Here is a 72,089-nt window from a genome sequence, read left to right on the forward strand (position 1 = left end):
AAAAATCCAAACCAACATTCCATTCTGCAGTACACTTTATACCCAAAACTATGTATACAGGTGTACTTCCCTAACTTGCTAATGCTGCTGTAACAAAATACTAGAGACTAATTTAGTTTTTAAATGTTTCCTTCGTAATTCTGGAGACTAGAAAATCCAAAATCAAGGAACCAGCCAGTAAATGCCTGTGTTTCACAGATGTCTTCATCTAGATATCTGGTACTCCCCCCCACACACACACCTCTTCTCCGCCCCCCCCCCCCTCAACTATCTTCCCACAACCCTTTCATGAAGGTGGGACCTTGCTGCATTGTCACTTAACTCTAACAGAGCACTGGTCTAGAATGCAAGTTCAATTCCTGAGCATTACAAAAAAAAAAGCCAGACAAAAACTAGAATTAACCCTGTCCCCCACAAGTGGGATGAGAACAGTCTTCTGACTTAATTCCTTCCAAAGGCCTCACATGGGAAGATCACCACAGTGGGAATCAAGTGTCAATCTTGAATTTTGAAAGGAGCACTCTTACATCCCAACACACACCTTTTAACTAAATCTGCTAACACATAACAAAGCTAGGGCAATGCTTTGATTATTCTTTAAAATAATAAAATGTAGACGAATGGTGGGACAGAAGTATGATAGATGTGCTCATTGGCCAACAGGTACAGCTATAATTTGAGAGCAATCACAATTAGAAATAATGAGTTTTTCTTGAGTTACTCCACCTTTAAACTACAGTTCATTGAGTTATCCTTTGAAATTAGTCTAATGATTACTCTTCCTATGGGAATTCAGGAAATCTCATAATTTTTAGTTTTTACACATACGATATATTGTGTATATATATTTTTAAAAGTCATTACCATTTAAGAAACCACTCTGAAAAAAAAGGCGTGGTAAAAGTAGAAGTATGCATTTTATTCATTCCATCAGCTGAGAATTGTCCTATTGTATGAACACAGTATTATACAAAAAAAATCACAAAATGTTACAAAATTAAAAAGTACAAACTGCATTACTTAATAAATATGACTAAAAGTAGTTAAAGTGGCAATGAGATAGTCTTTCGGTTGGAAACATTGTTTGACCCAGCAAACCACACAAGCCCACACAAGCTCTGTTTATAGAGCTTTTTACGTAATATAGGATAATCCTATTTTGCCTTTTGGGAGAACTTAAAAAGAACAGATTAAGACAGTGTTCTCCTGCTATACAGTAACCGCCAAAGTTGGTATTAGTTTTCCAATCTCTTAGTTGAATCCACAAAGTTACATCAAGCAGGAGACTTGTCACAAGATCCTATATCACATCTTTCCTAACAAAATGACAAGCATAGTAAATAAAAACAATTTAGAGCACCAGACAATCTATTCTAAATACCACCCAGACAGAATCCTGGGTCTCCCATCAGCAAGTATCACACTCTCCTTCAAGTAAGACCTGGCATTATTATCCTTTACAGAAAAAAAAATTCTTTCCCCAGCCACCCCCCACCATCAGTATTTCTTTCTAAACACTGTCATTCTCTTTAAACATTTCTAGAAAAACAATTCTGCCTGTTTCATCAAAATGGAATGGGTCATTCATCTGGAAACACGAATGCAATACTCTCCACTTGGAATAATTATCTAAAAATTGTGAAATTCAAATTTTAACAAATAACTACTAAATCACAAATTGCTCAAAATAATATTTCATATAAAGCATTTCTCTGAATGTACGCTTAAAAGCTGTCAAACTGGAACACATCAGATGAAAGTTACACCGATTTTTTAAATGTTGTGCAAAAATACATTTTTATAGAAAATAGACTACAAGGAATGAACAGTTTCATACTGTGAGAAATCAGCTTGCAAATTAAGTAGTGTTCACTGTATACAGCAAATTATAAATAGCAGTAGAATCACCCAAAGCTATCATGAAACATCATTTAGGTGCCCAGCAACCTTCAGCTCTGAGAAAACACTTTAAAAAAGAAGGAAGATTAAGGCTTCACCCCTACTGTAAATCTACTAGGAAGTTTAAAGGTGCTATTACCCTGATTAGAGTTCAGGTGATTTCTCCAAACACAACTTAAGTACGCAATTTCCTGAGGACGTAAGGTTTTCAGACATTTCAAGAGCATGCATTTTGTTCGATGTACATTTTGGACAGGGATATGGCCATGGACTTGGCAAGTTCCTCGTCGCGTTTCCTTTGCACTTGAGTCTGTTTGCACCAAGTATCATACTCTGGGTTAGGATAGCAGTGATCAAAAACCGCATCGTAGTGTCCATTACTGAGCCAACTGAGCCAAATACTGGGCCTCAGGGAATCCTCGGGGCCCAGATAGTGAATCATGGTAGACACCGTGGGGCTCTCCAACCTCCCTCCCGTTGTTAAGTGAATATTGACGTTCAGCATCTGCCCCATGGCCAACAACTCGGGGTAGCCGGCCCATGCGCCGTCCTGGGCGGCGGCGATGATGAACTCCCCCACGTCGCCCTCGATCAGGGGGCTGAAGTGGTCGAGGTGGTCGGCAATGTGGTGCACCGTCTGCTCCCTCAGCTCTCGGTGCAGGCTCTGGTCCCCGTATACAGCCTTGCTGACAGCTCGGTACAGGCAGTTGCCGTCGGGGATGATGTGGAACCGGTATTTATTCCTCTCTCTTAGATACTTGTCCTGCTTCTCCACCTCGGCCAGGTACAGGGCGAGCTTCTCATCTCTAGGATCCGATCTGGCCACGACCACGGTCTCGGTGGCGCTGCTCGGGGCGGTCTCGCTGCCCCGCACCGGGGTCACCTCGGTCTCCGGGTCCTGTCGCTGGGCAGGGCCCGCGCTGGAAGGCCGATCGCTGCGATCACCGCCCCGTTCCCAACCCTGGCGGATCCTCTCTGCCCGGTGCTCTTCGACCCACAGTCCGGGGCGGGGTTCCGGGCTCCCCGAGGCCGCCGCAGGGCCTCGGTGCCGGGAGGCGGCCAGGGCCTGGCGGTGCTCGCTCAGTCGGAAGTTTCGATCGGGTCCCTCCCGGGCGGTGTCCGGGACGGCGGGCTCGGGACCCTCGGGCCTCAGCAGCTCCTCCAGGAGCCAGGCGGAGGAGCCCCGCCGCGGCGGCACTGGGGCCCGGGGTCCGGGGGCCAGCAGGAGGCAGCGGCCGCGCGGGGCGGCGCCGGTCGCGGCTCCGGGGGAGGGATCGGGGCCGGGCAGCAGGAGCCGGTCGGTGCCGAGGGCCCGCACGGTGATCTGCGCCGTGGACGTGTAGTGCGGCGGCAGCGGCGGCTTGCAGGACGCGCCCGCCGGGCCGGGGGTGGCGGCCGGACCGGGGGCTGCGGCCCCGGACACCACCTCGAAGCAGGAGGAGAAGGCGGGCATCTTGGCGGCGGGGGCGGCTTCGCGGGGCTCGGCGGCCGCGGCGGGCGGGCACTCACCAGTCTCGGGTTCCGGGGCTCCGCCGGAGGGTCCCGGAGGCTGCAGGGAGACTTTGAAGGGCGCGGCGGCGGGGGGCGCAGGGGCGGCGGCCGTGGGACCCGGTGCCCCCGCTGGGTAGTGGGTGCAGACGCTGCTGAAGAGCTGCATGTCCCCGCCCGCCGCGCGGCCCCTTATAGGCGCGGCGAGCCCCGGGGCCCCGACACACCCTCCGGGCCGAGAGGAGGGGGCCGGCCGAGCACGGTGATCCCGAGTCCCCGGAATAGAAATGACCCAAGGGCCGCCGGCCGCCGCGCGTCAGGAGCCGCAAATAGCGCCCGGGTCCCGGCCAAATTCCTGCTGCGCCACAGCGCGCGGCGGGGGCGGGGAGGGAACACGCGCTCGACCCCGGCCGGCGCGATCGGCCCGCAGGCCCGGGGCACCGCGCCCGCTGCGGCGGGTCTGGCCGCGGCGACCGCTGGGGACCGCTGGAGAGAGGCGCTCGCGCTGCTGGAGCGCGTCCCGCCGGCGAGCAGGAGTGGCAGGGCGCGCGGCGGGGCCGGGAGGCGGGGCCGCCGTTGTTTACCTCAGCCCGCGCGGCCGCGTCACGTGGGCCCGTTGGAATGTGCGGCTCGTCTCCGTGCTCCATTCACCAGCGCGAGGCCGCCCCGCCCCCTCCGGCCGAGCCCCGCCCCCTCCGGCCAGAGCCCCGCCCCCAGCCCTCGCTCCGCCCTGTGTGGGGGACGTCATGGGCGTGTTTTTCCCCCTCCCCCACCCCGGGAGATCGAGCAGGCGGGGCTGGGCGGAGGCCTGGCGCGGAGCAGCGGCGGGGCTAAGAAGCATGCGCGGTGCTGGATTGGTGGGCTCGCTGAACCACGTGATTCGTAAAGTCCGCTTCCTGTACCTGAATGACAAGTTTTGGGGCTGGGCTGCTGTGGATCGCTTCCCACAGCTAGGGTGGGAACCGCCCAGCTTGGATAAGCGGGAATGCTTGCAAAACTTGCGTGTATAAGAAAGCTCCTGAGCTTCGATGGGAGATGGCACTCTGCCTTCGCGTGGTCGTGGCCACCGTACCTGCTTGCATTCACCACTCCTCTTTCTTTTTAAATAATTTCTATTGTCATTATAAAGGTGATGTACAGGGGGGCTACAGTTACATAAGTTACATAAAGAATGTGTTCCTTTTGAACAACTTCACCCTTTCCCTGCTGTTTCCCAATTTTTCCTTCCTGTCCCCACCCACAAATTGCATAGTTCATTTTCAACATAGTGTCTGGTTAATACCACTGCTGCATTTGTTTACAACTCCCTCCATTTCTATGCCCACTCCCCCTTACCCTCCCAAGGACAGATAAATGAACAAACAAAAGAAAAAAGAAAAGAAAGCAAAAACTGTTAGGCTCCATCACGATTATGCCAGGGGACCACGCGGAGGAATGCAGGCACAGGAGAAAGATTATTAGGTTTATTAGAGGGGCCGTATATCCCCCTGAAGAGGGAGCAATGTGGCGTCTGCCCCCATCCAGATGGGTAGTTCTGGAGCAAGTGGGGTGGGCAGGTAGGTCTAGGGGGAAGAGAGGGCAGAAACTCTAGGAAGGAGCTCAGGTCTGGGTGGAGCTGAAGAACAGAGGTAGAAATAATGCTAACATTAACAGTAATAAAGTAACAAACCTCTTTTTCCATTTCCTGTTTCACTAAATTTATTTTATATGATGAGACACTCGTTTCCTTTGGGTCCACATTTTTAGGTCATGTCTGCTCCAGAGTCTTGCTGAAGCAGAAGACAACATTCCTGAACCCCTAACTCATGTCACCTGGGTAATGAATGCACCAACGAAAGGAAGGAAACCTTTTGGATAGCTTTTTTTCAATACCAAACATAGTTCAGGCTTCTGAAAATGAGTGCTGCTACTTTGCATCCAAGAGATGCAGGAAAGAAGGAAGAAGAGGGAAGTGGCCTGCATCCTGGGGCTGGGCAGAAAGTGGAAAACTATTGGTCAACATTTGCAGTATTATCACCCTTTGTAAAGGAGACCTAAAATATTCATCCAATTGACCATGCATGGACTTAGACTGACAAGTGATTTTTTTGCTGCCTTTTGAGCTGTGATCAAATGCTAATTTCAAGTTAGGCTGGAGTATAAATTCCATGACTGCCAAGACTGTCTTGTTCTTTATTGTAGTTTTATCTGCTAGCACAGTTCCTGGTAACACAGATAAGTATTCAATGAGTGAATACATGGAAAACAATTTCCTAAGGTTTTTTCCTGGCTTTCTGCTAGCCTGGGACTCTTAATTACAGCGGGAGCTGTATGCCCTGATCACTGAACCCTTGCTACGTAAATTAATTCTGCAGGTAAAGGACTATCTGTCTAACCATCTCTCCAGGGTAACTTGTTACTCCCTGGGCTAACTAAAAACAGGAATGATTTAGGTGCTGACCAGGGTGGGGTGGATTTCCTATTCTCCGCACATAATACACCTCACACTAAAGTGAGAATTTGTGTAACTGGGGTTCTGAATCAACAAAATACTATTCGCAGTTAGATAATCCTAAAATAATATTTACTGAGTATCTATTTACCAGGTAGTATGTGCCTGGCAGGACTAAGTAGAATAACAAGGACTGGGGAGAGAGATAAGGAAAATACAAACATTTCAATCTTAAAGCAAGAATGTGATTTCACAAGTAGAGGAAAGCACAGGAAAACAAAATCACCAGATTTGCAGTGAACAGGCTGTGAAACTGTAGAGCCAAATAAGAAATAAAGATGTGAAGATTTAAAACTTGAACATACATAGGACATTTTTTATTTAGTTTATGCGAAACTTCAGGACTGGTAATGTAGCTCAAGTGGTAAATCACCTGCCTACCAAGCACTAGGCCTGAATTCACTCTAGTGAATTACTTATGAAGGAATTACTTGTGAATTACTAGTGAAGGAAGGGGAGAGGAAAAACAAAAACAGCAACAGAAATGTATATACACCCAAGTGGAATGGATGTCCACTTGACATCTCAATCACAATCATGAAGGTCTTCCTGGAGAAGGTGGTTCTGTTAGTGTACACAGGTAGGTACACTGTGAACCCAGCTGGTCCACACCCTGGGCCAATGATAATGAATGACCTTCTAAGCTCCTCCTGGGTGACCAGTTCCATATTCAGGTCAGGCATTCCACTTAAGGGCTCAGTGACTAACCAATGACCTTCTACTAGCAAGGGAAAGAGGAGGAATGAGTCTTAACACATCCAGGAGGCTACTGTGCAGTCATCATACCATTCCATTTGGAGAGGGGTTACAGGGGAGGGCTTAATCACCTAGTAACACCACCCTATGGAATAAAACCCCAAGCCCCAACTGAAGCTGTAGGGTCATTATCCGATTTCCTACCTTATTCTTGGAGGTCTATTCCACTGTTCTATACATTGTTCTACCTTTTATTGTTTTTGGCTTGTACCAGGGTTTGAACTGGGGTCTCACATTTGCTATATTTACTTGCCACAGCTGGTATTCTCACTTGAACTTTGCCTTTAAATCTGCATTTTGCCAGCTATTTTGGAGATCAAGTCTCACAGACTTTTCTGCCTAGGTTGACTTTGAACTGCAGTCCTGCAAACAGCCTCCTGAGTAGCTAGGATCATAGGCATGAGACAGGAGACAGTGACAACCCATTCCTAAATCACTATTCTTCCACTCTTCCTGGTTCTGTCCTTGTACTGAGGGAGTGTTCTATGAACCAAAAACCAATGAGATCACTGATGACCAGTAATCAATTTTCAGATTAATTAAAGCTGGGCTCATTGAATTTGCAGGTGGCCTTGGATTAAGTCCCAGACACACACACACACACACACACACACACACACACACACACACACACACACACACATAGAGTATTCCTTTATAACTCATTTATATCTGAATATTGCAAGCTGATTCACTGAAGTTTTACTAGGGCATTGGGAATCTGCAGGATGAAACATTTCTAAATGAGTGGCTTTATCTATGCATGGATACTTAAGCAATGATTGAAAAAAAATAATGTCAAGCATAACTTAAAAGATAGAGAATCCAGCCAAGCTTCCTCAAACAGCTTCTGTAATAGAAGAAAAATAAAATCAAGAGCTAGAGATGGGGTGGGGAGAGTAAATTCACATAATCACCTCTGACTGTCCAATTAAAGTTAATATACATGATAAATTGCTACAACTGCTACTGCAGAGAGTGGAAGTTGAATTTGAGTGGTTTGCATATCTATTATCCTCTACTCAACTGCAGGCTACCTAGAGAAGCAGTGCAAAATTTAGCACAAAATAACTTAAAGGTTTTGTGATAAACCACCAGTTAAAAATAGGCCTTGGACTTTGGAAAGCAGTATGGAGGTTCCTCAAAAGACTCCCCTCATGACCCAGCAATCACACTTTTGGTTTCCCTTATTTGCATAACTAGTATATGTCTAGGACAAGCAGAAAAGATCAATAGCTATGTACACATGACCATATAAGATGATGCTAAGTGAAATGAACCCCAAGATAGGAACACAAGTGGTTTTATCTTCCTTGCTTTTGTTTTTAATGTATTTATACTGTACTATGTGATTTTTTTTGTTTCTTTTGTATGTTCTTCCCCCTGTATAACCCCTGTTTTCACTGTATTGGATTCTGGTGCTCTGCATCTTGTATATACATTTTTCTAATTTGGGGAGGGCAAGGGAAATAACAAAATGCTGAAATAAGGATACAGGTTGATCCATTGTAACAATGAGCTGTACAAGACACTATGTTGAAAACGAACTTTACAACTTTGGGTGGGGTGAGGGGAGGGAGGATTCGGCAAGGTTGGGAGGGAAGGGATGGTAGAGGGAAAAGTGAAGAAGAGGTAGCAATGCTCATTAGGAAATATACTCATTACCTTACTCGTGTAACTGCAGTCCCTCTGTACAGTTTCTTTACAATAGAAAATATATAACAAAAAATAGGGGTTGGATGGTAGTTCAGTGGTAGACTTTTCTTCTTGGGCTGGCCTAGTATCTCAGACCTCCCAATCTCAGCCTCCGCTAGAAAGCTGAACTCTAGAGGATCACAGTTTGAGACCAACTGGGTTCAGAAAAGTTCATGAGACTTTCTCAAACCATAGCTTGAATATCTGTCGTCCTAAACTATGTGAGAGGGAGAGATTAGGAGGAATTGAGATTCTAGGCCAGCCCAGTCAGAAGAGTCTTCAAGATAGAATCTCAGTGAAAAGATGCTGGGTGTGTTGGCATGCGTTTTAGTCAAAACTGGGCTACTTAGTAGGTCTAGGCCACCCTGGACTACGTAGGGAGATCCTGTCTCAAGAAAACGCAAAAAGAAAAGGAGGGGTGAAGGGAAGAAAGAAGGAAGATAGGTACGTTAGAGTAAGGCTGGGGTGTCTCTGATAAAGTACTTGCCTAGCAGGCAGTAGACCTGGGATCAGTCTTCAGAGCCATTAAAAAATGATAAAAAGAATGGAAAATTAGAGTCTATAAAATATATCCCTCAAGGGAACGTAAAATGTTGCACCAAAGGTTATCAGATTAGTCTATTTCCTATTACTGTAACAAATATCCTAAGGCTGGATACTTTATAAAGAGATTTATTCGACTCACAGTAGTAGGGAAGAGAGCAGGACATTAGCACCAGAAGCTGCTCACTCAGTTCTGGGGATTTTATGACAGATGAAATCACAATGGCAGTATTGAGGGGGGCATAGGAGAGGAGTAAGTCATCACTAGGCAGAACTGGTAATCAGAATGAGATAAGAATAGCAGTAAAGACCTCTCAGTAGGCTCCTCCTCTTAAAGGTCCCACACCTCTCAACCCCACACTACAATCCAAGCTCCTAGTACATGAAACCTTGGAACACACAAAGACCCAACCAAACCCATAGCAGTCACTATAGTTACTAACTATATCATCCAGCAATCCACTCCTAGGTATATAACCAAGGGCAATAAAACATGTCCACCTTAAAACTTACATATCAGTGTTCGCCTCAGCCCTAAGTAGAAACATTCCAAGTAGTCCTCATCAGCAGATGAACAGATGAACCAAATGTAGTACATACACAAAAGAGAATATTATTCAGTCATAAGAAAAATGAAGTACTCATATATTCTACAGTAGGAATGAATCCTGGAAACCTACTAAGTGAGAGAAAACAGGCTACATATTACATAATACCATTTAAGTGAAATATCCAGAACAGAAAAAAAAAACAAAACCAATGGAGGTAAAGTGCTTATCCACCATGGGAAAGGCCCTAAGCTCCTTTCCCGCATGGTGGGTAGGGGGCATGAAGGGGGGAATAATAAAGGAAATGCTGTTTGTACAGATACAGGAAGGAGGAAGAAATTGCTGTGGCTACCAGTATATAACCGATTTAAAATTTTGAAATTAGATTGTGATGATGAGTGTACAACTCCATGAAAAATGTTGAGGGGGGGACAGGGAGGGGAAGGGGTGCATGTATGTGCCAGTCCTGGGGCTTAAACTCAGGGTCTGAGCACTGTCTCTGAGCTGCTTTTCCTCAAGGCTAGCACTCTACCACATGAGCCACAGTTCCACTTCTGGCTTTTGGGGTAGATAATTGGAGATGAGAGTTTCTCTGACTTTCTTGCCTGGGCTGACCTCAAACCATGATCCTCAGATCTCAGCCTTCTGAGTTGCTAGATTACAGGCATGAACTGCTGGCTCTCGGCAATGCCACTTTTCACCTAGTGAATTCAACTGACTCTTGAGAGAAGTCAGAGCTGTTAGTCACAGGAGGCTTCAATGACAGCAGTGGAATAGAATATTCATTTTCCATGCCCAGCTTTCAATCACTGCAACATTCAGAGTGGGTAAAAAAAGAATTACTAAGCAAAAAGAAAGTCACAAGGCATGGTTTCCCTTATTTGCAATAATTAGTATATGTCTAGGATAATCTTATCAGATAAGCAGAAAAGTTCAAAGGCTTTGTGCATATGACCATATAAGATGATGCTAAGTGAAATGCAGGTCTGCATTTTGGACATTTCTTTGGAGAAGGATTAGGCTAGAAACGGCATTATGGGCTTCATTGCCTACAACTGCTTCAGTTCACTGGTATACCAACAAGTCTACGAACAACAGTGAGGCCTGCCAGTGAAGGGAGAAATACAGAGCTAGATACCTCCAGGAATTTCCCTTCTAGGTATACACAAAATTAATTATTCCTCATGAAAAAAATGTTGCAAGCAGTCAAAATTCAAATTAAAGCCTGAAAAAGAGAAAGGGGCTTTCAGTCTTCTGAAAATATTTTTGTGCCAAATGTCCTTTTTAAAAATGTACTGATTTTGGCTGAAATAAGGATACAGGTTGACCCAATGTAACAATGAGAAGTACAAGACACTATGTTGAAAACGAACTTTTCAGTTTGGGGAGGGAGGGGGCAGGAAGGAGTTGGGAAGGTGGGAGGGAGGGGATGGTAGGTGAAAAACAAAGGAGGAGGTAACAGTGCTCCATAGGAAATGTACTCATTACCTTACTTTATGTAACTGTAACCCCTCTGTACAGTATTTTTATAATAAGTATATGTATATCTATGGAAAAAAGTACTGATTTTGGTGCTTAATTGCAGGACCTAGATATTGCCCTTAGCTTTTTTTCACTTAAAGTTGGTGCTCTACCACTTCTGACAAACCCTACTTTTAGCTTTTTGGTGGCTAACTGGAGAGAAGAATCTCACAGATCTTTCCTGGGCTAGCTTTAAATGATGATCTTAAGATCTCAGCCTCCTGAGTATCTGGAAAAACTAAACTGGTGCCCAGTTTAGATGTTTTAAAATCTTTTCTAAGGAGAAAGTTCAACAAACTATATACCCCAAATCAAAGAGACTTGTTGCCTTCAAACTCTGGGCCTCTTTCCTGCCTCACATTGTCTGACGGAACCTAAAACATAAGAGCAGATAAAATTTACCAACACTATTTATTCTTAAGGGGAAAAAGGAAGTAGAAATGAACTGTTAGACTGCCTTTAAAAAAATAAAGAAACAAACTACCAGAAGAAAAGGATTATCTATCTTGATCAGGTTTGGGAAAGGAAAGGAAGCCAGGCCTATAAGCATAGTTTCAAGCTAGCTTGAAGAGGCAGAACTCTGACGGGAATTCAGAGTGGGTAAAAAAAGAAATACTTAGGGAAAAGAAAATTACAGTGCATGCTTTCTCTTATTTGCAATGGTTAGTATATGTCTAGAATAACCTTATCAGATGAGCAGAAAAGGTCAACTGCTTTGTGCATATGACCATATAAGATAATGCTAAGCAAAATGAACCACAAGATATGGACGTAAGAAGTTTTTCTTTGTCATTGTTGTTTTTAATGTTCTATGTGATTTTTTTTGTTTCTTTTGTATGTTCTTCCCCCCATTGTCACTGTATTTGATTTTGGTACCTGTGTCTTGTATAAACATTTATCTAATTTGGAGAGTGGAAAGAGAATAAAATGCTGAAACAAGGACACAGGATGACCCATTACAAAAATGATATTCACAAGACACTATGTTGGAAATGAACTTTATACCTGGGGGCGGTGATTGGGGAGGTGGGGAGAGGGAAGGTATAGAAGGAGAAAAACAAAGGAGAGGGTAACAATGCTTGATAGGAAATGTACTCATTACCTTATTCATGTAACTGTAACCCTTCTGTACAGCATCTTAACCATAAAAAATTTTTAAATGGTAAAAAAAGAAAGAAAATCACAGCCCAGAAGAAAATATATGTTCACTAAGGAGAATGTGTTTTCAGAATGTGTAAAGAACTTTTATAATTCAACAAGAAGAGAACTCTAAAACATAAGCCAAGAATATTAATAAACATTTCTCCAAAAGAAATACAGGTCTACCTGGTGAGTGCATACAATGATCTTCTATTTGCCTTCAGTGTTATGAAAATAGTGGAGAAAGGAAGAAACAGGATGGACTCAATCTTCTACAGGCAAGGACTGTTCATTGAGCTATAACAGTCAGGGGCACAGTCTTCCCACAGGCTTGAAGACTGTGCAAAGAGGTGTTGGATAGCCGTTGGGTTCTTATGGGGTCTGAACAAGGAGGCAGAGGCTAATGACAAAGTCATTAGGTCTAAAGAAGTGGGGGGGCTTTTCAGTTGGGCCTACAATGGAATGTTTTCAGCCAGGCTTAGGTGGATTGTCCTGCCTGTGTCAAGCAGTCTGTGCATATCTGGTGGCTTGCTTAGGTCTGTATGTACTTGGAATAATGGGGGTGGAGGGTGTCAATCCTTCATATTCCATCTTTGGATACATAAAACAAATTGAACCAAGAGGGAGAGGCAAGTCCTTCATTCAGGAAAAGTGAAAATGCAAATCACAATTAGGGAATGTTATATAGGAATTCAATCAATACAGAGAAGCCACATTTTGAGAGGTTGAATTGGGAGTCTTTATTAGGAAGCCAGTGACTGCAGCAAGACACATGTCCCCGGAAAATTTGAAGCCTCATATACACTGAACACTGTTAGAAAACTGAGGCATGAGGGTGGTAAAGCGAAGAAAGAGCAGAAAAACACTCTCAACAAACCTAATCAACTCCAATGGAGAGCAGAAGTGGGATGCTATGGTGAGCTGAGGAGAACCAGGAGATACGAGGCATGGTGCCAAATGGCCCGTGAGCTCCTTGGGGCCTAAATAAGGTCCTGGCCAGGGGGGCAGGGTCTCAGGGAGCTCAAGAGTCTTGTGAGTTCATGGCAGGTCTAGTAACCTATTGTCCAAGTCCTACCCCTGCCTCTAAGAAACCAGACACACACACTACCTGAGGGAACCACCAAGAAGACAAGACAAGATGGCACCAGTTAAACTCAATTCCCTATCATTCACCACATTGCCAACATGGTGCCAGTTAGACACAGTATCCTTATTTCAGTACAATTTCCTGGCCTCTGAACTATCCATACTCAACTTCACACATGTGGGAAACAGCAAGTAGGTTGGGGGCTACCTACTGCTAGAGGGGAGAAAATTGGAGTAATAGAGAGCAATTGCTAATATAACAGATACTCAAGCTACTTTTGCTGAAAAGCAGGACCTTCTTTGACCCACTAATTAATTCAATATAAGGGGAAAGTGTGGCATCTGCCCCCATTTTTATATTTGCCCTTGTTCTAAACTATTCCCCTTGCAGTCACCTTGGAGTCTAGAAGGAGAGAACTATACAATAACATCTTTCAAAGAGAGGTGAAGAAAATTGCTCCCAAGGAAAGGAACAGCATAACCTCAGGTCAGATCGCCTGGTAGGCAACAATGTTGAGCAGACTGCTCCCCTCCAGTGAAGACAGAGATTACAACTTGTGTGGAACCCCTCACCAAACCTGGATTGAAACACTGACCAACCAGGCCACAACTGTAACCTGATTGTTCATGTTTACCTCTTATTCCCTGCCCTGATTCTTGGTCTATTTGAAACAAAAGCTCATAATGGTATCCTGAAGATGGCTGAGGATGAGCTGAAGTGCTTAAAGCTCCTTTCTGTGCCCTTCACCATTGTTCAGATCTTTATTTAGCTTATGCAGTGAATGGCTAGACATGTGGAAGATCTGAAACTAAAACTGAGCCCTAAAACTCTAGTCTCTGTAATAAGTATGAGATCATTTTTTTGCTGGGGGGAGGGAAGGAGGAAGGGGCTGGGAGGTTAATGAAAATATTCTAAAACTGGTTGTGATAATCTGAATGTACTAATCACTGAAATATCCACTTTAAGTGAGTTATGGTTGAATTATGCCTCACTAAAATTAATATCAAGCCAGGAGCTGGTGGCTCACACCTGTAATCCTACTTACCCAGGAGACTGAGATCTAAGGGTAGTAGTTCAAAGCCAGCAGGAGTAAGAAAGTCCATGAGATGTGTATCTCCAATTAAACGCCAGAAAATTGGAAGTAGTGCTGTGGCTCAAGGTGGTAGAACACTACCCTTGAGCAAAACAGCTCAGAGACAGTGCCCAGGTCCTGAGTTCAAGCCCCATCACAAACAAAAAATAAAATTAAAATTAAAAAAGTAGCAAGCCAAGCACTGTTGGCTCACCCCTGTAATCCTAGCTACTTGGAAGGTTGAGATGTGAGGATCAAAGTTCCAAGCCAGCCTGGGCAAAAGTATCTATGAGACTCTTATCTCCAATTAACCAAAAAGCCGGAAGTGAAAACATGACTCAAGTTGGGAGAGTGGTAACTTTGAGTAAAAAAAAAAACCAATAAAGGCATGAGGCACTAAGTTCAAGTCCCAGTCCCAGCAATACACACACACACACACACACACACACACACACACACACACACACACACACACACACACACACACACACCAGTAACAACTGCTGGCCAATATGTGGGAAAGTAAGAAACCTTATTTATTACAGGTGAGGATGAGAAATAGTACAGTTGCTATGGAAAAGGATTTGGCAGGCCCTGCAAGGGAATAAATACAGCATCACTAGATAAACCAGAAATTCCATGCCCATTAGATATATAAAAGAATTGAAAACATATATGCACACAAAAGCTGTGATGCCTATTCATAGCAGAATCATTCATAATTTTGTGTGTGTCTGTGCTAGTCCCTGAGCTTTCATGTTCAAGGCTAGTGCTTTTCTATCTGAGCTCTACTTTCAAAGATGAGTTTCATGCTCTTGCTAGCTCAGGATGGCTTTGAACTATGATCCTGACATCTCAGTCTCCCAAGTGGATTGGATTACAGATATGGCCACCAATGTCTGGCCATATATATTTTTAAGTGGAAATAACTCAAGCATCCTTTAAGTGATGAATGGATAAAGTCTGAGATCTGGAAACAATGGAATTGCCCATGTTAAATAGGTTGTGTTTCACAGCATGATGAACCTAAAAATATTAGCCTGATGAAAAATGTCAGTCATAAATAACTATATTTGTAGGATCCTGTTTGTGTAAACAGTCAGAATAGGCAAATGTCTAGAGAAAGAAAGTGGATTTGTAGTTGCCCAAGTCTTGAGGGACAACAGACAGGTGGAAAATCATTACTGATGGATACAAGGTTTCTTTGGGGGATGATGGAAATGGTCTAAAAGTTGTGATAGTAGCAAAACTGTCATATATGAGTTATACTTCAGGAAAGCTATTTAATAAGCATGAATTAAGTATATTATCCATGGTAATTGGGCTGATTATGAGGACAGATCTCTGCTCTTTCATCTTCTACCTCTGTTTAATTTTCTGTGTTAGCTTTTGATTCCATGACATAAAATATTTTATTTTTACTTTTCTCCAAAAGTCTTGTGTGTGTGTGTATGTGTGTGTGTACGCGCATGCGTGAGCAGGCGTGCACCAGCCCTGGGGCTTGAACTGAGGCCCTGGGCACAGGCTGTCCCCAAGCAATTTTACACAAAAGTAAATGCTGTACCACTTGAGCCACAACTCCACTTCCAGTTTTTTATTTTATATTTATTTATTTTTTTTTTATTGTGAAAATACTGTACAGAGGGGTTACAATTACATGGGCAAGATAATGAGTACATTTCTTATCAAGCATTGTTGCCTCCTCCTTTGTTTCCCCTTCCTATCCCTTCCCATCTCCCTCCCCCCCCCCACTTCCAGTTTTTTGATGGTTAATTGGAGATAAGATTCTCGTGGACGAAAGTTCCCACTGACTGGCTTTGAACCTGGATCCTTAGATCTCAGCCTCCTGAGTAGCTAGGAGCCACCAGTGCTTGGCAGTTTTTCATTCTTTTACCTCCTAATCAAAATGTCTGACTCCTTTAACTGCCAGATTTCTTTAATATTTATTGCTTATAGGTGAATGAATTAAGGTAAATCTTTCTACTTTTCCCATAAAAAATATCTAATTAGTGTTCACTTTGGTAGCACATATACTAAAATTGGATTGATACTAGAAGATTAGCATGGTTCTGAAACAAGAATGGCATGCATATTTGTGAAGCATTCTATATTTTTACCTTTTGTCTTGTACGTAAGTTTATGTCTTTGAGGAGGGTGAGGGAGATCACAGAAATGGCGAGACAAAGGGTGAACAAATGCAGCAGAGACACTAACTAAACACTATATGACAATGAACTATACAACTTGTAGAGGAGGAAGGTTGGGATGGAAAAAACTGGGGGTAAATAAGGGAGGAGGTGACATTTTTCAAAAGAATTATACTCATTACTTGACTTATGTAACCATAATCCCTCTGTACATCACCTTTACAAAACAAATAAATAATTAAAAAGTGCAACTAATTAAATGTGCATGTCTCTTCTTCCTCTTTTGAGTGTGAGGAAGTAGTGCTCCAAAATTTAGTCTAAATGAAATTATCTCCAAGAGATCCAGAAAAATCTGGAGTAATCTTCCAATGATAAGAAGTTACTCTTTTTGTTTTCTTCTTTTTTTGTGTGCCAGTACTGGGGATTGAATTCACAACCTGGGCGCTGTTCCTTAGCTTTTTTGAACAAGGCTAGTGCTCTGCCACTTGAGCCATATCTTCACTTGCAGCCTTTTGGTGGTTAATTGTGGCTAAGAGTCTCAAAGAAGTCAAGCACTGGTGGCTCACTCCTAGCCATTCAGGAGGCTGAGATCTGAGGATCATGATTTGAAACCAGCCAGGGCAGAAAAGTCCCCATGAGATTCCTGTCTATAATTAACTGCTCAAAAAACATAAGTGGAGTTGTGGCTCAAAGTGGTATAGCTTTTGCCTTGAGCAAAAGAGCTCAGGGACAGCGCCCAGGCCATGAGTTCAAGCCCATGACTGAAAAAAAAAATCTCATGGATTTTCTGCCCCAGTTGGCTTCAAGTAGCAATCCTCAAATCTCAGCCTCCTGAATAGCTAGGACTATGGTATGAGCCACCAGCATATGGCATTAGTCAATCATTCTTTTTGTTGTTGGTGGTGGTGGTCATCATTGTGGGGTTTGAATTCTGGGCCTGAGCACTGTCCCTCAGCTCTTCAGCTTAAGGCTAGCATGCTACCATGTGAGCTATAGTGCCACTTCCGGTTTTCTGGTGGTATATTGGAGATAAGAGTTTCACAGCTTTTCCTGCCCAGGCTGGTTTTGAACTGTGATCCTCAGATCTCAGCCTCCTGAGTAGCTAAGATTACAGGGATGAGCCACCAGCACCCACTTTAGCCAGTTATTCTTATATTATCATTCTCTAAGATTTCCTAACCTAAACTATAGAGAATTTGCTTGTACTGTGCAACTTCTACCATCATTCTGTAGATCTCAACTAAGATAAGAATTTATTGCTCATTAAAAAAGTTCTGGTTAAACATTTTTGGTACTGACTATTTTTTTAAAAATCTGAATGCCATCTCTCCTTTCTCATTTCAGGCACTCACACTCCTCCACAGCTAAGCTTAGAAAACAAAAGAACATGAGGAGATGGGAAGTAAGTATCTCAAAATAGGGATTGGAAAATAGCTTCTCTTTTTCTGTAGGGCTTTGTTGTTGTTGTTTTTCTGTGCTTTTTCCCTTTTTCCTTTTTACACAGAGAGAGTTTCCTCTATCTCTGGCTCTTCAAGTGAGGTCAGAGACTCTAAAATACCACACTGTGTCATTTACTTTGGACGTTTTCACGGAAGGGGATTAACTTTGGAAAGAGTTTGGGCGGCTGCGAATGACTCAGGCATCAGCGATGTGTCAATAAGTCTCCCTAAAACTGTGGTCCCTTCCTAGCAATCTTTGGAATAAAGGACTTCTTTGCAGCTTTGTAAGTGTGTATGTATGTTGATTCATTTAATGGATTCCCATTGAGTTTGATAATCAAGACAAAGGCAGCAGCATGTTCTTTGTATGTCAGTAAGTCCTATTGAGCATTATTTGATATTTGAAAAAAAGTTACTTAGGAAGCAAAGTTTTAATGAGATTAAAATCATTACTAAAACTGAGCACTAGTAGCTCATGCCTGTAATCCTAGTAGCTCCTGCCTGTAATCCTACTTACTCAGGAGGCTGAAATATAAAGATCAAGGTTCAAAGCTATCTGGGGCCAGAAAGTGCAGGAGACTCTTATATCCAATAAACTAATAAATGATGATTGGTGACCTTTATTTTTATTTATTTTGGTCAGCTGTGAGGTTTGAATTCTGGGCTTGGACACTGTCCCTCAGCTCTTCAGCTCAAGACTAGTGCTCTACCACTTGGGCCACGGCGCCACTTCCGGTTTTCTAGTGGTTAATTGGAGATAAGAATCGGACTTTCCTGTCTGGGCTGGCTTTGAACGTCAATCCTCAGATCTCAGCCTCCTGAGTAGCTAGGATTACAGGTATGAGTCACCAGTGCCTGGCATGTCCTTTTTGTTTGTTTGTTTGTTTTTAATCTACAGAGGAGGCCCAACTTTTCTCAAGCCACTACTTAGGAAATTATCTCTCAAGTATCACTTCAGGAAACATCACTTTAACAGAAAGATTGTATAACCCATATAATAATGATAAACATTTCATATATTAAGTCCTTTATATGTTCCAGACATGATTCTAAGACCTTTGTACATATTCACTCAGTTTGGGTGCACAGTCATTTTTAGGACGTAGGTACTAATATTACCGCAATTTTACAGAAGAAGAAACAGGCCCAGAATGCAAGTGTTTACGCAGAGCAGGAATTTGTACCTATGGTAGTCCGGTCCCAGGGAAATTCTCCTTATTGCTAAGATCTTTCTAGAAAGAAAGCAAATCATGCTGAATCTCATGAATTGAGTTTTGGGGCAAAGATGGATCTAATTAGTGTTGATTCTGAAGATGCTTTTTCTGAATGAAATTTCTAGGATAAACAGAAACCTTGCATTATGAAAGGCACTATTAATTGTTTGGATAACTAAGTGGCTGAAGACATGACATTTGTGAGGAATATAAAGAGGGCCCTTAATACATAAAGTTCCTAGCATTTTGATTAATGGATCCATGCTGATGTCAGTGATAGCTGGTTTCTTATCCAAGATCACCTTAAGAAAAATCCTAAAGTTTTAGCATCTAGAAATTTAGCTTGCAACTTAGAAGGATCACTTCACTTCAGGTGGAGAAGCAATACCACTTCATTCAGAGGTGTTGTGCATCTTTAAAACGTACTCTTATGGCCAGGTGCAGTGGCTCATGCCTGTAAGCCTAACTGCTCAGAAAAGAAGTGACCCGGAGGATTGAGGTTCAAGTCCAGCCTCATCAAAAAAAATTAGTGATTTCCCATCTCAATCAATAAGCTACATGTGGTGATACACACCTATAACCCTAGCTACATAGGATGTGGAGGTATGAGAACACAGACTGAGGTCAGTCCTGGATACAACATGAGACCCTGCCTGAAAAATAATGAAGAAAAAACAAAAAGGGGTGGTGGGAGGGAAGAGGAGGTAGTGGTGGTGTGGTAGCTCAAATGGCAAAGGGCCTGAATAGTAAACACATCCTGCATTCAAAATCCCAGGATCCCCCAAAAAGGTTGTGTAGGGTGTTTTTTTCCTCAGACATGAGGAAAAACTAAGAGCTTTCCATATTTAATACAATCAAGCAAGGCCTAGTAAAACCAGAGGCTAAAGATTCTGACTTACTGGGGCAGATGTGACATGCACAGTCTAATGCTGAAATCTGAGACATAATCCCTGGTTCCCACAAGGATTCCAGGATAGTAGTGAGGATTAAGAGTTCTTGTTAAGCATATTTTAAAAAGATTATAGAAAGTCAGAATCCCATCAACTAGTTAAGGACCATTTTCTTTGCTTTTATTGGACAGTATCAATAGTATGATAATCATACTTCCAATTCATTATGAGCTCCCTAAAAAGGCTCAAGTTCATTCATCTTTCTTGGGATAGTGTGCAGGACATGCCTGGCCCAGACAGGAAGTAAACAGTTATTTAGATATACATCAACAGAAGCTCTGATTGGCTGTTGAGGACATCATGAAGATTCCTGAGACTTATTAGATAGACCCGATGGTTAATAGAGTGCTATGAAATTCTAGAACTTTAATAAGCCAAACTTTATCATTTATGCAGAATGGCTCGAATCTTAGTAAGCAATAAAAGCAGTAAGTGGTGGCCAAGTGCTAGGCATTCTTTTTTTTTTTTTTTGGTCATGGGGCCTGAACTGTGGGCCTGGGCGCTGTCCCTCAGCCCTTCAGCTCAAGGCTAGCACTCTACCACTTGAGCCACAGTGCTACTTCCAGCTTTTTCTACTTAGGTGCTGAGGAATTGAACCCAGGGACTCATGCATACAAGGCAAGCACTCTAACACTGAGCTATCTTCCCAGCCCTGGGCATCTTACTTGTGGGTATTCACTACCAAATTTGCTCCTTAGCATCAAAAGTACAGCACTGATATGTGAAATTTTATTCTGTTAAACTTTTAATGGTTTAAAAATATGAACCTTTTTTTTTTAAAGTGATACTGGAGTTTAAACTCAAGGTCTTATGCTTCCTAGGTAAGTGCTGTATCACTTGAACCATGCCCCCATCCCTTTTTACTTGTCTTATTCTTCAAATAAGAACTAGAAATTTCATTCAGAACTTCTTCAATATCTGTATAAATGTTCCCACATTTACATTGATTTATTCAGCAAATATTGAATAGTTAGCATACTGCAAATAAAGACTACATACTTTGAATATAATAGAGAACAGATGGGCAAGATCTCTGGCTTCTAGAAGCTTCCTTTCTAGTAGAAGATAAGAGGAAAAAATAGAAATCAGAAACATTTAGAACATGCTCGGAGAGGTCAATTTTCATCATCCAAAGGTCAGCTGGAGCACAACTATATTTTAACAAGTTGGTTTTGCTCATTACACTCCACTCAGGAGGAAACACACAGCATGTGCATTGTGCAGTGTTAGGAAGAGGAGGTTGAAGAGGAAGAAGCTGTTAGATGATTCGGGGGTGGGCAGGGGGTTCTGCTCTAAGCTGGCTGCTGGCTAAAAGGGAAGGAGAGTCTACCTATGGATGAAAAAGACTATCACTCTGTAAGAGAGAGCAGAGTTTGGTCACACAGTGGCCTTGTTTTTATCTGCATGTGCAACGATGTTGCAGCTGGCTTTATCTAATTTTTTCACGGTGTCAGAGGAAACATGTCCAGGTTTGATATTTCTAAAAGCAGAATAACATGTCCAGCTTCGGGAAGTCAGTTGTTCCTCTTCCCCAAGCCCTGCCCCCCTCCTTGGAGGATACAAATTAAAAAAAAAAAAACAAACAGCAGGAGAGAAATTTAACGTCTTACAACTGATCAGAGATGGCTATAATCTCTCTCAGAATCTGCAGCAAGGCAGCTTAAAAAAGCATGATAGTCAGGGATGCCATTGAGTGCCCCATCATTCCATATAGATTTTGTGTGTGTGTGTATGTGTGCACGCACTCACACTGTGCGGGTTCTGGGACTTGCACTCAGAGCTTGGGCACTATCTTGAGGCTTTTGGCCCAAAGTTAGCATCCAACCACTTGAGCCACACTTCACCTCTGTTTTTTTGCTGGTTAATTGGAGATAAGACTCCCAGACTTTCCTGCCCTGGCTAGCTTTGAAACTCAATCCTCAGATCTCAGTCTTTTGAGTAGTTTAGATTACAGGGATGAGCCATTGGCATCCAGCTAGACTAGATGATTTTTTTTTTTTTGCCAGTCCTGGGGCTTGACCTCAGGGCCTTGGTACTGCCCTTAAGCTTCTTTTGCTCAGAGCTAGTACTCTACCACTTGAGCCCCAGAGCCACTTCTGGCTTTTTCTGTTTATGTGGTACTAAAGAATCGAACCCAGAGCTTCATGCATGTTAGGCAAGCACTCTACCAACTAAGTGACATTGCCAGCCCTAGACTAGATGATTTTTAAGCCCATTTACTCATACAATGAGATAATACTTGTGTGTTGAGTATATATAGCTGATCAAAAGTCATTCTAACCATCATCTATTAATAGCTACTAGGAATATAGACACCAGGGGCACTATATGAACAGACAAATGCCACCCCTGTGTGTCTGGAAGTCTAAGTGATAATGGCTATGATATTGCCAGGTACTGAAATCATAATTTTGGAAAACAGAAACATAATGACTCGTTTGTACAACTACTTGAAGATAATAACATTTTTTAAAATCATGAAATATGTCTTCATTTTGCCATCCCTCACCCTACCTAAATTCACAGCTCTCTCAGTTTCTATTTTTATGAGAAAATCTATATTAGGAAGATGTTTGTGTGCCACGGATGCTGTCTGGGTGTCATGGTAACCACTTGCTCTTCAGCAAGCATTTTGTGTCAAGATTATACATTTAGAAAATGTCTTACATGATGCTTGAATTGATGGGTAGATTTCAGAAATAATTTGAGGTGTGTGTGTGTGTGTGCGCGCGCGCGCGTGCGTGCTAGTACTAGGGCTTAAACTCAAAGTCTGGGCATTGTCCTTTGGCTTTTTCACTCAAAAATAGTGCTCTAACACTAGAGCCATAGTTTTATTTTGGCTTTTTGGTGGTTAACTGGGGCTAAGACTTTCACAAACTTTTCTGGGGCTGGCTTTGTACCTTAATCCTCATGTCTCAACTAGGACTACAGATAGGACTACTACCTACAGGGCTGAGGAATCTTGATCAGAGATTTGCAATAAGAGGAAGAGAGGTAAGGAATAGATTGTTCTAATAAAGGAACACTTCATTTCTTTCAGCAACATGCAGGCTTACTGCAATGCAGGTAACCTTACCTTCAGGCAGACCTGCAGACCAGGCTAGTGTTGACAGGCCCAGGGTCCAAGTCTACCACTTGAGTATAGAGCTGAAGGGAAGAGGACTGTAGTTGAGTCAGAAGTCTTGCTCAAGGGCCCAAGAGCTGTGGTACTCAAATTTCCTATCTGGACAATAGATTTGGTCTAGTGTTTCAGAGGCCCATCCAACATTGTGTTTCCCTTCAAGAGGCCATGTTCTAGAGAGTCCTTCCCTCCTATTTCCTTTTACAAAGAACAGGATAGTGAAGACTTCACATGTAGAATTTAAAAAAAGTCTGGAGCAGTGGCTCATGACTGTAGTCCCAGCTACTCAGGAAGCTGAGATCTGAGAATCACAGTTCAAAGCTTGTCTAAGAAGGGAAGTCGGTAAGACTGCTATCTCCAATTAACTGCAAAAAGCTGGAAGTGTAGGTGTGGCTCAAGTGTAGAATGTCAGCCTTGAGAGAAAAAGCTCAGGGACATTACTCAAGCTCTGAATTTAAAAAAAAAAAAAAAAAAAGGATCCAAACCAACTTTAGTTCTGCCTTGTCACTTACGACATGTCCCTGGAAAGGTTTCTCATTTGTGAAATGGATCTTATTAATAGTAGCCACCTCAGAGGCTGTTGAAAGGAAGGCATGAGTTTAATATTAGCATCTATCTCATATGTCATGTTGATTATATGAGATAATACACATAAAACTTTACTACAGTGCTTAACCCATCCAAAGCAATCAATACCAACACATGCCCATAACGACATTAAAAGGCAATTTTGCTTATATGATACCTTTAAGGCAACATACAACCAGGTGGCTATATCAAATTGAAAACAAATTAACACATAAAACCTCTTGGTGGTAAAATAAGAGAATCTTGAGATACAAAGTATTTGTAAAGTAACAGTACTTGGTGCATAGTTCTGGAATGATCTTGACATAATTTAACCCTTGTTGCCTAAAACTCACTGATTCATACCACTAAACCTGCACTGGTGGGATTATTCAGACCCTTGGTCCAGATTCACGGGTGCCAGTTAGTTTTATGAGATTCTGAAAAAAATACCTGAGGTAACCAACTTTCCGGGAAGAAAAGTTTATCTTGGCTCATGGCTTCAAATGGCACCACAGCCATTTGTACCTGTAAGCAGTGGGAGACATCATGTCCGAGGCATGGGACAGAAGAGCTGCAGCTTCTGGCAGACAGGAAGAAGAGACAAGAAAACAGGAAGGGGCTGGGTCCCAATATCCCCCTCAAAGACATGCCCTCAATGACCTAGCTTTCTTTCACTACCTCCTAATTTTGCCATAGGTTGGCAACTAAGTCTTCAATATATGAGCCTTTTGGGGACATTAATATCTCCTGGAAAAAAAACACCATAGTTCAATCTTTGATATAGCTCAAAATATGTTCATGTGTTCATGGTATAAATTACTTTTTTGTTTAGAATGAATAACAGTTGATTTTATTTTTCCCTTGCATCACTTATTATAACACAATTTAGAAACAACTCAGATTTTCCTTTTTCCATAAATTTGTACTTTATGTTTACTTTTTATTATCTTTAAGTACTTTGTAACAAAGCAGTTTATGAATACAATGAATTTTGCTCAGCATCATCCTTTTCAACATTCTCATCAATCCTCTTTTTTCCCTTAAAAATAAAAGCAAGATTAGGGAATAGAGCAGTGGTAGAGCAGATTCAGAGCATGCAGATAGCCCTGGGTTCAAGTTCCAATAATAATAATAGTAGTAATAAACAAAACTAAGATTAAATACCACATGTTTAAAATTGAGGTAAGGGTAATACACTATAGAAATTGTTATGTGTCACTAAGTCTTTGGCTCAAGGAACTTTCAAAGACGCAATCAATCTATGTATGCAATTAGTCTCAGACTAAGAAACTGAATATTATCAGTGCTGTAGATAAATTCAAATTTGTTCATTTATCCAGACATTTGTCTCAATTAAATTAACAAATTGATTGTTGATAGCAATAATGATAAACTGTTTTTAGATTTGATGTTAGAAATTCTGAGCCTTGCATTTATTTACTGTGCAAGCAATCAATTATTGATCTGTAGCTTTAGCCACATTGTAAATCTTGTGTGAATATACTAAATCTGTATTTGAATATACCATTGTGTGCATTATTTCATAGGGATTCATTCTGAATATACAGTTTCTCAGTTTTTACCATCATAGCAGGTATTTCATTTTATTTTTATGTGGACTAGGGCTTGAACTCAGGACCTAGGAGCTATCCCTTAGCTCTTTCACACAAGACTAGCACTCTACAATTTGAGCCACACCTCCACTTCTTGCTTTTTTGGATGCTATTTGGAGATAAGAGTCCAGGGACTTTCCTGCCCATGCTGCCATCAAACTGTAATCCTCAGATCTCAGCCTCCTGAGTCTCTAGGATTACAAGCATGAGCTCGCTTTATAGCAGGTACTTTAAAGAGAGCTCAATAGGGATAAATAGAAGGACCCTCACGTCACAGATAGCTAAAATTAAACTCACCGATTACTCTGCACATTCTCTGAGGTTTTCTCATAGTGGTAACAGCCAGCCATGCAGGTCATGGAAACAGCTGAGGACTCTGTAACAGCCAGTGACGAAAATGATTCAAGCCCATGGACTATTATTAGAGTAAACATGTGCTAAGTGTGTAAACAGCCTATTAAATAATCCCTGGAATGAGAAAGAGAAAAGGAACAGTGTATATGAGTCAGTGACACTTAAGCCTCTCCAAACTGTACTCATCATAGTCTAAATCTAACGTCCACCCAGGTTCTCATTGAGCTGGGTCTTGGACTCCAGGTGTCAGCTGCCTGGGTAGTATCAAGCTGTGGGTGGCTGTGTATCTCTGAAGTGACTCAATTCAAAGTTCTTATAATGCTTCTTGAGGAAGAACTAGCAACATCTCTGATTGCAAGGAAAATTCCAGAGACTCTGAGAATCTCATGTACCTCTTGTTCTCAGAGACTTTTTCAGATTTTATTTTCACTTCAAATGTGATCATGCTGTTATTATGTTTTTTGTTGTTGTTGTTCTTGTTAAGTGCCAAGCAGTTTGTGGTTTTGTTTAGGTGATAATTAACATCTTGCCAGTGAAGACTGAAGTCTGAATGATAAGCATCTGTCAGCAGTATAAATGGAAGCAGCAACCAGCACAATTCTCCACTGAGAGCGAAATCAAGCATGTAACAAAACAAATCAGCTGTGGTACAAATTGGCTGTGGTACAGTTTGAAACAGGATCAGACTTTGTCCCAGTTCCCTGAACAGAGCTCTTAAATCCCTTGTCTTGTCACTTCCTGAGTGACAAGGGAGACAGGAGAAGCATTAGTTTATTTGTTTTGGTGCCAGAACTGAGGGGCTTGAACTCAGAGTTCTTACACTCTTGCTTCACTTTTTCACTGAAGGCTGGTGCTTTACCATTTGAGCCACACCTCTACTTAGGGCTTTTTGCTGGTTAACTGGAGATGAATTTCTCCGATTTCTCTGCCTGGGCTACTTTGAACTGTGATCACAGCCTCCTGAGAAGCTAGGATTACAGCATGAGCCACCAGCACTCACCATCTTTTGTTACATCGGTAGGGAAATTCTTGAGTGATGTCAGTATCTCCTATAAAACCTTATCTGGTTTATGCCTAAAAAGGTGACTTAGGAGTTGGGTGCTGGTGGCTCATGCCTATAATCCTAGCTACTCAGGAGATTGAGATCTGAGATCACGGTTCAAAGCCATCCCAGGCAGGAAAGTCCATGAGACTCTTATCTCCAATAAACCAGCAGAAAACCGGAAGTGGTGCTGTGGCTTAAATGGTAGAGTGCTTGCCTTGAGCTGAAGAGCTGAGGGACAGCGCCTAGGCCCAGAGTTCAAGACCTCGACAGACACCCCCCTGCCAAAAAAAAAATGGTGACTTAGGGTAGGTCCTCTAGAAAGCCTCAAGATGAGGTCAATCACCAGAAAGACCAAATTCCTAAAGCATTCAAGGGTCAAAAAAAATTCAGTGTCCTTTATCAGCCTCCAGGAAAGAAAGGGACTGACACTAGGGATTAAGCTATAAAAACACCTTGGACTTTGAGTTGAACCCAAGGAGGTGTTCAGGAGGTGATGCTCTCAGAGATCATGGACTCTCCATCCTGGAGTCACCTGCAGAGCTGGCCCTGCCCATTTCTTCATCTGGCTATTCATCACTTTCTTTTGGGATATCCTTTATAATAAGTCAATAAACACACATACTTTGCTGAGCTCTGTGAGCCAGCCTAGCAAATTCTTCAGACTCAAGGAGGTGTGTATGTGTGAGACCCCCACCTTGTATGTGGTCAGAAGTAGAAATGGACCATTCTGGCAATGGTGCGGGATGGGCTTCTGGTGTGGGATGCAGCATTTAACCTGTGAGATTTATCTCCAAGGTAAATAGCATCAGAACTGAATCTCTGGACTACTCAGTTGGTATCTGCTAGAGAACTGCTCAGTACAGAAGAAACTCCCACACTTTATCACAAAACTGTTGCATTGTGTGTGTGAATAGAAAGGGAAAAAAGCTTGTTTTTCTGTTCAGACACACACACACACACACACACACACATACATTTTTGAAAAGCAATAGTCCTAAATGCACCAAATAATTATGAATTTGACTTTCTTTCATTTGGCAGACTTGAACATTCACAATCCCAATAAATAAGAGAAATCATTTCAGAGGGAATGAAATAAAATAGGACTTTGGAGTATAACACTTCAGATAATCAACTTTTTTTTTTCAACTTCTTATGTGACAAATATTTTTGCATGATCTTTTTATTCTTAGGATCTGACAAAATGAATTGCCATTATGATTTAATGAATAGGGATGCCAAGTTAAGGGACAGGCTTTCATTTCCACATTAGGTGGGAGATAAGTTTATTGGACAGCAAAACTTGTCATCTTAAGTGATATGTTCCATGTGACTTTTTGGCATAAAGTGTAAATAGGAAAATTGTTCAGAGTCAAAATTTCCTAACTACTCAGGAGGCTGAGATCTGAGCATCACAGTTCAATGCATGTAGGAAAATCTATGAAAATCTATGAGAAGTGGAGGGGTGGCTCAAATGGTAGAGTGCTAGCCTTGGGCACAAAAGCTCAGGAACAGTGCTCAGGCACTGAGTTCAGGCCTCCAGATCAGCACACACACACACACACACACACACATACACACACACACACAAAGACATACAGGTTGGGGATTTTCACAAGGCACCAGTGGCTTATGCCTATAATCTTGGCTATTCAGTAGACTGAGATTTGAAGAACCCCATTCAAAGCCAGCCTAAAGCCAGCCCAGTCAGAAAAACCCCTAAGACTTAATCAGAGAAAAGTTGCAAGTGGAGGTACTGTATAGCTCAAGTGGCAGAGCACCAACCTTTTTTTGTTGGTCGTGGGGCTTGAACTCTGGGCTTGGGTGCTGTCCCTGCACTCTTCAGCTCAAGGTGAGTGCTCTACCACTTGAGCCACAGCACCACTTCTGGTTTTCTAGTGGTTTACTGGAGATAAGAGTCTCTCGGATTTTCTTGCCTGGGCTGGCTTTGAACTGTGATCCTCAGATCTCAGCCTCCTGAGTAGCTAGGATTACAGGTATGAGCCACCAGCGCTCGGCTGGAGCACCAACCTTGAGCAAAAAAAAAAAAAGAAAAAAAAAGCTAGCACATGAAACCCTGAGTTCAAGCTCTATTACTGTCACACACAAATAATGTATGGATTTTCAAGCCCTTTATGGGCTCAGGCATGATGGAAAATGTGCCTCATGGAATCTTCCATAGAATCATGTAGAAACCAGTGTCCAGAGGAAGTGTAGCAAGGTTGAGGGGTTTGCCCAAGGTCTATCAGGTATAACGGCTTCTCCAGGTAGGTTTTCCTGCAGAAGTACCTCAGAAAAGTAACACTGTAGCTGACTTAGCTTGCTTGTTGTTGCTGTCATAGTCTGGATAATTTATAATGAATAAGAGTTTATTAATTTCACAATTCCAGAAACTAAAGAGTTGTACGTGGTAAGGCCCTTTTCGCTGGCAGAGAACCTCTGCAGAGTCTGAAAGGCCACACAGGGCATAATGTATTAGGACCCAGCAGGTGTGCTGATTTGTATCTCTCTCTCTCTTTCTCTCATTCTCTTTCTTTCTTTCTTTCTTTCTTTCTTTCTTTCTTTCTTTCTTTCTTTTCTTCCTTTCTTTATTTTTTGGTCTTTTTGTTATTTGGAAATTCCCATTATATAGCCCAAACTAGGCCTGAACTGGATCTCAGAAGTAAGGAGTTCTAGGGTGTGAATTTAGGGGTCTCAGAATACTGTGTTTGCTAAGCAGGCCTTCTAGCACTAGAGACATTCCCAGTTCTAACCTTAACTCTCAATCTTCCTCCTCAGCTTCAGCTCCCCAAGTGCTGGGATTATGGGGATACATCACTTTCTTCTTATAAAGCCACAAATGCTTTTTTAGGGGCCACACTCTCATGACCTCAAGTAATCCTAATTGCATCCCCAAAGGTCTCACTTCCAAATATCATTAGCATATGACTTGGGGGGATTAAGTTTGATCTGGAGTTTAGTTGGAACTTTGAGAATGTCTAGCTAGATTTGGGGCCTATGTTGCAAGTAAAACCTCTATGAGAGTTCCGGGAAGATGGCGGAGGAGAAGCTGGAATCTGAACAAGCTCTTGCATAGAAAACAGTTTCAGAGTTCCAGTGAACAGTCCCAAGCCAGAGAATCACACCAAGTGTGCCATCACAGGACAGAGAGTTAGTCAAGAGAGGGGAAGCCAAGCAGACACATCTGAGCAGCTGCCGCTGCGGCGGCAGGGTCGCAGCGGCGACCACCGCCGCGGAGGCATACCTGAGACGCAGTCCGGGACGAAGACGCCAGACGCAGCGGACGAGCGGATTCTATTCAACACCAGCAAGAACCGACAAGGAGCGGACAACTTCATCCTGCACTTTGCAGACCAGAGACGACCCGGGATCCAAGACTCCGCGTGAGTAGAAGCCCCACTTCCTCACTCCTTCTCTGGGAGCAGAGGAGGGAAGGCCACCCCTCCCCCCCCAGCACCGGTGATCTCCATCTTGGATACCGACAAAGCTCGGAGGAGCGGCTAGCTCCAGCTCAGGCCTTGGAATAAAACGAGTCATTTAGCAGGTCACAAGAACTTAACGGTGAAGTGACCTCACAGACTCAGTTCCATCCAGGGAAAAGTCACCCAGCTCAGGCGCCAGCCATTGGAGTGGCTTTCCTCACCGGGTAACCAGAGCCAGAGGCTGCCCCGCCCTCTAGCAGCCACCACAATCAATTGAAAAACAGAAACCCTGAGAATGGCTCCAGGCTGGGTGCTGTGAGTTTTTTTTTCACAAAATAGCCCCAGGGAAAAGCTACTGTTCGTTGAAAGGCCTCAACTCTACCCAGAACCTAGCCTCATCACTGCATCCCCCTCTTTTGTGATTCTCAAAGCAGATCACCCTCCCAGTAAACTAACCTGGGAGGGGGATCTCAAAATCTTGGGTAAAGCAGAGCATTTTTCTGCCTGTTCCAACAAACTGACTTAAGAAACCAATCAAGCCACAGGACCTCAAGCTGACCAGAGACTCCAACCAGACTCTGATTACAGACAAAAGGGAGATACAGGACTCTTCCCACCCCTCCCAAAGAAAAAAAAAAAAAAAAATCAAAGAACTTTTTTTTTCTTCTTCTTCTTTTTTTTCTTTTTCTTGTTTTGTTTTTTTTCATTTTTTTGTTACCTTATATATATATAAAAATTTTTTTTGCTTTTCTAAAACTTTTATTAATCTTTAATTTTTGCCTCTTCTGAAAAAATAATTGTTTTCCATTAACTTTTTTTTTTTCTCCTCTTATAATTTTTATTTTAGGAATACGTGAATGTGTGTTTTCTTTTCTTTTCTTGTCTTCTTTCTCTTTTTCTTTCATTCTTAATTATCTTTTTGTTTTTTTTTCTAGCTCTACTGAACTTCTGATCTTTTCTTCTCACTTTCCTATCCTTTCCATCTTTTCCTCTTTGTTCATCTTTATGTGACTTAACTCTTGTCCTGCACATCCTCAGATAAACCCGTAGTTAACCAGTAGACCCTATCCCCCATTGTGTACACACTTAATCCACAAACTTATTACTCAATTCAAAACCTCTGAGACTTAAATTCATTAATAGCAGTACTACCTCTTTATACCTATATAATATTTTAAGCATTTTTTTTTAAGTTTTTCTCATCTCCTCTATGTCCCTCCCTTTCTCTCAACATATTCATATTCCTCTATAAATAGATGGTCTTTTAATCTCTAAAATAACATTAATTTTTACGTTTCTATTTTATTTTCTGGTCTCTTTTCATTCCCCTTTCCCTTTCTTCTTTTTCTCTCTCTCTCTACTTACATCCTACCCAACCTATTTCCTGCATTGTGATTAGGACATAGTTAACTCTCCCTGTGCCTCCCCACACCAATCTATTCCTATTTTTTACCCACATCTCTCCCTAACCCTAATAATTTCTGGTTTTCCAAATTCTTCTCTGCGGTTCGAAGTCCTTTAACATAAAGTTGTTCGATGTCGAATAGATGTATCTGTTGAACTAGATTGTATCTGTAGACTATTGACTGTACAAATGCAAACTTTCGTTGATGGTTGCCTTAAGATAGTGTTCTAGCACAAAACTGGTGCTATCTTCATCTCAAATGGGCAGAGTAAGCCGGAAAAACACAAGAAAAATGGCAAATTCGGGTATCTCAATTCCCAATCCTGATAATCAGGGGTTAGAACAGATAATGAATAATCCAGAGGAGAGTTCCCAAACAGCTCTACAAACACTGCTGGCAAACATGATAAATGAAAAGTTTGACAACGTACAAAGAACTCTGTATGAGCGTGATAGGGAGAGAGAGGAGGCATCCCAGAAGTTTATACAGGAATATCATAAGCGTGAGGATGCTACTCAAAAACTGATACAGGATTTGCGTGAACAACTTGAGAATACTCAAAGAGAAAGAGAGGAATGGCGTGAGCAGGCTGAGAACACTCAAAGAGATCTGCAGGAATCCCACGAACGGGAGGAAGCTAATCAAAGAGTAATACAGGAATTGAGAGACCAGGTAGAGAACACACAAAAATCACTAAAGGCATTCATGGAATCCATTAACAAAGAGCTGAAGGAAGTCAGGGAGACCACAAAGGGAATGCTGAATGGAACCCAACAGAAGGAATGGGAGCCCAAAGAAACCAAAACCAATCAACTAAGTGATTTGAGGACAAACACTGAACACCAAATTAAGGAAGTAAAGAAATTCATACAAGACCTAAAACAGAGCTTCAACAAAGAACTTGAAGCCATCAAAGCTGACCAACTAGAAGGAAAAGAGATAAAAAACAAAGTAGAGAGTCTTGACAGCAGGTTAGACCATGCAGAAGATCGAATCTCAGGGATTGAAGACAGCCTAGATATTATAGAGAAAGAACATACAACCATCCAAGACAAGTCCAAGAAATATGATAGATCTATCCAACACCTGGAAGACACCATCAGAAGGCCTAATCTAAGGATAATGGGTGTAGAGGAGCACCTAGAAACAGAAGTTAATGGTCTAGGAAATCTGTTTAACAGGATCCTAGCAGAGAACTTCCCAAACATGCAAAAAGATAGGCCTGTCCAGATACAAGAAGCCTTTAGAACCCCAAATAGACCAGACCAGAATAGGACATCCCACCGTCACATTATAATCCACACAGGATCAACTCAGAACAAGGAAAAGATCCTTAAAGCTGTCAGAGAGAAAAGGGTAATCACTTATAAAGGGAAACCAATTAGAATCACCTCAGATTTCTCAGCAGAGACAATCAAAGCAAGAAGAGCCTGGAATGATGTATGCCATGCCCTAAAAACAAACAACTATCAACCAAGAATACTGTACCCAGCTAAACTCTCCTTCATAACTGAAGGCCAAATAAAAACCTTCCATAGCAAAGAAAAATTGAAACAATACATCTCCACCAAACCAGCCCTACAAAAGATTCTTAAAGATGTCCTACACATAGAAAACCAACAAGACCGCAATAAAGGCCAAGAAACTGCACCCAAACTGAGAATCCAAGAACCATAGGAAGAACTCAGTTCTTGCAGCCCCCAAGAAAGTAGATAACATGGCAGGAACTCCCAAATACCTCTCAGTCCTATCTCTTAATGTTAATGGACTGAACTCTCCAATTAAGCGACATAGACTGTCTAGTTGGATTAAAAAACAAGACCCTTCTATCTGCTGCCTGCAGGAGTCACATCTTGCCCGTAAAAACAAACACATTTTCAATGTTAAAGGCTGGAACAAAATCTACCAAGCAAACGGCCCCCATAAACAGGTGGGAGTTGCAATCCTAATATCAGATAAAATAGACTTCAAATTAAAATTCGTGAGAAGAGATAAAGAAGGTCGCTACATACTAATTAAAGGATCTCTCCTTCAGGAGGATATTACAATTCTAAATATCTATTCGCCAAACAATGGAGCACCCAAATTTATCAAAGAAACACTACTTTCCCTCAAATCCCATATAGATCCAAAGACATTAATTGTTGGGGATTTTAACACACCACTCTCCCCACTAGATAGATCAACTCGGCAAAAACTCAACAGAGAAACCGCAGATCTAAACAGCTGCATAGATCAACTAGACTTAACAGACATTTACCGAACATTTCACCCAGCAGCATCAGAATACACATTTTTCTCAGCAGCACATGGAACGTTTTCTAAAATAGACCACATTTTAGGCCACAAAGCAAACTTGTCTAAATTCAGAAACATTGAAGTTATACCTTGCATTCTCTCTGACCACAAGGGGATAAAGTTAGAACTCAACACCAAAAGCCACCAAAGAAAGTCCGGTATCACATGGAGGCTGAACAACACACTGCTGAATCATGAGTGGGTCATGGAAGAGATTAGAAAGGAAATTCAAATGTTCATGCTATTCAACAAAAATGAACACACAAAATACCAGCTCCTCTGGGACACAGCAAAGGCAGTACTCAGAGGCAAGTTTATAGCTCTGAGCTCCTACGTCAACAAATTGGAGAGATCTGAAAGTAACAATTTAATGACACATCTAAACCTCCTTGAAAAAGAGCAGCAACATAAACCCCAATCCAGTAGACGGAAAGAAATAATCAAAATTAAATCAGAATTAAATGAATTAGAATCCAAAAAAACTATAGAAAGAATCAACAAAACAAAGAGTTGGTTCTTCGAAAAACTTAACAAAATTGACAGACCCTTAGCAAATCTTATCAGAAAAAGAAGAGAACACACCCAAATTAATAAACTCAGAGATGAGAATGGAAACATCACCACGGAAACAACCAAGATTCAGAACATTATAAGGGAATACTTCTCAAAACTTTATGCTAATAAGTTCGAAAACTTGACAGAAATGGACCTCTTCCTAGCAAATATTGACATGCCAAAACTAAACCAAGATGAGGCAAACTATCTTAACAGGCCCATATCAAGCATTGAAATAGAAACAGCAATAAGAGACCTCCCAGCTAAGAAAAGTCCAGGACCAGATGGTTTCACAGCGGAATTTTACAAGGCCTTCAAAGCAGAGCTCACACCAATTCTCCTCCAACTCTTCAATGAAATTGAAAGAGAAAGCTCACTACCGAACACATTCTATGAAGCCATCATAACCCTCATCCCAAAACCAGGCAGGGACTCATCAAAGAAAGAGAACTATAGACCCATTTCTTTGATGAACATTGATGCAAAACTTCTCAACAAAATTTTGGCCAACCGACTTCAACAATTCATCCAAAAAATCATACACCACGATCAAACAGGATTCATTTCAGGGATGCAAAGCTGGTTCAATATACGCAAATCAATTAATATTATTCATCACATCAACAGGAGCAAGAATAAGAACCACATGGTTATCTCAATAGACGCAGAAAAAGCATTCGACAAGATCCAACACCCCTTTATGATGAAGGTTTTGGAAAAATTAGGAATCCATGGAACATTCCTCAATACAATAAAGTCTGTATATGACAAACCTACAGCCAGCATTATACTCAATGGTGAAAAACTAAAGCCATTTCCCCTTAACTCAGGAACAAGACAAGGATGCCCACTCTCTCCACTCCTCTTCAATCTAGTATTAGAATGCCTAGCTACAGCAATAAGACAAGATGCAGACATAAAGGGGATCCAAATAGGGAAAGAAGAAATAAAACTCTCCCTCTTTGCAGATGACATGATCTTGTATTTAAAGAATCCCATAGACTCCACTCCCAAATTACTCAAGCTGATTCAAAACTTTGGCAAAGTAGCAGGTTATAAAATTAACCCCCAAAAATCAATGGCTTTTCTGTATGCCAACAATGAGAAAAGTGTGGCTGAAATTAGGAAAGCAACTCCATTTGTAATAGCCCCACAAAAAATAAAATACCTCGGAATTACCTTAACTAAAGAAGTGAAGGACCTCTATGATGAAAACTTTAAAATCTTGAAAAAGGAAATCAACACAGAACTTAAAAAATGGCAAAACCTCCCATGCTCCTGGATTGGAAAGATTAACATCGTGAAAATGGCAATACTTCCCAAGGCTATCTACAAATTCAACGCAATACCTATCAAAATTCCACCCTCATTCTTCAAGGAAATAGAAGAGGCAATCCAAAAATTCATATGGAACAATAAAAGACCCCGAATAGCAAAAACGCTCCTCAACGGAAAGAACACTGCTGGAGGAATATCAATACCAAATTTCAAACTCTACTATAAAGCCATAGTAATCAAAACAGCTTGGTATTGGCATAAGAACAGACCTCAGGACCAATGGAATAGAATTGAAAACCCAGAAATGAACCTACAGACCTATAGCCATCTAATCTTCGATAAGGGAGCTAAAACAATAGAATGGAAGACAGACAGCCTCTTCAGTAAATGGTGCTGGCAAAACTGGTTAACTACATGTAGAAAACTAAAGCTAGATCCTTATATATCACCCTGCACCAGAATCAACTCCAAATGGATCAAAGACCTTGAACTCAAAGCAGACACTCTGAAAACATTACAGGATGGAATAGGAGAAACCCTGGGTCTCCTTGGCTCAGGCCGAAATTTTCTGAATAGAGACCCGGAAACACAACAAATCAAAGAAAGGCTGGACAAATGGGATTGTATAAGGTTGCAGAGCTTCTGCAGGGCAAATGACATAGCTAGCAAGATCAATAGAAAGCCCACGGACTGGGAGAAGATCTTTACTAGCCATACAACGGACAAGGGTCTCATATCTAAAATATACTTGGAACTCAAAAAATTAAACCACCCAACAACAAATCCTCAAAGAAACAACTGCCCAATAAGTAAGTGGGCAAAAGACTTAAAGAGAAGCTTCTCTGAAGAAGAAAGAAGGATGGCCAATAGACACATGAAGAAATGTTCAACATCCCTAGCCATAAAAGAAATGCAAATCAAAACAACATTGAGATATCACCTCACTCCAGTTAGAACAGCAAAAATCAAGAACTCTAACAACAACAGATGCTGGAGGGGATGTGGACAGAAAGGAACCTTACTTCATTGTTGGTGGGAATGTAAACTTGTTCAACCACTTTGGAAAGCAGTATGGAGGTTCCTCAAAAGAATCCACATAGAGCTCCCCAATGACCCAGCAATCCCACTTTTGGGCATTTACCCTAATGTTTACAAAAAAGATCACACTAAAGCTACCAGCACAACTATGTTTATTGCAGCATTATTTACCATAGCTAAGACATGGAACCAACCCAGATGCCCCTCAGTAGATGAATGGATCAAGATGATGTGGTATATATACACAATGGAATTCTATGCCTCCATCAGAAAGAATGACATTTCCCCATTTGTTAGGAAATGGAAAGGCTTGGAAAAAATTATATTAAGTGAAGTAAGCCAGGCCCAAAGAAACATAGGTCCCATGGTTTCCCTTATTTGCAATATCTAGTATAGGTATGAGTCAAGAGGAAAAAGTCAGATAATGTGATGTTAGGAAAACGAAACCTCAAATATGTATTTTAATGTTTTTGTTTCTTTCATGCGTGTGTTTCTAACGCATTTATAAGATTATTTCTTTGTTGCTTTGTATGTCCCTCCCCCACAGTGTAACCCCCGCTTTCACTATATTTGATGTCAGTATAACATGTGGAGGAGATGGGGACAAACAAGTCGTTTAAGGATTCAGGTGGACCTGTTGCAACAATGAGAAGTACAAAATGTCATGTCAAAACCAGCTTTACAATGTCGGTGGGGGGGGGTATGATTGGGTGGGAGGGAGGGGGGAGGCTGGGAAGGGAGGTGAAGGGTAAACAAAGGAGGAGGCTGCAATGCTTGGTAAGAAATGTATGCATTATCCTGCCCATGTAATTGTAACCCCTCTGTACAGTATGTTCTCAAATAAAATAAAATAAAATTTAAAAAAAAAAAAACAAAAACAAACCTCTATGAATCCTGGATCTATTCAGTCAAATGACTGCCCATTATTTGTGGGCTCAGGGCCAGACTACACATGAGGTCCACATACCATATAACTAAATATTTAAATAGAAACCAAGTGAACATATTGCTACAGAGATGATATTGGATCTTTCTACCTGGACCATCCTATCTTTACGAAGACTGGAGAGCAAGGTTTCAATTTCTAATTGTCTATCTCCAAGCCACAAGTCACTGTGCAGGGCCAGCTTGGCCTCTTCTAATAAGCTGTGTCCAGACTATCATAGCTCTGAATTGTGCCTTCCCCAGCAGAGCCCTGCTCTGGAGAAGAAAGGCCTAAAGATGCAACAGCAGGCTCTAAAAATCAACTGGAAGCCATTGGAAAGTCTGGGGACCAAGGGAAATGTGGGTATTGGGTGAGCTCACTTCTAGGCCCAATCTTCTCACCCAGAGGTTATTGTTGGAGGAAGATCAGAAGATCAGAAAAGATCCTTGGATATAGGATCCCTCCAGCCTGGGCTTGGGGGCAGGAAGGGCTATGTAGGATCGTAAAGCCAAATTCTAAGAAATGTCCTTCAAATAGCCAAGACTAGCTTTTAAATTGAATCCCAATATTTTTACTTTGACAGGGGCTTAACATATAAAACATCTTATTTTAGAGCTGGACATAGTGATTCATACTTGTAATACCAGTACTCCGGAGATTTAGCATTGAGGATCTGGAGTTTAAGGCCAGCCAGGTCTACATAGGAAAACAGATTCTGTCTTTAAATCTATCTGTCAACATATATTAGCATTTAAATCTCAGCAATTCTGATTTTGTTTTTGTTTTGGGCCAGTCCTGGGGCTTGAATTCATGGTCTGGACACACTGTCCCTTAGCTTTTTGCTTAAGACTAGTATTTATCCACTTGAGCTACAACCACATTTTTGGCTTTTTGGTGATTAATTGGAGATAAGAGTCTCACAGACTTTCCTGCTCTGGCTGGTTTTGAACTTCAGTCATTATATCTCAGCCTCCTGAGTAGCTAGGATGACAGATGTGAGCCACTGATGCAGGTGTGGCAATTATTCCTTACTTTTTTTTCTGCACAATGTTCTCCCACTGCTCCAAAGCCTAATTCGCCACACAGGGGCCAATAAAAAACAGACTCTTTATTCCTCCCCTTATCACTCATCTGTAGCTTTGAACATCTCTCCTTTTCCTTTTCTCTTTCCCTCTTCCCTCCTCCTCCATTCCTCCTTCCCTTTCCTCCTTCTCTCCTGAAGTTTACATTGAACTCCTTAAGAAAAAAAATCCTTCCTCCTCTTCAAGCTCAGATACTGTTCATCTTTGACTTTGTGTTAAAGATATTTTTAAACAAGGAAGAGAGGAACTAGCTGGAGGTGGGGGTAGGGAGAGTGTTAAAAGAAATAGAGTGGGTGATGCATGTTTTTCTGGGGTAGGAGCCTGAGTGGGAGGTTGGATGAGGTAGAGAGTTGATATGAAAAAAAAAAACACAATTTCCTTAGCTGGAAACAAAAAAGAAACCCAACTACAAAGACTTCTGGAGCTTCTAAATAAATTGAGTATATTTTCTCTGCTTTGGGAAATTTTACACTGAAACCCTAACTTACAGAATTAAAATTCAGAGAGATCCCACTTAAAATATATACATACACATATGACATTAAGAAATATGGAAATATATTTGTTTTCATTGGTCAATTTCCTTTTTTTGCCCACTATGTGTTTTTGTATATTTATTTATTTTTCTGCTGGTCCTGGAGCTTGAACTCAGGATCTAGGGGAAGGGGACAAGTGCTGATCCCTGAACTTTTTTGCTCAAGTCTAGTTCTCTACCACTTGAGCCACAGCTCCATTTCTGGCTTTTCTGGTGCTTAATTGATGATATGAGTCTCATGGACTTTTCTGCTCAGCTTGGCTTTGAAACACAATCTTTAGATCTCAGCCTCCTGAGTCACTAGGATTATAGACATGAACCACCAATGCCTAACTTGGCCTTTAAAATTTTTTTTTTTGCCTTTTAATTTTTAATCTAAGTTTCAAGGGAAAATTGCTGAATCTATGCAGAAAATTTTTGTATATTTTAATTGAAACATTGCTATAAAGGGATACATCTGGTTCCTATAAGAGGAAGGCAAAGACAACATTTTTTCCAATGGTTTTATGTGTAAAGTACTTGAGCTTCATCAGGATAGTGCTGGGGGTTTTGTGGTTAATTCTTGAGTAAGCCATGGTAGAAATTTGTATCAGCTATTTGGGTCCTGTAATTTTACAGTAAATACATGGTGGTTCACATGAAAAGCATCTTACACATCTAGAATCAGTTTCTGCAATGTTGACTTCTTTCTCTACATCACGTGGGTAGATGAGTGTTAAGGGCTTTTGTCCCACTGAAGTGACCCATAGTCAAAAACGTTTTAGACATGACCACATAACATTCAAGACTTGGGATCTTCATTGTTGTTTGGAAAATTTGATATGTTCTAAAAACTTTCAAAAGAGCTTACAGCACACAGTGTAAAAACTTTGCAGTAATTGTCCCCTAAATTTGGTACTAATCATATCCTTTGCAATATTATATTTAATTCTGGGCTTGGAAAGAGTTTAAAGGAAAGTCATAAAACCGATGAAAGGTTTGGGATGGAAGCCCCATGAGGAAAGCTCAAAGAGGAGTTGTTTGTTCTGTCTGTGGTAGAGAACTTGAGCTCAAACTTGATGAGTTTTCAGCTGATGGATAACTGTCTTCGTTATCTTACAGAAAGAATTTAAGTTAAATATAAAACATTCTGACAAAGCAATGACTTATCCAAAAGACCAAGGGACCATGTAATTGTAACCCCTCTGTACAGTATGTTCACAAAAAATAAAAATTAAAATTAAAAAAAAAGACCAAGGGAAAGCCTTTGGCAAAGACCATTAGAAATAGAATCAATTAATACACATAAAATTAAAAGATCCTCTGATTAATAGCCTGTCTGTCAGGAGTTTGGAAGGACAGGGCTTGTGATTAGCATCTGAAGAGGGCTCAGGCTATAGCCTCTAGATCTGATTATCTCCAGATACTGTCAGAACTTAACTACATTGGAGGATACCCAGTTGGAGTACATTGGAAAAAAATTCCATACATCTGGTTAGAGAAATGTACTGTGTTGGGTAGGAAAGCAGAGTGAAAAAAGGTGTTCTTTTTTTTCACTTCATAGTGACCAAAAGGTGGCTTTCTTCTCCCTTTTACCATGTGAGGTCAGAGTGAGAAGGTACAATGAACACGAGAAGATGGTCCTTACCACTTACTGAGTGTCCTGTCTTCTCAGCCTCCAAGATTGTAAGAAATAATTTCTGCTTTTTATAAGCCAGCCAGTCTAAGGCAGTTTGTTATAGCAACCCAAATAGATGAAGACAATTATCAACATTATTTACTCAGAAATACTGTTAGGTTAGGACAACCTTAATAATAGTAAGAACTCAGGAATGTAGCTAGCGAATCAGGATGCTGAGCTCCGAGGATCGTGGTTCAAAACCAGCCTGGATAGAAAAGTCCATGAAACTCTTATCTCTAACTAACAAGCAACATGCTAGAAGTGTTGCTGCCCCTGGCCTAAGTGATAGACTGCTGGCCTTGAGTGAAAAAGCTAATGGAGGGTGCCCTGGTCCTGAGTTCAAGCCCAACTAGTAAAAAAAAAGAAAATATTTGCTCTAAATCACAAAACTAGGGACTTAAGTAATATGAAACTAATTAAAAATGAAGAAATACAAGATGAACCTCCTTACTCTTGAAATCCCCTAAACTCTGAACTTGTTGAGCATTAACATGATGGCACAAGTGGAAAATTCTACATCTGACCTCATGTTCATGGACACAACACAGGCGCATTAAATATCTTGTACAAAATCCATTCAATATGACTAAGAGATCTCATTAGATACATATGCAAATCTTTCAAAATCTGGAAAGAAAGATTGAAATTTAGAGCGCTTCTAGTCTCAAGCATTTCAGATAGGGATTTTTCAGCAGATAGTACAGAATAGTGCAGAAATTAAAATGGATAGCTATTGTCTTTGACCCTGAGTTTTCAAAGGTTTCCTTATGTTTGCCTGTGTGATCATACCTGAAAGTGAAAAGTGACTGAAGATAGAGGCCTAATTATCAATGTCTTCCCATTCCTTCCTTAATTTTTTAATAGTGCATAAAATTTATTTAAGCTGATTACCCACTGATTACATCTATTAACACAAATAATCACAATTAAAAAATATTCCTTAATGTTATGTTTTCATCAAGTGAAATAATTAATTAAATTTGCCAGGTGCTGGTGGTTACCTCTGCTATTCTCACTACTCAGGAGGCTGAGATCTAGAGGACTGAGGTTTGAAGTCAGCCCAGGCAGAAAAGCTCCAGAGACTAAATCTCCAATTAATTAGCAAGATGTTGAACTGGAGACATGGCTCAAGTGGTAGAGTACCAACCCAACAAGCAAGCCAGCCAGCAGAACAAGTAATCAACTCTCTGAGTTCAAGTCATTACACTCTGTCTCTTACACACACACACACACACACACACACACACACACACACACGAAATTCAATTCTGCTTTGACTTTTCATCAGTCTATTGCAATGCTTCCAGGTTCATTTGTTACTTGCTGGATCTGTTATAACTTGTATGTTTTACATTTTATATGCAGCTTAGAGAATCCTTCTGGAATGCTTCAAACTTGTTTGGCTTTGCCGATTAAATTCTTTGTTGGATGTTTTGCAAAAGGAATTCAGCTGGCTCACAAGGAGCTGTATCCAATAAATGCCTCAGAATCAGAAGTTGAACAGAGCATTTTGTTTCTGTGCAGGAGTTGCCTACTTGAGTCACCAGATGACTTGTTGGGTCTTGAGAGCCTGCTTGAATAGAACAGCCTCAGTTGTCACAGCAACAGTGTGTGGCATGTTAATTTCAAATGAAACTCAATACATATTTGATGGCCTTTTCTTCCTTGTAATCGTCCTGTTAGAAGATGTCTTAGAAACATACCTTGCTGAAACAATGTTCAAATTCTATTTCTTTGTTATATACAGATTGAACAGTGAGGGGAGTTGGCACCATTAAAATAGTTCAGGGAACACGCAATGCATTCTTGCAACAAGAGGCAAGGCTTCATCCAAATGGCAGGGGAGTGGCCTTCTTTTATTCATTTATTTATTTAGGGGTCCAGTCGTGGGGCCTGAACTCTGGGCCTAGGCACTGTCCCTCAGCAATTGAGCCACAGTGCCACTTCCGGCTTTTTTTTCTGCTTATGTGGTGCTGAGGAATCGAACCCAGGTCCTCAAGCATGCAAGGCAAGCACTTTACCACTGAGCCACTTTCCCAGCCTGAGGGGTTTGGGGAGGGAGGAGTGACCTTCTATATTTGGTGAAGGCCAAGTTCAAAGGTTCTCTGAATATGCCCAGAAGTGATACCTTGTAATTATGGTGTGGGTCCTTCTGGGAGTTAAAACAAGAAGGTTTACACCCTGGATGCATTTGAAACTAAATATTTATTATGCAATATTAGATAAATCTAATTGGGGCAGAAGAGTCCTACACAGATGTGTTCAGAAGGACTCACTTATATACAAAGGGCTTTGGTACCCTGTATTATTGAAGGTTGTGAGGAATCAGTTCACAAACCACTCAGGGAGCATCTCTTTCCCAAGGTCATTTAACTTTAATGGATTAAGAGTAAATCATAACCAGCTGCTAGTGGTGCATGCCTATAATTCTAGCTACTCAGGAAGCTGAGACCTAAGGATCAACATTCAAAGCCAACCAAGGCAAACAAATCTGTGAGACTCCTATCTCCAATTAACTAGCCAAAAGTAGAGGTGTGGCTCAAAAAGCCAAGCAAGAGCAAAGAGCCTTGAATTTAAGCTCCAGTACTGACACAAAAATAGAAAAAGAAAAAAAATGACATGACACTGACAATTTTATTAAAAGTTATGTACTTGTCAAAGATTACATATTTATTGAAATCAGGGACACCTTTTTTCTTTTTTGGATGTGTTCTCCTGGTAGCCCAAGATGGCCTGAAACTCACAATCCTACCTCAACCTCCCAAGTGCTGGGATTATAGGCATAAACCAACACATCCAGCTAGGGACAGTGTTTTATTTTATGTTGTCTCCATGTGTGCTAGCTTGGAGATAGAGAGACCTCTATTGATGTTTATTGGATTATGAATTGATTGGGTGGGGAAAGATACTAGAAAGTAAAGAACAATTAAATTCTAAGCAAAATGTATCTTTGGACAGCTGGGAAAAGATGAAACTAGATAAATGCATGCTGATGCCACGTAGAGCAGCTTTAATTTCATGTTGGTGGTTTATGAGCTAGGGGACATGACCCCTCATGCCCTTTGACCCTTCCCTCTCTTATTCCCTTCACCTCTGAGATTTATACTCTGTGGAAGCCATTGGCTACTGAATTTCCAAAACTGCAGGAAATGCTCACAAAAGACTTCACCTGGGAACCATGTGGGGTCCAGCGTATGGAACAAATATTTTTATCTACAATTTAAGAATAGGTTATTTTCTACTTAATCATTATATCTAAGTGATGCTTTGGGAAAGTCTGGGTGGATTTATAAGAGAGTAGTCTGCTGACAGGATTGAAGCATGGCAGTACCTCCTGGCTGTAAGGGGTTTCCCTGTGTGCACCCTGGCCCCCTACTTTCATTGTGGAAATGATGGATGTTGTGTGAAAAAGATGCATATGAGCAGAGCATGGAGCCTTTCCCCCCTCCTCTCATCTATCTTAGCATACCTCATGTGGATTCACAGGTCTGTATCCCAGAGTCTCTTACCACCATTGCAAGGGTGCCTAAGCAGTCCCCTAACATCTAACACATTTTTTGTGCTGGTACTGGGGCTTGAATTCAGGGCCTCACACTTGTGCTGGGCTTTTCCCCCTCAAATCTAGCTTTCTACCATTTAAGCCACAGCTCCACCTCTCACTTTTTGGTGATTAATTGGAGATAAGAGTCTCATTGACTTCCTGGGGTGGCTTCAAATCATCAGATCTGAGCCTCTTGAATAGCTAAGATTACAGTGTAAGCCACCAGCACCTGGCAAATTGTTACTATTTTGTTAAAAATAATACCACTTGGACTAAGAAGCATAAAAGCAATTACATCATGTTCCAAGAGAGACTCCATATAATTATTGATTAGAACAATTTTTTTACTTTATTGCTAAACCTATGTACCCTGTCGTTGAGCTATACCCAAGTACATGATGTTGTTGTTTGTTTTTGTTTTTGTTATTTTGTCAGTCCTGAGACTTGAACTGAGGCCTGGCGCAAGGCTAGCCCTCTACTATTTGAGCCACAGCTTCACTTACAAATTTTTCTATGAGTAATTGGAGATGAGAGTCTCATAGCCTTTCTTGCCTGGGCTGGCTTTGAACCATGATCCTCAGATCTCAGCCTCCTGAGTAGCTAGGATTATAGGTGTAAGCCACCAGCACCCAGCACGTGTTTTGTTTTGGGGTTTGGTTTTTTCTCCTTTTCTTTTTCTTTGAGATGAAGTCTATGTAGTTCAAGGTGGCCTCAAACTCAACCATTCTGCTTCTGCTTCTAGAGTTCTGGGTTTACATGTATGCACTACCATACCCACAAGCATCCCATTAAAAAATATTCATCATCTCTAAGTTTCCTCCTTAAACATAGGTTAGTGGATGCTGTGGTGTCCTGCTTAAGTCCCTTTCTGGACTGAGAGAGTCATTCTATCAGTTAGTAGAGATGTAGGTATGGACAATTTCCTTAGGAGAGATGGAGACTCAGAGTGGCCTGGACCAAAAGTCACATGACCTCCAAAGGTCACTGTCCTGCCCATCACCCCAGGGCACCTTGTTTTCAGTGGCTGTCAATATCAAGGACAAGATGGCTACTCAATTCTGAACTACTCTAAAGGGCCTATCCATATGTTAAATTGGCTGAATCTGGGGTAACATAGCCAGAACCCTGTTTTTCATCCTAGTAAATGTCAACATGTTAATCATCTCATAGAATCTGTCTGCAAACTTTGTCTTCCTGGGGCATCTGACACACAATAAAAAATGGTGCAAATGCAAAAACAAAAAGAAGAAAAGCAAACAAACAAGGGCAGAGAAAGACACACAAATACACACACACACACACACACACACACACACACACACACACACACACACACACACACAAAGAGAAGAAGCTCAGATGTTTTCCAAGTGGAATTTCTTCAATGAATTATTGTATTTTATGCATAAAGTAAGATATAACTGTTCATGATTTTGTAACAATGCAACATTTCCAGGCATATAGTTAACCTAAATAAGGCTGCAAAGCTATATGTATTCAATCCCAATCCCAGTTTGGGGGGATAAAAAGGAATAAGAATTTATATTTCCATAGGAAAGAAAAATTGTTGGAAATATATAGCAGAAGTTATTTGTGGGCTAGCCATGGGGGCACACTCCAATAGTTTCTGCACTTGGTGGTCTGAGGCAAGAGGACCATGCCTAAACCAGTACCTCACACACCAGGCAATTGTTCTACCACTGAACCACATCTTTAGTCCCTGGTTTTCTAGTTTTCAAATACTATGAACAATATTTATAGAAACATTCAAGTTGGTATATATATTTATATATGTATACATGAAATATGCCTTTCATATGCATGCATTATCATGCATAGGATATATACTATGCTTAATGTTCCATTAAATGATAATGTTTAATACTTGCCAGATATATTTGATAGTTCAGAACTTGGCAGTTTATTGGCATGGGGTGGATTATTTTTACCTAATTGCATTATTTGACCCTTGTCCTTAATTAAGCTCCTGAGTCACGTGTGTGTGTGTGTGTGTGTGTGTGTGTGTGTGTGTGTGTGTGTGTGTGTGTGTGTGTCCATCCTGGAGTTTGAACTCAGGGCCTAGGTTTTGTCCCCGAGCTAGAGCTAGTGCTCTAGCACTTGAGCTATAGTGCTATTTCCGGGTTTTTGCTGGAAATAAGAGGCTCACAGACTTTCCTGCCTAGGCTACTTTGAACATCTGTCCTCAGATCTCAGCATCCTGAGTACCTAGAATTACAGGTGTGAGCCACTGATTCCCAGCTTTTATGTCACTTCCTGCCCATGAATGAGCCCTTGAACTTTGCTCCCTTTATGGACTTGCTAACCTACTGTATGTACTTTGTAGGTGCACAAACTTTAGAACACATACTACCCCTGCTCTTCCAAACTAATGGAAGTTTTCTAGGTCAAGAAGTAAAGCTGTACATTGTTCTCTGTAGCCCTTTAAAAATATTCAACAAAATACTTCTGTAATAAAAACCCTACAACAATAAAGCATTAAAGCTGAAGAGATCTTTACAGATTGTATCAGAAGCTCTTTAGGATGTGGAAAGGATTCCAATAATAGTTACTCATTGTCAACATTTACTTATCTCAAAGAGCCATTTTAAATTAGTAGGACCTCTTGATTTCCCTTTCCTCTTCCCTTTCAAGAGTCAAATGTCAAATGCCTCTTGCCCCTTTCTGAGGCTTCTCTGAGGAAGTGACTGTGTGAAGGGTTTGTGTGGGTGTGATGTGTATTTGTATGTGAAAGAGAGTGTATATAGTGTTTGTGTGTGTTCAATGTAATAAGCTGGGCAAAACATCAGTATTTCTTAATCAATGGGAAATTCCGTGTGTGTGTGTGTGTGTGTGTGTGTGTGTGTGTGTGTGTGTGTGTGTGTAGGCTCTGGGGCTAGGATTATAGGATTGAGCTATTAAATTCAAGTTAGTTTCTGTGTGTGTGTATGTGTGTGTGTGTGTGTGTGTGTGTGTATAAATTCTCTGTCGAACTCAGGACTGGGCTCTGTCCCTTAGTTGTTTTCACTCAAGGCTAGCACTCTACCACTTGAGCAATAGCCATGGCTCCACTTTTGGCTTTTTGGTGGTTAATTGGAGATAAGAGTCTCAGGGATTTTCCTGTCTGGACTATCTTTGACCTATGATCCACAGATCTCAGCCTTCTGAGTAGCTAGGATTATAGGCGTGAGTTGCTAGGGCCTGGATGAGAAATTTCTAATTTAAACATACAATAGATTTCTAGAAGAGATGTCTGCATTGCTAATTTGATGTGAGTTTAATTAACTTTATCTTGGTATCCCCCTTTCTGAGATAAAATATTTGGTTAGTCTTTGGGCAAAGACAGAATAGAAAATAGGCCTCCCTAGTCCGGAAATCATTCAGACTGAACAGGCTTCTTAAATAAAGAACGCAGCACCCTGGCCAAAATCCGCTTCCTCTCTTTTGACACAAAGGAAATGTTCAGCTGCTTTGTTTTCAAAAACCTCAAGGTGTATCAGTTAACCAGCTGTCCTGAATGTGACTTGGCTGGTTTGTATACAGTTGACTGAATGAATTATAAAAGGGGGGAAAAAAAGAGAAAAAGAAACAGTGAGCAAAAAAAGGCCGTGCATGGGCAGAGTGATTACAGTGGAGATCAGAAGGACCCGTGGGTGAATTCCATCCTTATTTAGAAATTCTAATGTTAGTAGGAACCATTCAACACCAACTTAGCTTTCTTTTTCGCATAAGAAACCTCTTTTTCACTTGAGGAACCAAAACATTGAATTATTCTCACCAAAACTTCATTCTGTGGGTCTCTCCCAGCCCATTTTCTCACAAAGATTTAGTAACAAGGATTAAGTATCAGGTTCTCAAGACATTCCTCTTAAACTGTATTGAGCCAGATGGTGTAAGTGCTTAGTTACTGCCTGGACACCCCTGGGAAATCCCAAGGAGGTGTATGAACCTGTCAGGCACTGTGTGGCTTGACAGGATTGTGACTGACTTAGACCCAAAGCACATTTCCCTTGCAAAGTCCCTTGCATGGACGTATTTATGGGTTTATTTATTTATGAATGAATTGTAGATGACATTCCTCTGGTTCAGGCTGCCCCTCTCCCCCATTTTGTTGAGTGACACCACAACTTACTGAGACAGAACCTTCATCAAAACAGCACAATGAGGCCAGCCTCATCAAACTAGCTCAAGACAGAGAGGTAGCCTTAGTACGATGGATACTTCATCAGGACCAACAGACTTCATTTACCCTGGGCAACCATCACTATGTAGTAGAAAGAAACTTCTCAGAATATTTTGCTGCTTTTCTTCTGGCCTGGGTTTGGGAGGAGTACTGCTATTGAATTTTATTGGCTCACACTTATTTACTTATTTTTGATATGGGGACTTTAACTTAGGGCTTCACAATTACTTGCCCAACTAGCATCCTATCACTTGAACCGTGCCTCCAGATTGACTTTTTGATAGTTAGTTGGAGATGGAGCCCTACTTTTGCCCAAGCTGGCTTCAAATCTTGATCCTCATATCTTAGCCTCCTGAGTAACTGGGAATTATAGGCATGAACCTATCCTTTTAATGGAATGCATATTGAAAACTTGCAACATCTACATGGGCCTTTTGTATGGTCTCAAAGAATGAGTCTATGGACACAGAGGGAGAAAACAGCAAGGATTTAATGAAGAAAAAAGATAAGCAGAGCTCCTGCTAGATGCAAGGGGCTCAAAGGAGGACATCACCTGGGATGTGTTGTTCAGGGGTTAATAAGATATGTCCAGGAGAGAGCTATGTAACTCTCAAGATCACTAGACAGCTTGTTGTCCATATTGGTCCCCAAATCCAATCAGAGGCTCTATATATGAGCTCTCCATGTATTTTTCAGCCCCTCTCTGATTGGATACCTGTTCTGACAAACACATCTAGGGTCCAATCAATCTCTTGTTTATGTTCAAGTCTTCCAGGAGCAATGGACCCAGATAAGATACCCAGAGGTCTGCATGTGCTATGTTCAAGGTCATAGTGCTGTGATGTCTAGGGGCCTGCACACAGGACTTCTCAAGGCCACGAGGAGGGGTGCAGAACCTTTATTGGAGGTGGCCCAGCTTTTTTCTGCTTTTAGAATCATTGATGAATAGGAAACCATTTCTCAAATCATCTCTATATCTCTTCCATAAGAGCTGTTAGAAATCCCCACTCCAGAGAGGTTTTCTATGACCATACTTGCTAAAATAGCAGGGTTGTAATCTTGATCTTAAATGGCCCTTGAAAGCTCCTGTGTTGAGATTAGACCCCTCCCCCCTCTGCCCCCCCCCTCCTCCGGGCCAATGCAGCAGTGATGAGAGGCGTAGCTTTTGGGAGCAGATTGAGTCATGAGGGCTCTGACCTCATTAATGGAAAGGCCAGTTGATTAGTGTTTTTATTTGGAGGGGGCATGGACACTGAGTCCTGGGCACTATGAAGTAAGCAGCTGTATTCCATTATATGCTTCTGTTGTGATGTTCTATATCCCCTCTCCACAGCCTGGGAACACCAGGGCAAAGAGACCATAGACTAGAACCTTCTAAACCATAAGCCAAAATAAATCTCCCAGCTTTAAGTGGCTTTAGTGCTTTTCAAGTATCACCACTTGAAATTTTATATATTCAGTTATAAATGTCTTGTTTTGTGTGTGATACCAGGTTAGGATTTAAGACCTCAGGCTTGCTCTACGACGAAGCGGCCTCCCTCTTTCCAGGGACAACAACATATACAAAGGTTCTGGGATGGTTGGGCTGGGGAGGAGAGGATGTGGTTTATTGGGGGAAACCAATTGACTGCAGTATGGTTGGGTGTGTGAAGTAAAAGAGCAGATGAAAGTCATGCTGGAAAAGTTAGAGGCCTGATTTCTCAGGGCTGTGTGGGCTGTGGTAAAGATTTACACTGAACCAAGTTAACATTTAACCTTGGAGACATGTGCCCACCAGATTGGAGGTAGATAGAACCAGAGGCAACTAGAATGATCTAGGTCAGAAACTAGGGCTGGGCTAAGTAGACTCAGAAGAAAACAGATGGCTTCCAAGCATGTTTAGGCGGTCAAAGAGAGGACTAGATATTCTAGAAGTGGCAGGTGTGGGAGACATAGGAACCAGAAGAATGTCTGGATGTTCATTTGCTGGGCTGAAATCATGGGTACTCTCATGGTCTGGGAAGCCTGAGAGGGAGAGGACCAGATCACAAAAGAAAGTCAATGAATGAACCAGGTAGGACATGAGCTTCTTTGAGCCACTTTCCCAGAGATGTGGTGGGTGGATTCATCGACAAGTCTAGACACAGAAAGAGGTCTGAGTCATACATCACTGCATTGACAACCTGGGAGAGGTGACCCAGAGCCACAGCTCTCAAACTTCCCGTTTCAAGGACCCTATATAATCATCCATACATGGTATCTTAAGATTACTGAGGATCCCACAGAGGTTTCATGGGTAAGAGGTCCTAATTTACTATATTAGAAATTAGAACTGAAAAGCATATTAAATATATAGTAACATAAAATCATAATAAACCTATTCTAAGTCAACCTACCTAACAGATCTTTTTGTTTGTTTATTTTTGTTGGTTGTGGGGCTTGAACTCTGGGCTTGGGCACTGTCCCTGTGCTCTTCAGCTCAAGGTGAGTGCTCTACCTCTTGAGCCACATTGCCACTTCCAGTTTTCTAGTGGTTTATTGGAGATAAGAGTCTCATGGTCTTTCCTGCCTGGGCTGGCTTTAAACTGTGATCCTCAGATCCCAGCCTCTTGAGTAGCTGGGATTACAGGGGTGAGCCACCAGTGCCTGACTCTACCTAACAGATCTTAATGGAAAATAAGAATACCCAGTTTCCCAAACATAAAACATTTTGTGAGAACAGCCTGTTTTTCTGTTTCTGGGTTTTTCGCCATGGGCTTAAAGGAAGATTTAGGTTCTCACATTAGCTTCTGCCTCAAATCTACTGTGAGATGCTGATTTGGTTGACATATGTAAGGAAAATCTGGTCTTACCCAGATGTAGAGTTAGACCTCAGTCCTCTGGAGAGTGGCTAAAAGGATCCACAGCAGAGACCTGAGACCTGCTGATGTGGAGAGACAAACCTGTATGGAGAGAAGAGGACTCAGGTCCAGTGACATTCATGCTTAGGAAGAGAAAAGGAAAAAATAAGGCAGAGAAAAAGGAAGCAGTGTTTGTAGCAGGAAACTAGTTGTGGTACTACTCACAGTACTGAGGGAGGAGGATCCCAAGTTTGAGGCCAACTTGGGACACTTACTAGTCCCCCTTTCAAAACAACAAACAAACAACAACAACAAAAGAAGCCCAGTGGCTCATGCCATAATTCTAGCTATTCAGGAGGCTGAGACCTAGAGGAATGCAGTTGGCACCCTGCATGGGCAGAAAACTTTGCCACACTCAATTTCCAAAATAACCAGCAAAAAGCTGGACTGAAAGTGTGGCTCAAGTGGTAAACTACCAGTGGAGCAAACACACCAAGACCCTTAGTTCAAACCCAAGTATTGTCAAAACAAAGATTAAAAAAAGATGGTGTAATAGAAGCTGTGCTAGTTACCCAGCCTTCTGTCACTGCAACAAAACACCTGAGATAAACAATTTAAAATGAGGAGAGGTTTCTTTTGGCTGGTGGTTTCAGAGACTTCTGTCCATATTCAGCTGGGCTCCACTGCTTTGGGGTCTATGATGAGGCAGAGCTTCCAGGTAGGAACGGAACTGCTCATCTCATGGTGGCCCAGAAGCAAAGACAGAAAAGAGAGAGGAAGGAGTTAGAGTCGTAATCTCCCTATGAAGTCCAAGTCTCCAACCTCATCACTTCCTTCCACTAGGCCCCACCTCCCAAAGGCTGACCACTTCCTGACAGTGTATCAGCCTTGGGGGATGTTTAAGAGGAAAACTAATAGAAGCCACGGCAGAGCTGTAGTCAAGAGTACTTCTAAAATCATCAAATGAGGTGATAACTGGAAAGTATCTATTGATTTAGACTTTCTGGCTTTTATAAGAAATAGACATTGATCATGCTTCAAGGTAAGACAGAGCTAAGAGGCAAGACTGTAGTTGACAGAGGCAGATGATGCAGCGAGAGATGTTACCTGGCTCCTTCCCCTATCCAGTTTTCTCTTTTTGTATAATATTAGGACCTAACGTTTCTCACTAGGAGTTCAGTCAGTCAGTCTAGGCTGCAGTTACGTCTAGTAGGTAGGGTTGGACATTAGTTTTAGTCCTATTAATGAAGACAAAATGGAGATGATTTGTACCACCTTCTGGGAGCATTCTAAAAGACAGCTGCTCTGTCTTATTGCCCCTCTTTCATTCCTTCCCTTTTACCTCTGGCTGCAATGCAGTTGGAGCTGAAATAACTAAGACAAGAAGGAGACCACATACAGAGTGTTACAGAGTAAAACTGAGCCTTAACATAGGACAGAGCCATGCCTCAGCCCTGGGGGGTGGGCTGATACTTCAAAGAAAAACAAACACCCATTCTGCTTAGACTGTAACAACGTGTCTTTATTTACAAACAATTCTAATTCCTACAGTGAGCTTGTAGGTTGGGTGCTATAGGAAGTTGAAGGGATTTCTTTTTGATGATTTTATTTTCTTTGTGAAGTAAGATGTGAGGATTTGGAATAGGAATGAAAGATTAAGGAGGGAAGTCAGAGAAGACAAGAGGGTTTGAAATAGCTGTGCAAATGAGTTAAATGAGACCTGGTTACTCTTACAGTCTTGTGCTGGATATTCTCTGTTCTCTAAAACAAGTCTCCATTCTTCTCACCCAGCTCTGGTTCCAAGAGCTGATTTTTCTGCACTGTTTCTACCAGGCTCCTTCCTCTCTAATTGGACTGGTTCTTGGGCTTGTCCAACCGAAGGCCAGCAGGATAGGATGCGAAGAACAGAGATAGACTAGATACTTGTTTTCCACTCTTTGATGACTTACTGCCTTCACTATTAAAGCATGCAGCCACAGATAATGGCCTTGAACTTGAAATCCTCCTGTCTTTGTCTCTTGTGAAGCTGTGATTACAGGCATGCTCCACCTTTCCTAGCTAGGCAGTGAAGTATTTCACTTGGTGACATAGCTCAAGTTACACTGTGTCTGAAGCCACTGAGGGCTTCTAAATATCTCCACGACAGTTACAATGAATGTGGGTCCCTGCATGGGGGAAGTTAGAGGCTAAATATTGCTCCCTTCCTGGAAGACTTAACGTTTCAACCTAAATGCCAGATAATAAATATTCAAATTTAAATAACAATCAAGAATATGTACAACATGCCAAATGGTTGGCACAGTTTCTAAAGAAGATGCTTGGAGCAGGAAGCTTCCTCACAGTCTGACCCTCTCTATGAAGGATTGGTTTGTTGTTATTTTTGGACTCAGGACACGGGTGCTGTCCTTGAGCTCTTTTTTGTTGTTGTTGTTTTGATATAGGGCTTGAACTCAAGAGCCTGGGTCTGTCCCTAAGCCCTTGTGCTCAAGGTTAGATCTCTACCACTTTGAGCCACAGCTCCACTTGTCATTTTCTGGCAGTTAATTGGAGATAAGAGTCTCACAGTCTTTCTTGCTCAGTATGGCTTTGAACCTTGATCCTCATATCTCAGCCTCTTGAATAGCTAGGTATGTGCTACCAGTACCCAGCTCCTTGAGCTTTCTTGCTCAAGACTATTGCTCTATCACTTGAGCCACAGTTCCACTACTAGCTTTTTGTGGTTAATTAGAGGTAAGGGTCTTGTGGACTTTCTTGCTTGGGCTAGCTTTGAATTGCAATCCTCAGATCTTAGCCTCTTGAGTAGCTAAGACTATAGACATGAGTGAGCCACTGGCATTTAGTGGAGAAGGGAAGGCTGAAAAAGGCTTTGTAAAAAAGGAGCCTGTAAACATGAAAGAGCTAGAGGTCGTTTAGGCATGAGGATGAGTAAGGATACAGAACTAGGCATGCCCAAAGCATGTTTGTAGTGAACTAGGTAAATAAGAGTCTTTGGAGAGGAAGAGAAGATCTCAATACCATCTTTAGAATCCATGATTTAGTCGAAGGACTCAGGAGTCTTAGCAAATGGTCCTCTTCCTGACAAAGATACATGAATGCAAAAGGATGAAAAAACAAGTCAGTAAAGGGAGAAGATGATGGGGAGATGTGGGGATGAATCTGGACATGAGCTTCCAAGGGCTCTCTTAGAAGTTTTTAGGAGGCACTTCATGCACCCAGTAACAAATAAGGACAACACAGTAAAATTTCACTTAGCGGTGCCAGACTCTCTCATTAGATTCGGTGTTCAAGCTTTTTATTGAATGGTTATCACATATGGTGCCCTTTCCCTTGTAGCAGAGAAGGAAAGCAGGTGTGCAGCTAGGGCTGGGAATGTGGCTTAGTGGCAAGTGCTTGCCTAGCATGCATGAATTTGATTCCTCAATACCACATAAACAGAAAACATTGGAGGTGGTGCTGTGGCTCAAGTGGTAGAGCTCTAGTCTTGAGCACAGAAAGGCTCAAGGACGGAGCCCAGGCCTGACTTCAAGTCCTAGGACAAGAAAAAACAAAACAAAACAAAACACACCATCTGCACAGACAGCTGAAGCACAGAGAGAAACTCTTTTATTAGTTAGGAAATGATGAGGGCTCTCCTCAAATCTAACACCATTGATCCTACCCAGAACCAACCCTTGCCTGACATATGTGAGGCCCTGCTTAACAAGTCCTAAGCGGTAGAGAGCTCCAAAGGAGTATAAAGAAAAGTTGGGCTGGATGCCAGTGGCTCACGCCTATAATTCTAGCTATTCAAGAGACTGGGAACTGAGGATTGTGATTTGAAGCCAGTCCAAGCAAAAGTCCATGAGACTCTTACCTTCCATTAACCAGTTAAAAGTGGAGCTGTGGCTCGAGTAGTGGAGTTCCAACCTTGAGTGAGAAAGTTAAGAGATAGTGTCCAGGCCCAGAGATCATAACCCAGTACTAGCACAAAACATCCTGAAGTGTCCTGCTCGTGTAAACATTTGACTTCTGCACTTTCTCTTCTCCTGGTTCAGGATCTGGCTTTCCTCCATGTGCTAAGCTGGTTACAGCACATCCTTTTGTTCCTCGTGTCCAGTATTTGACCCTTGTTGATTCCTGCCCTAAGGCTTGCAGGTACGCTTGTTCTTCTTCAAATCCTCCACCATTGCTTCCATGAAGTTGTCACCGGTCAGTTTAGCTGATCACCTTTCACTGGGGGCTGTGGTCCCCTTGGGCCCTTGGTCCTACTGGTGGTCACCTGGTCAACAGAGGAAGTATTTCAAGTCACTTTGTTTGCCCACGTCACGCCAATTTCTAAGCTGCAATCTAAGCTGACTTTTTCTGCCCTCCTGCCCACTAGTGGTGGCATTAGATGTACCAGCTGGCAAGGGTAACCTGCATAATTCCTTGAACACATCATGCTCTTCCTGCCTGCAGGGTCTTGCTCCTGCTCCGCCCCTTGCCTCGGTTGACTTTTCCAAGATTATTCACCAGGCTCTTACACAATCCTTAGAACTCAGCAATGGTGCCATGTTCTCCAGGAAAAGCTCCTCTAAGGCTTGGGGGTGGAAGGCAGCTTGGGAGGGAGGGAGCCAGATACAGTCTCCATGTTCTCTCCATGGAGAGAAAAAGATTATCTCTGAGGGAAAAACAACAACTACACACCACTGAGAAACTCCCAAAGTCAGCAAAATCAGAGGGAGATAATAGCCTTGAGTTTATAGTGATTTCTCATTGAAGGAGATGAGGTACACAACATGTAGACAGAGAAAGAGCAGAATGAACTTCAGCCCCAGCAAATGGGCAAATGGACAAATGACAGAAAAATAAAGTCTCCTCTCTGCATGTATGCTGAGAATTTTAAACATCATCAATTGATGGATTAATTAGATTGGGGCTTGAACTTATAGTCAGGGACCTTCACTTTTTTGCTCAAGGCTAGCAATCTACCACTTTGGACTACAACTTACTTCCAGCTTTTTGATGGTTAATTGGAGATAAGAATATCATAGGCTCTCCTGCTCTGGTTGGCTTTGAACCTTGATCCTCAGATTTCAGCTTCCCGAGTTGCTAGGATTATAGATGGGATTCACCAGTACCTAGCCTCTTTTATTTATTTGTTTTTACAGCGCTGGGGAATCAAACCCAGAACCTTGCATATAAGTATTCTACTGCTGAGCTACACTTATAATCTTGCTGAGAATGTTTTTGAAATCATAAGAAAAATACTGGGATGGATATTAAGCTACTTTATTTGGACATAAAAAGTAGATACTGAAGTATTAGAGTTTTAGAATATCTGGCCAGTTAATGCTATTAACAGAATAACAAATTTAGAAGGAAAACTAAGTTTTTTCATAATCCATGTTACTACTGTATTCCCTTTGCTCCATCTTCTGTTGTGTGCGTGTGTGTGTGTGTGTGTGTGTGTGTGTGTGTGTGTGTGTGTGTGTGTGTGTACTAGGGCTTGAACTCAGGGTCTTGGTGCTGTCCATTAAGGCTGACATGCTGGCACATATAGCTCCTGTGAGCAAAATGAGCTCCCTTCCCATAGCTTAGTACCCTCGCCATAGCTTAGCACACTCCCTTCCTAGGCAACACTAGGCCCATTTAGTAAAGGCAGTAAATAATCAGCCTCCAACACCCTCTACCTTGGGATGACACTTCTCTGGGGCAACTACCACCATATAAGACAACAAGAGCCCCTTAGAATGACCTTCAGGTCTGGGCAGCTTCAGAGCCCCTTATCTCCTATTTGGACAACAGCTATAAATCCTAGTCCACCATGATGAAGCCCCTGAGCCTCATGTCCACACTAGGGTCTCTGCTTTCTAGACTCTTCTAACCCCTCAGACAATAGCTGGTGCTTCTTCTCACTTCTCCCTTATGAGAAGGGGTCTTGCCCGCCTCTTTTCTGGCAATAAACCTCCCTTTGTTCTCTGAACCTGGATGTCTGTGTGGCTCTCTGGCAAAGTCTAATTTACCCTATCAGCTCCTCTTCTAGCTTTTTGGAGATTATTGGAAATAAGAGTCTCAGAGATTTTTCTGTCCAGGAAAACTTTGAACCACAATCCTCAGAACTCAGCTTCATGAGTAAGTCAAATTACAGGCATGACTCTCTGGTACCTGGCTCTGTTTTTATTTTCTGTTTTCATTATTTGGCTATCGTGACTGCAGGCATTTTCACATGGATTTTTTATTCATTGGGAGTTAAGTAATGTTGTATCTTGCTTTTATTCTTTGAACACATAGGCACATAATTTTCATAATTATTCATATTAGTCATCATCCTTGGCAGTACTGAGCACTGGCTGCAGGGCTTCTTGCTTGACAGGCAGGTGCTCTACCACTTGAGCCACACCCCAGTCCTTATCATTCTCATTTTGTCAGGGAGAGCCTTGTGATTGAGTTTTAGAACTTGCTGATGGTTGTTCTCCTAACAAACTAAAGATGAATGGTGCTCTGCTTGAAAGACAAATCCTTGCAGTGCTGTGTTCATGGCTGCAATTCAACTCATACTTTCACCAGTACATGTGAGGGATGGGAGGTGGTGGTAGAGAGGTTGGTCAGGGATGTGACCTTAGACCAAGGATGGGAGCCAAACCTATGACCTTGGACGTATTAATCTCCCTAGCTTATTAACTCAACTAAGCTGTCTAAGAAGACAATGAACACAAAACCTACAAGCCTTATCAAGCTTTTTGGAGTCTGAAGAAAGATTAAAAGGAATTAGAATCGAGTAGTAAATGAAACACTATAGACGCCTTGAAAGGAGGGGTTCAATTATAATTCATTAAGAGACAACAAGAAACTCTAGTCTAGGCTTGCTGCAGGCCAAAGGGACTTTGCGAATGAATTATTCAAGACAAAATGAGCTGAATGAGGGACTCCTCTGGGCTTGGCAACAGTTCAGGCATAGCTCAAACTTTCTCCCCAGGTAATAGCAAAACAAAAAGTAACAACAAAGCCTGTTCCTCTGTTAGGTGAGTGCTTTGTGTAGGCTGTAAAGGGTTTAGCATCAAGACTGTCAGTCTGTATCTTCTTAATAGGAAATCACAGAAAAGAACATGAGGAATGTAATCTTCCATTTACCAATTAATTTTATTTCTTTATTTATTGTCTTTAAGTAGTTGTATAAAGGGGTTACAATTCAACATGTAAGTTTATGAGTACAATGCATCATGATCACTGTCACCCCTTCTTCCTACTGTTTTAAACAACAACAACAAAATGCTGAACCAGCTGAGTGCTGGTGGCTCATGCCTATAATCCTAGCTATTTGAGAGGCTGAAATGTGAAGATCTTGATTTGAAGCCATCCCAGGCTGGAAAGTCCATGAGTCTCTTATCTCCCATTAACCACCAAAATGTCAGTAGTGGAGCTATGGCTTAAGGGTAGAGCACTAGACTTAAGCCAAAAAGCTCAAAATATAACACCATGGCCTGAGTTCAAGTTCTAGGACCAGTGCACGTATGCCTACACACACTCATTAAACTCTGTAAGTCAAATTGTTTTGAACATTTCTTAATTTGTTTTGTTGTTTTGGTACTGAGCCTTGAACTTAAAGCTTTGCACTCTTACTTGGTTTCCTTGATTGACTAGTTCTGTGTGTGTGTGTGTGTGTGTGTGTGTGTGTGTGCATGCTGGTTGTAGTACTTGAACTCAGGGCCTAGGTGCTGTCCCTAAGATTTTTTTTTTTGCTCAAGACTAGCATTCTACCACTTGAGCCACAGTTCGAATTCCAGTTTTTTGGTGGCCTATTATTTGGAGATAACAGTCTCATGGACTTTTCTGCCTAGGCTGTCTTCAAATCTCTTATCCTCAGATCCTAGCCTCCTGAGTTGCTAGAATTATAGGCATGAGCTCCTGATACCTGGCTTAGCATGAGCCATGCCTTCTGCCTGGCATTTTGCTGGTTAATTGGAGGTGGAATCTTGTGGATTATTCTACCTGGGCTGGTTTCTAATCTTCATCTTCCCAAGTCTCAGCCTCTTGGGTAGCTAGGCTTTTTGTTTTGTTTGTTTGTTTGTTTGTTTTTTAAATCTTATCATGAATGCATGAGAAGACTTTATTTTCCTACTTTTTGTCCATTTGTGTGCTGGGCTTATAGAGATGCCCATTCTACTTCCCACCCTCAACTGTGAGTAGAACAGGCTGCTATGTTAATAAGGAAAAAAAAAGTCTTATGGAGACCCCTCACATAATATGCCTGTTCGTTGCTGTAGGCCAGGCTTCAGGAAAAATCCCCCTCATCCATGGGGACACCATCAAAGACTCCCAGTAATATCTGACTGAGGCTGTAGCTTCATGGTAGAGCTCTTGCCTAGTATGCAGAGAGCCCCGCATTCCATCCCCAGCACTATGAAAACCAGCCAAAATAACCACCAGCAAACCCCACTTATAGTTAGTATAATTAGCATAGGGTGGCTTGTTGCTAAAGACAAAGTTCACAGGAGAGTTTGAGGTCATCCTTTCTACAGTGGGAGTAACAGTGGGCAGGCTCCACACTCCTGGACTGGGCATTCCTGGTGTACTGTGTACGGTACACACAGTCCTCTTCCGGTGACTGTAGAGTGTCCAAGTGAGGAACTGACATCATAGCAATAACAAAGCTGGCTTTCACATTACCGTATTCACCTGTGTGTAACAGCCCTATCTCAGCTTCAGCATTACTGAGGGCACACATTTGGTGCTATGTTTCTGATGTAAGAGTTTAAAGGGGAAAGCCCGCAAAGGGAGGACATTACAGTTACTGGAGAGTCAGTAAGGGAGCTTGGCTCTTTTCCATTTGAAGTTTGATATGGCCAAATTTGTGGGAAACCTTGAGTCTGTGCATTGTCTACACAAGATTGAGCCACTGTATTTTATCAGTTCATTTAGGTCAGGCTACTGGAGAATATGACAGTCTTACCTCATCCTTGTGGGAACACTGTTTGAGATTCCAAGTGGAAATTCAAAACCAGATAATATTGAACCCTATCCTGACTTCCTGGATACTCTTACCTAGGATAAAGCTTGAGGGATTTATTAGTCATAGTAAAAGATAAGCAATAATAGTAAAAATAGACCAAGTAAAACAATTTTGTCTTATATGTGGAAGCTGGATTTAGCTTATAAACTTAGAAGTAAATATGTTGGGTGGTAAGTATATGTATATAAATGCATTAACTGAAAAAATGATAGATTCAACGGATATCTCAAATAATGTAATTCCTTAGAAAGACAAAATCGAAGTTTAGCAAAATAGAACACCAGGAAGCAAGTGCTTAAAGGGGGCATGGAGGTCAAGGGGAAAGAGGTAGATAAATGAAGAGGAAAAAGGGGGAATGTAGTCAAGAATGCAATGTATACCCTACAAAATTAACAAGAGTAAGGGAAGGGGAGAGTAGGGAAAGGTGGTGAGAATGTTGAAAAGGGTGACATTGATTCATAAACTGCTTTGTTTAAAGTTAATAATTAAAAATAGAAGAAACTCCAAAAAAGAGAAACAATTACATGCTATAATGAAGATTATGTGATTCTGTCTGTGTGTCTCTGTCCGCTCTCTCTCTCTCTCTCTCTCTCTCTCTCGCTCTCTCTCTCTGGATGTCAGGGATAACTGAAACCACAGGAAGGCACCTCATGGATGTGGAACTGCTACATCCATACTAGCCAAAATCACATGCTTGCTCCTTAAATAGAGCCTTTCTGGCAATCTCTGTGCCCAAGAACATAAAGCCAGTTATTGGCAGGGGAAGAATGATGAGCAGGAGATGGCCATTTTCTCCAAGTTGTGTAGAAGCTGGAGAATATTCTCCTCAAATGAGTAGATCCCTTTGGAATCTAATGCCATGAAATTCCAGAGTGGGTTTCTGCCTGAAAAATTCCTAATATTCTCATTTTGCTGATTCAAGGCCAAGGTGTAATTGTGGGTGGCAGTATTCTTTCCTTTGAAATAAAGATGCATTCTACTGAGAGTGAACTCCAACGTTGCTGGAAATGCAGAAATTGCCTGTTACTCTCCATTTAGATTTCAACTTGGCCCAGCCCACAGCTTCCCATGCTGAAATGCAGACACACAGCAGTTTTCTGACCTCATAGGTCAGGAAGAATTTGCTCAGGTGGTTGAACAGACCCAGAAGTTCCCCAAATTTCCCTTAGTGGGATTTCACAACCTCTTTTCGGTGGACTCACTTCTGCAGAGAGCTGATCTCTGCCATTTTCTTCATACTTTATCTATTAATCTGTCTGTCTGTCTATTCATTTATTTATTTGCTGTACTGGGTTTGAACTCAGGACCTCATGTTTGCTAGAAAGGTGCCCTACCACTTGAGCCACACCTTCCTCCTTTTTGTTTTAATCATTTATTTTGCAGATAGGGTCCTCTCTCTCTATCTCAGTCTCTGTATAACACCCTGCCTGGCCCTCTTCATAATTTTACTAATTTTTATCTTGTAAAAGGTCGATGACTTAAGCTTAATTCCAAATAAAGGGAACTCTTCTGCCAAGACAGAGGTAGTGAGGAAGGGAAAGAGGGAGAGAAAATGGGAAAAAGATGGAAGATGGAGGGTGACAGAGGAAGAGATGGAAAGGAGGAGGGAAAAAGAGAGTCAGAAAGAAAGAAATAGGTATTTAAATTCCATATCTAGGCTGCACCTGCCCAAACTCCCTACCTTGCTTGTTTGTCATCTTGGATTTCAGTGTTAGCAGGCAGACAGACACTCATTAAGCAGCTTTCACAGTAGGCATGGTGTTTCAGTGTAACAAACTGAAGGCATGCAAACCATCTAGTCCCAGGAGTTTTTTCCAGAAGAGATTTAGTAGCATAAGATTGTCCTGGCTAAGGCCCTGCTATTTCCTTTCCTAACCCTTTATTTAAGAACCTTGGCTCAGAGTGAAGCATGACCTAGGACAAGTTTACATAACAGAGCCCTGGCCACATAATCATACATTACCACTGGTGATAAAAGAAAAATAAGCACTTTCCATATGATGACTCTCTACAAAGAATGTAAATTACAAACCTAAACTGAAACCTCTTGGCTTTTACTAGATGACAGAACCAATAATATCCAACCAGAATATATAAATTACTATGTTGAGAGTCAGCACTTGACTCTTAATCAAATCCTCATGCTACTTAATCTTTGATGTTATCACTTTTAATAATTGGTAGGTGATATTTTCATATAAATACAAATTCTATTTATACCTGTGTGTTTCAAAGAAGCATTTTGAATTTTGGGTTCTTCCCTAAGCTTTACTAAATGCAAAAGATAAAAACTCATTTTAGGCCAAGCACTGGTGGCTCACTCCTATAATCCAAGCTACTCAGGATGCTGAGATCTAAGATCTGAGGATGGTGGTTTAAAGCCAGCCCAGGCAGGCAAGTCTATGAGATGCCTATCCCCAATTAACTATCAGAAAAGCAGAAGTGGTTCTATGACTCAAAGTGGTAGGGTGCTAGGCTTGAGTGAAAAAGCCCAGGGACAGCGTCCAGTCCCTTAGTTCAAGCACCAGGACCGACAAACAAACAAACAAAAACAAACTCATTTCAGTGAATGAAACTTTCCATTTTTATTCATTTTTTCAGTGCATTATATGGGCTCCCAACATTTCCTGATTTGTGGATTACTCCCCAATTCTCCTTCCAGAGATATTTGTTACCATTATTTACTTGTGAGAAAATAGAAGCACAGAGGTGTTAAATAACTTGCTCAATGCTCTAAAGTAAGTTCCACAGCCTTTTTTAAAAAAAAATATTTTTAGCTTTATAGGAAAAGCCAGCAATGAATTGAATATATGATTTAAAAACTGGATTTTCCTGGCACCTGTGGCTTATTTCTGTAATCTAAGCTACTCTGGAACCTGAGATAATGAGGATTGAGGTTCAAAGCCATTCTGGGAAAAATGTCTGTGAGACTCTTATCTCCAATTAACCACCAAAAAGTCAAAAGTGACCCAAGGGACAGAGCCTTGAGCACAAAAGCTCAGGAAGAGTGCACAGGCCCTGAGTTCAATCCCCAGGACATACACACACACACATACACACACTCACAAACACACACACACTCACAAACACACACACACACACCTGGTTTCCACTTGGCAAATGTTTCCATAGTGCCAGTCCTACTTAGTATACTGCAAATATGATTTGAAGTAAATAATTGTGTAAGTCAGAACACCTGTGAGATACAAATAGGTAAATGACAAGAAACGAAGTGTTATGTAGTTCATAGTTTCAAACACAGTCATCATAACACAGTCTGATATCTGAAACTTTTTGATACACCATAATAAGCTTTCAAACAAAGCTGTTTTGTTCAGTGTGTGTTTTTGTGGGGTAGCATAACTATGCAGTACCTTACAGGCAACAGTGTTGACCAGTGACTGAAAAACTCTACTGTAATACCTCTTTCCACAGATTTAAAATATTCATTTATGATCAAATAAGCAAAATAGCCAAAGATATATCACATTCTTTTTTTTTTTTTCTCCAGGGCTGAGGACTGAACCCAGGACCTTGCGCGCACCGGGCGGGTGCCCTTCTGCTGGGCTAAACCCCCGGCCCCTATATCACATTCTTTACACTTTTGTTCCTATTTTGTTCCTATTAAATGTTCAGGTTTTTCATTTCAACTTTGAATTTCCATCTTTAACTTAATTTAATGTAATTTTGTTAGTATTGGGGCTTGAAATCAGGGCCTTGCACTCTTGCTTGGCTTTCTTGCTCACATCTGGCATTCTATACTATTTGAGCAATCTCCCAGTCTGGAACTTTGTTGGTTAATTGGAGATGGAGTCCCACAGACTTTTTTTTCTTTTAGCCAGGGCTGGCTTTAAACTAAATCTTCTAGATGTCTGCCTTTTGAATACCTAGATTACAGGTGTGAGCTACCCAGCCTGGCTTAATCTTTCTTTTTGAAAACTTACATTCAGTCAGGTAAAAAGAATACAGAAGAAAATGACAGCCAGGGCCAGGCACTGATGGCTCATGCCTATAATCCTAGCTACACAGGAGGATGAGATCTGATGATCATGCTTCAAAAGCAGGCCAGGCAGAGAAGTCTGTGAGACTCTTATCTCCAATTAACCATCTGAAAGCTGGATGTGGCTATAGCTCAAAGTAGTAGAACACTAGCCTTAGACCTTGAATACAAACCCTACAACTGCCAAAAGAGAAAAAAGAAAAAAAGAAAGAAAGAAAAAGAAAATGATAGCCAGGCACCAATGGTTTATGCCTGTAATTCTAGTTACTCAGGAGGCTGACATCTGAAGATCATGGTTTGAAGCCAGCCTGGGCAAAAAATCCATGAGCTCTTATTACCATTAGCCAGCAAAATGCTGGAAGTGGAGCTGTGGCTAGAGCACTAGCCTTGAGTGAAAAAGCCCAGGGACAGTTTCCAGGACCTGAGTTCAAACTCCAGGATTGTTAGGTCTGCCTGGGAAAAATGGTTCCTTCCCTTGATATTCCCTCCATGCACACATAGCCCTCCCTAGAAATCCCTGCCCAGCATCTGTAGCCCAGGTAACTGACTCACCTGGGGGCAGTGAGACCTCACTGCACACTCGCTGTAACCACACCTCCTCTCCACCCTCTCCCTATACAATCAATCTCGATTAGTTTCCCCTTCCCTCTCTTCCTTTCTCTCTGAATAGTTCAAACCCTCTCTTTCTACTCTCCCTTTCTCCTTCTCTCTTCACTCTTCCTTCACTCTTTCCCTTCCCTCCCCTCCTTCTGCATGTCTCCATTTTGTGTAGGCTGGGTAGGTTCAGGGTCTCCCAATAAACTCTCCGCTACCTCAACAACCACATGGAGGTCTCCTTTATCCAAACCTTACATAGGAAGGGATACTGTCAGGAGTCACTGGACCCCCTCCTTTCTCAGTCCACGTCCTGACCCCCCCTCCATGGACCCAAACTGCTGAAGGAGTCCCACAGTGGATTTCTCACCTTTACTATTGCTGGTCACATATGCACTACACTGTCTCTTGTCTGGTGAGTGACTTAGCCACTCCAATCCAGCCTCAGCTTCTGACTGCTTATTCTTAGCCAGTCTATGATGCTCTCTCCTACCCAGCCACCAGATGTTAATCAGTCAGAAGTAACCAAGAACACGATCTGCCAACTCCAGGACCACCTGGAATACAGGGGACAGGAATTAGCCAATGTGGAGCAAAAATGCCAAACTAGCAAAAATACCAACTGGGACATGCTATCCAAGCAATGAGTAAAAATGCTAAATGGGACAAGCCATTCCAGCAATGAGCACCTAGACTCCAGGGACAAAGCTAGTCCTGGCAATAAGGGATTATGGAGAGGAATAAGAGAAAATAGTGACAGAATCCTAAATAGAACCATTTTGTGCTTGCCCTTTCAAAACTAACCAGAGGTGGGATCAAAAGAAAACAGTTAATAAGCATGCCTATCCAATGTTCATACCTGTCTTTCTTCTAAATGAACAGAAACTTATAGTGAGTCTTAGACACAGGACAGTTTGCCTTGGCACTTTCCTGGGTCTCCTATACTCTATAGTCCAGATTTGTATAGTTCAAGACATGATTAAGGCCTCCTACCAATCCCTTAACTACTCCAAATACAGCCTTAGCTTCTGACTGCTTATTCTTAACCAGTCCATGATGCTTTCCCCTACCCAGTCACCAGATGTTAATCAGTCAGAAGTAATCAAGGACATAATCTACCAACTCCAGGACTACCTAGAATGCAGGAGACAGGAATTAGCCAAGTCATCCAATTTTTCTTTTTGGCCCTGAATGATATCTTGCCCTTCCTTCTGCCATTTGTAGGCCCTCTAATGTTTTTCTTTGCTTATTGTGCAGTCTCTGACTTGTAAGACTTCTTTCAGATTTCATCCAAAGACCCATTCACGCATTCACCACCAAGGAGCTCTTACTGTTACCTTCTCTCAGACCAGATGACACCTCCACCATCTACCCTTAATGTTGATACCCTTGCCAGCAGAAAGTAACCAGAGAGAATCAGTGCCCCTTTATGCCTATCAAAAGGCTGGAATGTTAGGTCCACCGGTGAAAAATGGCCCCTTCCCTTTGTTTCTCTTCCATGCATATGTGGTCTTTCCGACAGGTCCCTGCCTAGCACCTATAGCCCAGGTAACTGGCACATTTGGGGATAGTGAGAGGTTCCCAGGCTTTGAGAGCACTTCTACATCTGATGTGGCCACACCTCCTCCCCATATAATCAATCTGATTAGTTTCCCCCTTTTCTCCCCCTTCCCTTCTCTCTGCACAGCACAGTTTAGTCTGTCTCTCTGTCTCTCCTTCCTTCTACCTTCCCCTCTGCACACTTCCAGTCCTCTACAAACATCCATCCCATGCAGGCCAGCAGGTTTGGTTCTTATAGTAAACTCTCCTCTGCTTGAACAACCATGTAGAGTCTCCTTTCTCCAAGCCTTACAAGGACCAACACACACACACACGCACACACACACACAGACACACACACACACACACACCATAACTTCTTATAGGTATACACATTTCTTTAAAACACTTTTTACTTAAGCAATTAAAACCCTTCTAAATAAAATTTGAAGTTTGATTTTGAAAATAATTCTTTTTCTTAATGGAAGATTATTTAGGTATTTGATAATGATGTTTGTTTGGCATTTAGGGTTTTTCTGTCTTTATCTTTAAATCTGAGATTAGTGATAATATTAGTGAATTCCCTTTTTACTTTTAAATCCTAATGTCAAACTAACTTCTTATTTATTTATTTCTGGTACTGGGGCTTGAACTCAAGTCTTAGCCATTGTCTCTTTCTTTTTTTGCTCAAGGTTGGCACTCTACCACTCAAGGCACAGTTTTACTTCCAGCTTTTTGGTGGTTAATTGAATTAAGAGTCTCATAAACTTTTCTGCCCAGTCTGTTTTTGAACCTTGATCCTCAGATCTCAGCCTTCTGAGTAGCTAGGATTACAGATGTGAGCCACTGGTGACCGCTTTTGTGTAGTTATAAGGGAGAGAAGAAAAAAAAAGTTTCCCTGAACACAATAGTGAGATGGAGAATTCTTAAGTGCTAAATCCTGACAATGACCTATTGATATCAGAATTGAGTGTCCTCTATCAGTTGTCAATTTCAAACAACCCCTTCACCATTAAAGATGACTTGGAATTCCACACTAGATGGTATAGTGTAAAACTTAATTCCTGATGTCTTGATTGTCATATTGAATAAGAATGTAAGCTTGTTTACAGAGACATTTTATTAGCTAGGTGCTGCCATGTAAGGTCAAGAGACAGGTGTAGCCATTTACCAGGCCAAGAGCCTTATGTTCTGAGTTTCCCTATTTTTCACTACTTCTCGTCCTTCTGAAATGCTTTGAAAAGCAAAGTCACCACGCTTGGGGGATAGGGGTGGAGGCGTCTTACATGCCAGGGAGAAGGGAGGTGTTGGTGCAGAAAGGAAGCAGTCGACAATGTTAACCTCCCGGAAGTGTGCAGCCTTGCAAGGAGGCGTGGTGGGGCTTAGCAGGGTTAGTCACCGGAGTGTCGCTTTGCTTGGAGACGTTCTCGCAGCAGCCCGGCCTGTGGGCGGCCAGAGGAGAACAAGCTTTGTCCCGAAGCCCTGAGTCAGGCCAGCTCGTGGGAGTCACGGGGAGGGGGGGGGGGGTGTTCCAGTCCTGAGTTCCCTCTAGCTCAGCCCTCCTCCCACCCCCACCCCTGCCTCCGGATTCCCGTGCAGCAGCACTGGTTTCCCACTGGGCGTTGCCTTGGCAACGGACGCCAAGTTCAGGACTTGAAGTCACTGAGCCCGCAGCAGCTCTGGTAGCAGAGCCCAGCGGGCGGCAGGCATGGCTGAGGGTGCGAGCCAGACCCTGGAGGACCGGCCCGAAACAAGGGGGTGCTGCAAGATCCTTGAGTTCATAGAGGCCGCGATTGAACAATTCCAGTTCGACCCCAGGTGACCCGCGGGAGCCGCCTTGTCCTGTGATCCTTCACCACCTGGCTTTGACGATTCTTAACCGCACTGCCCTGGCTAAAGGCACGACCTCGGGCCTGGGTTCTAATTCCTCCTCCCGCTCTCAGGGCCCTCTGAATTGAGCAAGTTGTGCCTCGGTTGTGCCTAAATTGTGCCTCAGTTGCCTCAACTGAACGCAGCTACGGTGAAGGCACCGAATATTCTCTCCATAAATCATAGATGTCGTAAGAGTTGATCTTGATGAACTCCAGAAGAGAGTCCTGCTGCCCCTGTTTTATTGTTGTTGTTATTTTTGGTCCTGGGGCTTGAACTCAAGCCCTGAGCACTATTCCTGAGCTTTTCCCACTCAAGGCTAATGGCCTACCACTTACGTCACAGCGTTCCTTCTAGCTTTTTGGTGGTTGATTGGACATAAGAATCGCATGGACTTTCCTGGATTCAAACTGTGATTCTTATATTTCAGCCTCCTGAGTAGTTAGGATTACAGAAATGAGCCATGGGCCCTGTCTCCCTTCTTTCAGGCAGTTAAAACACCCTGGATGTTAACTTATCACTAGCTTTGCAGGCTGGAAAGTTCAAGTTTCCAGCAGATGAGGGCTGTTGTGTGGTGATGGGTCTTCCTCTTAGCCAGCACCTCCTTGCTGGGAGGGAGGCTTCACCCCCACTCCCTCTAGTCCCAAACCCCTACCTGGCTTTCATAAGGGTCCCATTCCATTCATGAAGATTCCTGTCTCCTGATCCACCACCTCACCAGCTCCTACCTCCTAATACCTTCACCTTGGAAATTAGCATTTTAACTTGAGGTTTCTGGGAAAGCACTCAGGTCACAGCAGCGCCCTGTGTGTGTGCCAACATCATAAGGTGTTAGTTCCTCATCATTGTTTATTCTTCTCTCACTCATACTCCATCTTTATCCCTTTTGCCCTAGTTTTTGTTCCCATATTTTTACTTAGCATATATTGATTGTATAATGTGAGGATTTCATTGTGATATTTTTATGTATGTGTATAATATATTTGGATTGTATTCATTCTTCTATTACCCCCATTCTCTCTTCTCCTTTCTTTCCCCTCCCAAGCCAGTACTAGGGCTTGAACTCAGGTCTTGGACGCTGTCCCTTATTTTTTTTCCTTCAATTCTAGCATTCTACTGCTTGAGGCACAACTCCATTTCTGGCTTTTTGATGGTTAATTGGAGATGAGAGTCTCAGGAACTTTCCTGCCTGCAATTCTCATATCTCAACCTCCTGAGTAGCTAAGATTACAGGTGTGAGCCACTAGGACCTGGTAGAGTTCAGCTTTTACTTAGAATGAGATGGGGCCTCAGGAGGACATGAGGACTGAGAACTCATATTGTCTAACTTAGCTGTCAGTGATATTTAGTGGACTGGTGTTAGACTATTATAAGGACAAGAGCAGAAACAGAAAAATCAGTAGAAATTTATTACAGAATACTTACAGAAAATGTATGGGAAAGCAGCAGTTGGAGGTGCTGAGGTACATGGTTAGTGTATAAATATGTGTTGAAAGTAAGACTGCTGGGACAAACTGATGGGCTGATAGCATCACAAAAGCTCTAGGGTTTTGGACCTACCTTGTTAACTGAAAGAACAGAGTCACCATTAACTCTGTTGAAAAAAATGAGGAGGCGAACAGATTTGGGGACAATAAGATAAAGCTAGAGACATGGCATATCAGTGGGACTACTTGACACCCATTTAAGCTGATAAATAAGTAGTTGATTATGAGCTTGAAGTTCTACTAAAAGAACCCACTTGATTCATCAATGTAGGAAAAATTGGTATAAAGATGGTGTGTCAAATTGTGAGATTTGGTAGGAGCCAGAAAAATGGAGATGTCTATAAGGGCACTTCAAAGTCTGGTGTTCTTGAGGGAAAAAATGACAACAATATGTCTGTTATATCACACCAGTGATACACCACAGTGGAAACTTAGCACATCAAATGCCATCTCCATTGACTAACTCACTAATGAACATTTGTGAGGATAGACTATTCTAGGATTCAGTGGGAAGTGTCATTGCATTCTATTAATAAATGTTCATAAGTCCATTTCCTATAATAACACATTAACTTGGGCATCTAATTTACTAAAAATCATAATTGTTATCTTCCCAAGGCTCTATTTTATGCATATCAACCAGCCCATTATTCAGGAATACAAGTGCAGAGACTATAAATAAGGACCGTGAAGGAAACACTTAGCTAATCTCTTGTGGTGTGGGTTTCCATTCTAGGCAGCAGGGTTAGCTTCTAAAATTAGAGACACATGGAACTTGAAGCTGAAGAATGAACCTTCAGATTCTCTTAGATTGTGAATGAGCCAGATCCTTCTGAATAGGTTACACAAAAAAATTAGGGCTGGGGGAGAGGGCGAGGAGGCAAGAGTCTCCTCTGTCAGTACCAAATTCAGAGAGAAAAATCTGTTCCTCCAGGCTTTTTGATTTTAGGTGAGTTATTTATTCTCTTTGAATGTCAGTTTTCACATCTTTGAAATGAACAGATACCTCTCACAATAGATTGTTGGAAGGATTACTAGAAGAGAAAGTGTGTGTGTGTGTGTGTGTGTGTGTATGTGTGTGTGTGTGAATTCTGCATAGCATGACCAGTACCTGACAAAAACTAACCACTTGGAAAAGAGGTACTAATACTATTTGTAGACATCCCAGAGGAGGTACTTATAAAATCATTGGATTTAGTTCTAAATATTATTCTAAATCACATCCTAAAAATGTAAATTGATTTTTTAAAAAACTATCCATATTCCATAAACCTACTACCTATAATAGGGTTGTGTTTTGTTTTGCTTAAAATGGGAAGAAATGAAAGAGCATACATGTTTAGGCTGAATGAAAATGAAGTTGGATAGTAAAAAGGAACCACTTAGCATTTCTAGACTGAAAAGATGAATCATAAGTCTGTTATACATGTATCCATGTAAAATATAAAGAACAGGAAGTTCAAATGGCAGTTTGAGTAATCTGATTTCAACTGAAATGCAATTCATCTTAGGGTAATTTGAATAGTCTTTTCTTCTCCTTGTCAAAGTTTTTGTGTCTGTGCTAGTACTGGGGCTTGAACTGAGAGTCTGAGCTATTCCTAAGATTTTTTTGCTTAGGGCTGGTGCTCTACCACTTGAGCCACAACTCTACTTTTGGCTTTTTGCTGGTTAATTGGAGTTTCATAGGCTTTCCTACCTGAGCTGGCTTCAAATCTTGATCCACAGATCTCAACCTCTTGAGTAGCTAGGCATCAACCACCAGTGCCTGACTCCTCTTTGGTAGATTCTAAGAAGGATTTTAAGCTAGTTAGTGAAAAAAGGGCTCAGTGGTAAAAGTAGACTAAGCAGTAGAGTGACAGCAAATGTAGTTCTTCAGATCTGAGGGAAAGTAAAGAGGAAGTAAGCAAGAACAGAAGAGGCTCCCATCCCCAAAGACTGAGATACAAATCTCCTTATCAAGGACATGCTGCCACTGGATCTTAAAGCCTGCTAGAGGAAAAGAAACTTGAGGAGGGTGATCCATCCTGGTATTCTGGGATGGTGAGCCTAGTGGCTAAGAAACTTGTTAGGAGGCATAGACAGGTCCAAGTTCTTCACTCAGCTAGGAGATACTATTTGTGGCTGTGTTTTCCCACTGATCTTGCTATGGGACATAGCATCTGGGTTCCAGAAATACTCTTCCTTAGTTCCACTGTGT

General features: G+C 41.8%; 1 protein-coding gene and 1 non-coding gene across 2 annotated transcripts; one reads left to right on the top strand and one right to left on the bottom strand.

The window, feature by feature from the left end:
- Nucleotides 1-898: 898 nt before the first annotated feature.
- On the bottom strand, nt 899-3,805 carry Otud1 (OTU deubiquitinase 1). Its single transcript, XM_042686039.1, has one exon. It carries the CDS (start codon nt 3,554-3,556, stop codon nt 2,117-2,119), a length of 1,440 nt encoding a protein of 479 aa, XP_042541973.1. The 5' UTR covers nt 3,557-3,805; the 3' UTR covers nt 899-2,116.
- Nucleotides 3,806-16,249: 12,444 nt separating this feature from the next.
- Nucleotides 16,250-16,355, top strand: LOC122113341. Its single transcript, XR_006148421.1, has one exon. It is a non-coding gene; the product is annotated as a U6 spliceosomal RNA (small nuclear RNA).
- The last annotated feature ends 55,734 nt before the right edge of the window (nt 16,356-72,089 follow it).

This window comes from Dipodomys spectabilis, unplaced genomic scaffold, assembly GCF_019054845.1.
Source record: "Dipodomys spectabilis isolate Male_0828 unplaced genomic scaffold, ASM1905484v1 ptg000096l, whole genome shotgun sequence".
Lineage (NCBI taxonomy): Eukaryota > Metazoa > Chordata > Mammalia > Rodentia > Heteromyidae > Dipodomys > Dipodomys spectabilis.

Bases quoted from the DNA above. Each gene is read 5' to 3' on its own strand.
- Otud1 (XM_042686039.1), bottom strand. From the start codon at position 3,556: ATGCAGCTCTTCAGCAGCGTCTGCACCCACTACCCAGCGGGGGCACCG.